This window comes from Budorcas taxicolor, chromosome 5, assembly GCF_023091745.1.
Source record: "Budorcas taxicolor isolate Tak-1 chromosome 5, Takin1.1, whole genome shotgun sequence".
Classification (NCBI taxonomy): Eukaryota; Metazoa; Chordata; class Mammalia; order Artiodactyla; family Bovidae; genus Budorcas; species Budorcas taxicolor.
The window spans coordinates 148,665,161-148,736,464 of record NC_068914.1 but is presented as its reverse complement, the minus strand read 5'-3'; the positions used below and the strand labels follow the sequence as shown (position 1 = coordinate 148,736,464).

The window sequence follows — 71,304 nt, the reverse complement described above, 5'->3', positions numbered from 1 at the left end:
ATTTCATCATCTCCTAAATCAACTTCTGGAACTATGCAGCAAATTATAATCTTCTTTTCATATTTTTCAGTCCCATCTCACATCTAATTGGACAAGAAGTTACAGTGGCTAAATGTTTGCTCAGTTGTGTCCAACTCTTTGTGACTCCCTGGACTTTGCGAGCCCCCGCCAGTCTCCTCTGGAATTCTGCAGGCAAGAATACTGGAGTAGTTTGCCATTTCCTTCTCCAGGGGATCTTCCTGGCCCAGGGATGGAACCTGAGTCTGGTGTAATAATAACAGAAATAAAATGTACAATATATGTAATACCCTTGAATCATCCTGAAACTATCACCCCCTGCCCTCGGTCCATGGAAAAGTTGCCTTCCACAAAAATGGTCCCTGGTGTCAAAAAGGTTGGGGACTGCTGTATAAAGCATGCACTGGGAGGGTAGTGTGGCCCAATGGCTAGAACACATTCCTCCTTCACCCCACCCCTGACAATGGCAGTGAGGCTATCTCCTCCTTTTCCCATTATTTCTGCTCCACTTCAGAAGCTAAAATGTAAATATATATGGTTACTCATTCCTTTTGAGAGAACAAAAGCCCTTTCTCCACACTGCAGAAGCAGCCTTGGCGTCATAGCATTTCCTGAAGAAGAGGCCATATATGCCTAGTGTTTAAAAGACCTGAATTTCAGTTGTGCCTCTTGGTTGAAACTCTACCAACCACTTACTCTCTCTGAGCCTGAGTCATCCATCCAGAGTCAGGGAACTATTAAGAAACCTCGCTTGAAGCGTGGTAAAGCTGGAATGAAATAATGTGTACAGAACCATCCTACCTGGCACACAGCACGTGCATGCTGAATGTGTCCGACTCTCTGTGACCCTGTGGACTGTAGCCCTCTAGGCTCTTCTGTCCATGAGATTCTCCAGGCGAGAACACTGGAGTAGGTTGCCATGCCTTTCTCCGGGAAATCTTCCCAACACAGCGATCGAAACCCTGTCACTTACGTCTCCTGCATTGGCAAGCAAGTTCTCTACCACTAGCCTCATCTGGGAAGTCCACTTGGCCCGCAGTAAAGGCATACAATTTCATTAATAATAGTAATGATAATAATAAAAGTAATTCTCATAATGATAATAAGCTGCAATAAAAGACCTCAAAGCCATTTTACTTTGTGGTTATGGCATATGTGGTTAGTTCCATTTGAGAGCCTGAAAAATCACGACTTCTGGCCACAAGTCAGTGATGACTCTCGGAATGAGCAATGGGATCCTAGATAGAAGCTGTTTCCACTTACAGCTCTGTGTGCCCCCATCCTGCTGTCCTGGGCTCATTCACGTGGTCAGAGTGTTGAGCAAAGGCCTGTGGATCCATCCCTGGTCGGGGGAGGTGGAGGACTTGGCTGCTCTCTAATCTGTAATCTGAGAAGAACTCTCATGAGCCGGTAGTGAATCAGGAAGGAATTGATTTCTCCAGCGAGATATATGCTATCTGAATCAATATGGAACAAAGCAAGGTGGTGTGTCCTCTCCTGCTAAGGGCTCGAGTCTGTCCTGGGTTGAGCCGACTTATCAGGACTGTTATCAGCCCTTGTGACCTATGACCCTGCTGCCTCTTGCTGCCATGAACACCAGAGGGCACATCTCCATCATCTTGCTATTGCAAGGGCTCCCTTTCCAGCTAGTCAGTGCCTTTCTGTGTAAATAGCCTGGAAGGAAAAGGAAATTCATGGACCTAAATTTTCTAAGATAATGTTGTACTGGATCTCTTACCCTCCCTCCAGCAAGAAGAAGAAGAAGAAGAAAAGAGTCCCCTCTCAATTGTTCCAGTGAAAGATGATTCTGAAAAATACCATTTCACATCTTGTGAATGCTGTTCTTCCTACAGAATTAAAAAAAGAACTTCAAAGATATAGCAAGAATGGAATGCCCATAAAATTACCCCTATTGAGTTTTTAAAATCTATTTAAAGCAACTTACTGATTACTAACTGCTTTTATTTATTTTTTAATTGACTTTTACAACAATTCGATAATGAACAAGGTGGTGGTGGTGTTCAGGTGCTCTGTCGTGTCTGAGTCTTTGCCACCCCATGGACTGCAGCACGCCAGGCTTCGCTGTCCTTTACTATCTCCCAGAGCTTGCTCAAACTCATGTCCATTGAGTCAGTGATACCATCCAACCATCTCATCCTCTGTCGTCCCCTTCTCCTCCCACCTTCAATCTTTCCCAGCATCAGGGTCTTTTCCAGTGAGTTGGCTCTTCGCATCAGGTGGCCAAAGTATTGGAGCTTCAGCTTCAGCATCAGTCCTTCCAAAGAACACCCAGGACTGATCTCCTTTAGGATGGACTGGTTGGATCTCCTTGCAGCCCAAGGGACTCTCAAGAGTCTTCTCCACACCACAGCTCAAAAGCACCAATTCTTCAGCACTCTTTATGCTCCAGTTCTCACATCCATACATGACTACTGGAAAAACCACAGCTTTGACCTTTGTCAGCAACTGTTATCATGACAATTTCACATTTTACAAAATCTATTACAATTTGGGATGAGGAGACTGAAACTCCATGTGCCAAGGGATTTGGCCAAAAACTTACATTTGTAAATAGAAAAAAACGTGGACCCAAACCTTGCCCTTTGACACCTGCCTCCGCCCCAGCTGGTGTGCTCTGGAGCTGACTATGTAACATGCTGCATAGTGTTGAACTGCAGGGATGTGCACCTTGCAAGGTCATAGCCTTGTAAGGTCATAGCTAAGGTAAGCTCAAGGTCATAGCCGAGTTCCTGGTCCAGGGCTCCTTCCGTCACGACACCACTCAGCATGCATGTTAAATTTCCTTACAGCCTTTTTCTAAAGAGTCAATTGGTCTTTATACTGGGTCCCAGGTTAGGGATTCAGTTCCTGTATCTCAGAGGAGAAAGGTACCTATAGAATTCTACCACCTTGTTTGTCTGTGGTTTGACCTTCCGCGACCTTCAGATGAGTGCCTATGGATGGAAAACAGTTCTCCTGGTTTTCTGTAACTGACTCTTCCACTTAGTGACCCTGGAATACCAACCCAATCCACATGTACTACAGGTTATATCTGCACTCCCTGGTGGGATCTTATGAGACCTGTGCCTGTTGAATTCCTTGTGAAACTCATGGGGCTGTGAAGATGCTCAGAAGGAAGCTCCATAACTGCCTCTTTTCCTGACATAAAAATCCGATTCCTTCTGTGCATCCTCCTAGATATTCCTTTACAACCTCTTGCTCATTTCCTGTTGCTTCTTCAGACTCTGGGTGAGTGATCTCCTCAGGTGCATCTTTAGATCAACACAGCCGCTGTGAGCTGTCTGGTCTAGAGCCTTAGTTCTTAAAACTCTAACGTGCTCTGGACTTGCTAAGGGAGCTTGTTAAGAAGCATTTCACAGGCACCGGCCCTCTTGACTCTGATCTTGGAGGTCTGGAGTTGAGACCAAGAGGCTGTGTGCATTTCGGATCAATTCCCTTGGGGATTCTGGTTCAGAGAGAACTTGGAAACCACCTTGGGATCTGAGCAGGAATTTTACAGGACTGCAGAGAGAGGCATGGGTTCTGCCAAAGCAGAACTCAAAAAACTCTTGCTGGATACGTAGGCATATTGTTCACTAGGGAGTGGAATGACACAGAGATGATTAAAAAGCACCTTTTCTACTCCTGCTGGGCACAGGGGAGGTTAGTTTTGCATGCTTCTGAAAGACAGCAGGCAGAGGGTTTTTCCTGAAGATCCACGGTCAAGAAAATCAAGATTTGGTCACTCCGTGTTCAAGTTCCGTGAAGAATGGTGTATCCCAGGGTCTCAGTTCCATGAAACAGTAGGCAATGCAGCTCTGCCCAAAACAGAGTCCCAAGATGCCTACAAACCAGTGGCATCCCTAAAGAATTTGGTCACACACATTGGAAAACTCACTAGCAATGCTGTTATGGCGTTTCAGAAATAGGAGTGGCTTCCTTCAGCTGGGGAGTCTTGGACGACTCAGCAGAAATGGAAGCTCTAAGCTGAGGCTTCTGGAATGTGTCTAACTTGGAGGTGGGAACTGGAAGCATGGTCCAGGTGATGGTGTGTGATGGAGCAAAGCCTCTGTATGAGAAACGAACTGTTCTAACGATGGTTCGTCAACTGGCGTGGGTAGCACTTCAGAGGGTAAGGAGAGGAGAAAATAGCTGATACAGAGAGCTTACATGTATATTATTTTGTTCAACTCTCATTATGGTCCTAAGGGACGGTCTACTGGGAAGGTGATAATATTCTCGTGGTAAGGGAAGACGTTCAAATAGTAAATTAAATAGCTGAAGATCGCACAGCTAGCACAAGGCATGCCTGGGATTTGAACCCAGCTCTACATGGTTGCTGAGCCTAAGGCCATGTTGCTGACTCACTTCCCTAATAAAATCGCCAGAGAGCCCTCAGTATTGAGCTAGGGGTTTGGTGTTCAGCCTCTGGACAGTGACCTGGCAGCCTTGCAAAGAAGGGTCTAGAGGGCAAGTTCCATCCCAAGAGTCTGTCGTGTCTCCTGTGTCTTGTGTCTCTTCTGGAGCCACTACCCTGGAGAAAACTACAGCTGTTCCGTTTGGGCTGTCAGCTCCGGTTGGCTGTTTGTTGTAGACGAACTGAGTATGGTGGGGAAGCAGGTGGAGAGCTGTACAGATGCCTTCTTCAGCAGCAATTGTCTAATTAATATTGTCACCACATGGCCCAGTTGTCTTGTCAAGAGCAGGCAAGTGTCAGCCGTGCATGCTTGGGTGTGTATGTGTATAAAACTTGCTGAAAATCAGCAGCTTTTCCATATGAACAAAGCCTACATCTCCAGCTGACATCTTAATTCTAGGGCTCAGCAAACCCAGATCAGGGATAATGGAACTTCCTGCTCATCAGTAGCAGACTATGAGCCTCCTTGCCTCCTTGGCCATGCCGACATCTCTGGTTAACATACTGCATCAGGCATATTTTTTTTTTTTTTACCACTGCTTTGCTTAGGAGTTAGTGGTGAGGAACTGTTCTGCTAGTAATGGACTTGGGGGGACAGTTCCCAGACAGGGCAAACAGAGCAGGGATGACTTACAAGTGACTCTCTGGTCCCCCCGTGGAAGTGGGAGTGGAAGTGTTAGTTGCGCAGCTGTGTCCGACTCTTTGCGACCCCATGGACCGTAGCCCACCAGGCTCCTCTGTCCATGGGATTCTCCAGGCAAGAATACTGGAGTGGGTTGCCATGCTCTTCTCCAGGGGATCCCCCTGACCCAGGGATCAAACCCAGGTCTGCTGCATTGCAGACAGATTCTCTACCATCTGAGCCACCAGGGAAGCTCCCCAGTAAAATGTATCATTTAAAAAGTATCTATTTATTTGGGTGCTTTGAGTCTTAGTTGCATCATGAGGGATCTTTCTTTGGGGTGCAGAGTGGGCTTCCTTGCCCCTTGGCATGTGGGATCTTAGTTCCCTGACCAAGGATCGAACCCACGTCCCCTGTATTGCAAGGTAAAGTTTAACCCCTGGGACTACCAGGGAAGTCCCAATAAAATTATCTTCACCGTGTAAATAAGACACCAATTTGTAAAGGAATTTATTTTAATACTTTCCAAGTTTACAAAGTATTTCCCCAGATCATTTAATCCTTGCAAGAGTCCTAGGAGGTCTCTATAACCATCTCGATTTTGTGGATGAGGAAACTAGGGCTCAGGGACTTTAAAATCTAGACCAAAAGTTAAATAAGTATTAGTGGGTGTGGGTTTGACCACTAGACCCCACCTGGTACAAGCTTGTTCAACCATTTGCTTATTTGTTCATGCGTCCACTCATTCATTCATTCATTCATTCATTCAGCATTTGCTGAATGCCTACTGTGTTCCTAGCGTGGAGTTAGGTTGTGGAAATCCAAAGATAATAATGTTGAACGCTTTGAGCTTCTCGAATAAAGGGCTAATAAAAGAGAGGCAAGTCAACATTTGGTTCACCCTTTGGAACTCTAACTGGTGTTATTTCCTCTCATATTTTGATGTAACTAAATCATAATAGGAAATCCATGAGTCTTTCAGCCAGTTCTTCAGTTCCTAAAGGTATTTCACTCTCACTTATTCATCTGCACATTTTGGGGTGTTCTATTACCAGCCCGGGTCAATAACTGCCTCTGTTCAATTTAAATTACTTTCTGAATGCATGCATTTCCTTTCTCCTTGGTTCCTAAAATGAAATTTTCAAGTGTATCTGTGCATCGAATCAGATCATTTTCCCACCTGAGTTATCGCCACAGTGGATGTCCCTCACTCCCTTTATTTCCTCTAGCTTTCTTGGGAAAGAAGATGTAAGTCTAAATGGCCATCATCTCAACCTTACTATACAGTGCCTTGATAATAGGAATATGTCTCCATGTCCTGTCTTCCTTACTAGACCGTAAGCTCTATTTGGACGGAAAGCTATGACAAACCTAGACAGCATTAAAAAGCAGAGACATTACTTTGCTGACAAATGTGCCATGGTTTGTTTGCAGCCTTGAGCCACATGTGACCACTGGGCACTTAACATGTGGTTTGTCTGAACCAAGATGTGTGGGAAGTGTCAAGTATACATGAATTTCACAGATGTAATACCAAAACATAAAATACCATAATAAATTTATACTATCCCTTGTTGTTCAGTTGCTCAATCATGTCTGATTCTTTGCAACCCCATGGACTGGAGCACTCTGGGCTTCCCTATCCTTCACTGTCTAGCAGAATTTGCTGAAACTCATGTCCATCGAGTCAGTTATAGTATCCAACCATCTCATCCTCTGCCACCCTCTTCTCCTTTTGCCTTCAGTCTTTCCCAGCATCAGGATCTTTTCCAATGAATTGGCCCGTCACATCAGGTGGCTAAAGTACTAGAGCTTCAGCTTCAGCACCAGTCCTTCCAATGAATATTCAGGGTTGATTTCCTTTAGGATCGACTAGTTTGACCTCCCTGCTGTCCAAGGAAGTCTCAAGAGTCTCCTCCAGCACCACAATGTGAAAGCATCAATTCTTCACTGCTCAGTCTTCCATATGGTACACCTCTCGGATCCATACATGACGTGACTACATGTCAAAGTGATTGCAGTTTGGGTAGACTGGATTCACTAAAGGCTTAAGAAAGTCAACTTTACTGGTTTATTTGTACTTTTTTTAAGCCTCTATTGAATTTGTTACAATATTGCTTCTGTTTTATATTTTGGTTTTTTTGGCCTTGAGACATGTGGGATCTTCATTGAACCCACAGCCCCTGCATTGGAAGGAGAAGTATTAAACGTGAGCCACAGGGAAGTCCCTCTCTGAACTTTTTAATGTGACAGTTAAGATATTTTATATTACCTATGTGGCTCCCATTTTATTCCTATTGAAGGGTGCCAACCTTGACCGTGGCTGGGAAGTACAAGCCCTCAAGCCATGGCTATTGAATTGAGTTGAATTGGACAGGGCCCTGCTTAGGAACCTCCTTCCCTCATTTTGGTGGGGACCTAACTGCTGGCTCTCCTTTCTGAGTCTTGGTCACCCCGATTTTGCATCTCTGTACAACCCCTGCCAGTCGCTCAGTCGTGTCTGACTTTTTATGTCCCCGTGGACTGTAATCTGCCAGGTTCCTCTGCCCATGGAATTCTCCAGGCAGGAATACTGGAGTGGGTTGCCAGCAGGGGATGTTGAACTAAAAGGATGAATCAATGTCCAGACCCATGTTGACTTTCTTTTTTTTTAACAAATGGATGAAATTTTTAAAATCAAGTAAGCCTCCAGCAAATGGTGAGATGCCATCAGAGGCTTCCGCCGTGAGGTGACCTTCCAAGCAGGCTTTGGAAGCGAGGCACAGAGAAAAAGACAGGCTGACAGGCACAGCCCTCCTCCGCCCACTTCTATAAAGGCTGCTGTGAGACGCAGAGCAGTATTTTAAGTGCATGGAAGGTCGTGGATTGAAAACCGAGAGGCCTTGAAATGGAGAAGTGTTTGCTTTCGTGACAGTGGGCGTTATCTCCCTGGTGGACCAGCGGGAGGCCGGGAGGCCATGAGGCCCAGGAGGCAGGGCCAGGCGTGGGAGGCCCTTGGGAGCAGAATCCAGGCCTGTTCTGGGAGGAAACAGCTGCCAGCAAGGCCCTCTCTCCACCTGAGCTCTGTTTCTGATTTGAGCCCAGAGGTTCATGGTCAGATTTAGGAAATTTACAGATTTAGTCTCTTACTGTGACCTAGCTTATTCTGGAATTTTGATTAAGCCTCTTACCTCTCAGCGAAAGTGTTAGTCTCTCAGTGGGCCTCCCCGTGTGTGTGTGTGTGTGTGTGTGTGTGTGTGTGTGTGTGTGTGTCCTGTGTGCACATGATCAGTTGCGTCCGACTCTTTGCGATTCCATGGACTGCAGCCCACCAGGCTCCTCTGTCCGTGGAATCCTCTAAGCAAGAACACTGGAGTGGGTTGCCATGCCCTCCTCCAGGGGATCCTCCCAACCCAGGGATCGAACCTGGGTCTTCTGCTTTGCAGGCAGATTCTTTACTGACTGAATCATCAGGGAAGTCCTCACTTCTCAGTGTCATGGCTTAAAAGCCCTTTCCTCTGCCTTCTTGAGGACACAGGAAGGTGAGTGATAACATAATGAAAGGGGGTGAGTTTGTCCAGGCAAATGTGAGGTCCCAGGTGGTTTTATTAGCAGACAAGCTGGAAAACACTTAACCTACTTGGGATAACCCCCCAGCTCTTCCTGCCCTAGTCAGTGACAGGGTGTGTGTGTGTGACAGTCGCTCAGTTGCGTCTGACTCTTTGAGACTCCATGGACTGCAGCCCACCAGCCTTCTCTTTCCTTGGGATTCTCCAGGTAAGAATACTGGAGTGGGTAGCTATACCTTTCTCTAGTGGATCTTTCCAACCCAGGGATCGAACCCGGGTCTCCCGCACTGTAGACAGACGCTTTACCGTCTGAACCACCAGGGAAGTCCGAGCCACATATGGGTTGGTGGTAAATGGTAATCCTTAGCATTTAAATGAGGGCTTCCTTGGTAGCTCAGCTGGTAAAGAATCTGCCTGCAATGCAGGAGACCCCAGTTCAATTCCTGGGTCGGGAAGATCCCCTGGAGAAGGGATAGGCTACTTTCTCCAGTATTCTTGGGCTTCCCTGGTGGCTCAGACGGTAAAGAATCCACCTGCAATGCAGGAGACCTGAGTTCAATCCCTCGGTTGGGAAAATCCCCTGGAGGAGGGCATGACAACCCACTCCAGTGTTCTTGCCTGGAGAATTTCCCATGGACAGAGGAGCCTGGTGGGCTACAGTTCATGGGGTCACAAAAAGTCAGATACGGCTAAGTGACTAAGCACACAGCATTTAAATGTTCCTATAATCCTAACCGTCTGGAATAGTGAACTGGACATGGATTTGTTTAGGCCTGTGTCACAAATGGCTAACCCAAGTTTCAGCACGGTCCAGGGGCATGGTCAAGGTCATGCAAAGAGTGGCTGAGTTCCAGGATGAGTGGTGTCTGACTGTTAGAAGGAGCTGTCCCTTAGCTCTGCAGATTTGAAATTCAGACAGGCACCAGACTTGAATTCTCAGACCGGAAGATCTGGCTCTTCCCAGGCTGCCCTTGAGGCTGGGGGAGGCGTAGGGCTGCGGTCTGCAGGCTGGAGCACCTCCCTCTCTCATGAGCACCATCTGGGCCTGCAAGCTTTTTTCTCCTGTGATGAAAGCTTGCTCTTCTGCCTGGCTTGTACCCTCAGTGTGGTTCCTCCATGATCTGAGGACTCATTGCTTAGGACTACGGTGACTTAATGGAGAAGGCAATGGCACCCCACTCCAGTACTCTTGCCTGGAAACTCCCATGGATGGAGGAGCCTGGTAGGCTGCCGTCCATGGGGTCGCTAAGAGTCAGACACGACTGAGCAACTTCACTTTGACTTTTCACTTTCATGCATTGGAGAAGGAAATGGCACCCCACTGCAGTATTCTTGCCTGGAGAATCCCAGCGACGGGGGAGCCTGGTGGGCTGCTATCGCAGCCCGAGTCACACTGAGTCGGACACGACTGAAGCGACTTAGCAGTAGCAGCAACATTGACTTAAAAGAAAACACCAGCCTTTAGGGTGGGAGACTGGGTCCAATGTGTCTTACCTTGAAAATTGCCTGAAAACCGGTGACTCATTATGCCCTCTGCTTCCAGGCAAGATCGTATCTTTAGCGTCCCAGACAGTGTGTTGCTCTTAATGTGTGCGTGTGTGTTTAGTCGCTCAGTCGTGTCCGCCTCTTTGTGACCCCATGGGCTGTAGCCTGCCAGGCTCCTCTGTCCATGGGGATTCTCCAGGCAAGAGTGCTGGAGTGGGTTGCCATTTTCTTCTCCGGGGGACCTTCCTGACCCAGGGACCTCCCATTGTAGGCAGATTGTTTACCCTCTGAGCCACTAGGGAAGACCATTAGTGGTTTATGCAACAGTGACTTGACCAGAGCATCTTGGAGAGGCAGCTTTTTATACCAAGCCTGAAACCCAGAAGAGACACAGGGGAGACAGGCTTCTTACCGAAGAGCGTTAAGAAAATGATGGACAGGGACTTGCCAGCTGGTGCAGTGGGTAGGAATCTGCCTGTGAGTGCAGGGGACACGGGTTTGCTCCCTCGTCCAGGAAGATTCCACACGCCATGGAGCAACTAAGCCCATCGGCCACAGCTGCTGAGCCTATACTCCACAGCCAATGAGCCCCTGTGCTGCCTTCAACTACTGAAGCCCTTGCCCCCTACAGCCAGCAAGTCCCAATTACTGGGCCTGTGTGCCTGGAACCCATGCTCCACAAGAGAAGTCATGCAATAAGAAGATTGTGTGTGGGAAGCAGAGAGTAGCCCCTCTCTCCACAGCTAGAGAAAGCCCCCGTGCAGCAACGAAGACCTGGCACAGACAGAAATAAATAAATAAATAAAAAGCAACTTTGAAAGAAAGAAAGAAAATGATGGACAGTGCCTGCCTCCTGTGGCCGACCAAGCAGATAATGCTAAGTACTGAACAAGCACCATGGGACCATGGCTGAGACCAGAGACGTGTCCCCTGGGCCGAGGGAGCAAACAGGCAGGTCAAGGTCATGGTCAAGGGCTCGTCTAGAGGCCTTTTATGGAAGCCCTTCATTTTTCAGGTGGAGAAAGTGAGCCCCCCAGGTTGTGATTCACCCTGATCAGCACTGGATCAGGGGCCAGATCAGAATGTTTAGCAATACACCTTCAGCCGTCTAGGAAGGTACACAGCCAACCCGTCAGAGGTTGGCCCAGGCTGCTCTGGGAGCCTTGTATACACAGCCCAACCAGAGATTCCGAGTCCGCTGGTCTGTGGTGGAGACAGGTTTTGTTTTTAACCTTCATGGGAGATTTTACTGTGTGGTCAGGGTCGAGGACCACTGACTTGGGAACCAGTAGGTGAAATCAGATGGACCTCATGGACACTGAGTGACAGTCTGCCGTGTTCCCAGTGGGATCGTGTATATTATATTTCAATGCATCTTGGGGTCGCATAAACATATAAGGCAGCGTTTCCACCTTTAAGGAGCACATGGTTTATTTGGGAGGAAAATAGGTGGATGTGAAAACAGTCACGTGAGAACTGGGCGGTGGTTAAATCATTCGAGTTCTTTGCCTGTTTATCCTTGAGGAAGCACAGGGTGTCACATAAGGTGCTACTTACAGGTAACACACATGATGTATAGGAAATAAGATAAAGAAGGAACCCAAACACAGCAGCAGTGGGACTGCCTTGAGATCTTCACACTGCTGGTCGCAGGTGGCACTAGTGGTAAAGAACCTGCCTGCCGATGAAGGAGACCTAAGAGATACTGGTTCAATCCCTGGGTCGGAAAGACCCCCTGGAGGAGGAAATGGCAACACACTCCAGTATTCTTGGCTGGGAAAAACCCACGGACAGAGGAGCGAGGTGCGCGAGAGTCGGTCCGTGGAGTTGCAAAGAGTCAGATGTGAATGAAGAGAGTTAGTGCAGCGCAGTACAATTCACAACACTGTTCTCTCCTCCGAGAAGGCTCTTGGGCTCTGCCCTGGTGGGACTGGCCCCTTAGCATCCAGGACTCAATTTCAGTGTCATAAAGGCTTTCTTGTGAGACCCCCCCCGAGACTCCCTCTCCAGCATGTCACACTGCTTGATTCTCTTTATGGGGCTTATTTCCCACTGGAGTCTTATTTCTCTGCTTACTTGTCAGTTTTCCACTGGCATGTAAGCTCCACAGCAACAGGGATCTGGTCTTTTTTCTCCCCCACTGTGCTCCAGCATGCAGAAGAGAACCTGACTCATATTTCGTGCCTCCTAAACATCCATTGAGTGAACTGTCGAGGAAGGAAGCTTGAGGCTAGGGTAGCGTATGACCCAGCATGGGTCAGACTTAGAAGGAAAGGAGAAACATGGAAGCGTGTCAGCTTGGGAGTGGGGTCTGGGTGAAATTGTCCATGCAAACCCAGCAAGGGTGTGTGGGGATGACTTTGGGGAAGGGTTGGGAGCCAGGAGGCACGTTGGATTGGCTGACCCTAGGGGTCCCCTAGGGGGAGTGGTGACATAGGACTGGAGGGGGCGAGTCTGAGCTTGTTCCTGGAGACTGGGGATGCCAGGCTGATAAGTGCGGCTTCTGCCCTGTGAATGGTGGGACCCCTGGCAAGCAAGTGAGGAGGCGAGCCACATGGTCCCTTGTCAGCAGTGTTCAGGTGTTTGAGGTCAAGAGAGGAGCCAGGGACCAGCCCCTGCATCAGTAGGTGATGACCTAAGGAAGGAAGTGTTGGCCTCTTTTTCCCCGAGTGCCAAGGAGCCCAAAGTAGGGCTGGAGCCCTCTTCCTGGGCCGCTGGATTTGCCCTGCGTGATGTCAGGTGTTTTGTGGGAGAGGAGTGTCTGCAGGGGCGGGGTGGTGGCAAGGCGAGGGGAAGGGCTGGGAGCCGTGCGGAGGGGCTGGCACTGCGCCCAGCCACCGTCACAGGGTGACTCAGAGCCCCTCCTGGCACCAGCCTCTCCCGCAGTGCAAGCTGTTCCTTTGGCTCCTGTGGCCGGGCTCTCTTCTCCCCCAGGACGGAGGCTGGGCAGAAGGACGCTGCGGTGTGTGTCTGCATCTCTGCTGCAACCCCCTCTCCAACTCCTCCCAGCCCAGGGGTGGGAGATGGGAACATGGGAATGGGTTCTGGACACTGGGTACCCTCTTTGTCATACCTGCCAGCTGCCCCAGCCCTGCTGAGCACCGTGGGATACCGGGCGTGCCGGATGGATGGCTGACCAGGTGATGCGGGGCTTGCCCAGAAGCTATTCCTGAAAAGTTACCATCAGAAACTGGGTCAGGTGGACGAGTGCTGAGGGACGAAGGATGGCCTGGGAGGAGCGACGTGGCCTGAGATCCTGCAGCGTAGAATGTTTGTCTAGCACTGTGTGAGTGCTCAGTCGTGTCCAACTCTTTGCAACCAGCCCCAAAGACTATCGCCCACCAGGCTCCTCTGTCCATGGGATTCTCCCAGCAAGAACACTGGAGTGGGTTGCCGTTTCCTTCTCCAGGGACTCTTCTTGACCCAGGGATTGAACCTGAGTCTCCTGCATTGTTAGTGGATTCTTTGCTGTCTGAGCCACCAGGGAAGCCCAATAGTTATTCTTCAGTTCAGTTCAGTTCAGTTGCTCAGTCGTGTCCAACTCTTTGGAACCCCATGAACTTGCAGCATGCCAGGCCTCCCTGTCCATCACCAACTCCTGGAGTTTACCCAGACTCATGTCCATCAAGTCCGTGATGCCATCCAGCCATCTCATCCTCGGTCGTCCCCTTCTCCCCCTGCCCCCAATCCCTCCCAGCATCAGAGTCTTTTCCAATGAGTCAACTCTTCGCACGAGGTGGCCCAAGTACTGGAGCTTCAGCTTTAGCATCATTCCTTCCAAAGAAATCCCAGGGCTGATCTCCTTCAGAATGGACTGGTTGGATCTCCTTGCAGTCCAAGGGACTCTCAAGAGTCTTCTCCAACATCACAGTTCAAAAGCATCAACTCTTTGGCGCTCAGCCTTCTTCACAGTCCAACTCTCACATCCATACATGACCACAGGAAAAACCATAGCCTTGACTAGACGGACCTTAGTCGGCAAAGTAATGTCTCTGCTTTGGAATATGCTATCTAGGTTGGCCATAACTTTTCTTCCGAGGAGTAAGCGTCTTTTAATTTCATGGCTGCAGTCACCATCTGCAGTGATTTTGGAGCCCAAAAAAATAAAGTCTGACACTGTTTCCACTGTTTCTCCATCTATTTCCCGTGATGTGATGGGACTGGATGCCATGATCTTCGTTTTCTGAATGTTGAGCTTTAAGCCAACTTTTTCACTCTCCTCTTTCACTTTCATCAAGAGGCTTTTTAGCTCCTCTTCACTTTCTGCCACAAGGGTGGTGTCATCTGCATATCTGAGGTTATTGATATTTCTCCCGGCAATCTTGATTCCAGCTTGTGCTTCTTCCAGTCCAGCATTTCTCATGATGTATTCTGCATATAAGTTAAATAAGCAGGGTGACAATATATAGCCTTGACGTACTTAGCACCCTTTAAAAATTTTTACTGGAGTATAATTTTTTGGTAATAATTGTATTTATTTATTTTTGGCCGCACTGGGTCTTCGTTGCTGCAGGAGCTACCCTCTGGTTGTGGTGTGAGGGCTTCTGTTTGTGGTGGCCTCTCTTGTTGCGGAGCACAGGCTCTGGAGCACAGACTCGACAGTTGTGGCATGCCGGCTTAGCTCCTCCACGGCATGCGGGATCCTCCCGGCTCAGAAATCGAACCCATGTCTCCTGTATTGGCAGGTGGATTCTTAACCACTGAGCCACCAGGGAAGCCACTGGGGTGTTCACAAAAGTTGTATTTACAGTGTTGATTTACAGTGTTGTGTTAGCTTCAGGTGTACAGCAAAGTGGATCAATTGTGCATATACATACATGCATTCTCTTTTAGAGCAGGCTTCCCTGGTAGCTCAGCTGGGAAAAAATTCACCTGCGATGCAGGGGACTCTGGTTTGATTGCTGGGTCAGGAAGATCCACTGGAGAGGGATAGACTACCTACTCCAGTATTCTTGGGCTTCCCTGGAGGCCCAGATGGTAAAGAATCTGGGAGACCTGGGTTTGATCCCTGGGTTGGGAATCCCCTGGAAAAGGATCTGTTATTCTTATTCCCTGGACGAGAGGCAGCATCAGCCCCCTTTCCAAAGAGCTCAGAGGGACAAGAAAGGAAGCCAGCAGGAGTCAACCAGTGTGGCCACACAGCTGCCATGACCGTCGGAAGGCACAGGACTGCAGTGAGCTTCCTCCATGCAGAGCTGGCGATGTGGGGATGAGGTGGTCCTGATGAGTGACATTTGCATCCCAGGGTGAGCATTTCTAGAGAGTTTTCTGACCAATTCTGACATGCTGATCTGGTTCTTCTGGGCCCAGAGGATCTCCACACCCAGCCTGCCTCACTGGCTCATTGACTTTGGGGGCTGGAGGGCAGGGAGAGTGGGACCTCCTGGAACGATGGGAACCCAGCAGCTCAGTCCTGGCTTGAGACGCCTAGAGACTGAGCCCGAGGAAGTGAGTGAAGAACTGGGGACAAAAGTGTACAGATGGGATGATGTAAACTTTTATGGACCTGTCCACAAACCTCCCATCAGGTCCATCCCTTACTTGTGTCAACTACCAATTGGTGCTTGCCATCTACTTCTACAAGGATTAAGTCACATGCTGCTGCAGCTGCTGACCTTCAGTACCCCCTGAGAAGGAGTTTGGGGTGGAAAGCAGAAATGAAGCACTCTGTGCTTGGGGGAAAAACTGGCAGGCCAGTTCTTCAAATACTCATATTTTCAGGAGACAATTTTATGGGCCCAATTCTTGCATCTCCCCATTTCTAGAAAAGCACTAAAATCTTTCACAGTGATGACTGTTCCTTATGACTAGCAGAAAGCTTCACCAGACTAGTAGAGACCTCCTAGAAAACTATGCACTTGATTACATGTACCCCCTTCACCAAAATCACATATATACTGTCCTCCCCCCTTGCCTCTTTGGAACAGTTTCGCAGAGCTGAGGTGCTGTCTCCTTGGCTGCAGTCCTCATTTTCCCCCAGATGAAACTTCGCTCACGACTCTCATGCTGTACATTTTTTTTAAGTCGACACTGGGAAACTGAACTCTCTAATGATTTGCAGCTGCCACACAGGACGTCCCTGGGATCAGTGAGAGGTATAGCCCTGCTGCCTCCCTCTGGATGGGAAGTGAGGTGGGACATCCTCCAATGTGCTTTGGCACAGCTACCCCCTGGCCATGCTGAGGTCTCCATCACACTCAGCCCCAGCTCTCCCCACTCCCAGGAATTCGCGTCTTCTGCCATTGACCTCACCGTCAACATTCCGATGGAATGGGAAGCTCATCGTCCCCTTCCCCTCCACCTGAATGCATTTCACGTTCTATCTCTGGTTCTCACCTTCATCCTCTGGGTCTCTGGGGGTCAGCAGTTTCATCAGACCAATTCCGAGAGATGGTCACACCTGTCAGACTGCAGAGAAGTGGCTTTGTGAGGAGGACGGCCAAGTGTCAGCGGGGACTGTAGTGACCACATCTGGACACGGACCTCTGAAGCGGGGAGGGGGAACAGGGGTGGACTCATGATCGAACGTCCTGAGTTTCACCAGCTGAGTTGATTTTTGCCTCTTTTATGGGAGTGAGTAGCCCATCACTTGACACAATTCTTTTATTTGGTCCAGAAAATCAGCAGATCGTCCTCCTCTCAGGTCAGGGAACCAGTGTCCGCAGCCACCTTTTCATAACTCAGTAATCAGTGATGTTTCTTTGGGGGAGTGGGATTCCAAGTAGATTCATGTCTTTACATTGCCCCTCCCCCCCGCCCCGCCAAAAAAAAAAACCATTTTGGCATCTGTGTGTATGACTCCAGGGCAGCAAGTAAAAGGCAACTTGATTCATTCAATTCATGAATATTCATTGGAAATTTACCATAAGCTTGGCACTGCTGGGGTGCTGGGAATTCAGAGACGACAAAGACAAGGTCATTGTGCTTGAGGAGCTCACAGTCCAGTGGGGGAGACAGGCTGGTAAATAAAGAACCAGACAGTGAAGTGCCAGATGCTATCTAGAGGGAGTGACACCAGCGGGACCCTGTGGGGGTCCTGGGTACAAAAGTCTTTCTGCGTGCCCCATTTCTTTTCTTTCTTTTTCCTTTTTTAATTTGGCTGTGGTGGTCTAAGTTGCGGTATGCAGGGTCTTTAGTTGCAGCATTCGGGCTTTTAGTTGCAGCTTGTGGAATCTAGTTCCCTGACCAGGGATTGTACCGGGGCCCCTGCGTTGGGACTGCAGAGTCTTAGCCCCTGGACCATTGGGGAAGTACCCCCACTACCCCATGTGGTGCCCAACTCAATCATTCCCAACTCTTTGTGACCACATGGACTGTATGTAGCCTGCCAGGCTCCTCTGTCCATTGAATTCTCCAAGAAAGAATACTGGAGTGGGTTGCCATTTCCCTCTCCAGGGGATCTTCCGGACCCAGGGATTGAACCTAGGTCTCCCGCATTGCAGGCAGACTCTTTACTGACATAGCCACCTGGGAAGCCCCTTCCCATCAAAGCATATACATAACACCATCTTTGAGCTGCTTTGCAGGTACCAAATCCCCCACCAGGTGGGAGAAATTAACAGTATGCTGCCCACAAGTGTGTAGACCCCAGACCAGTTAGAACTAGGTTGAAGATGCTGACTTCACCACCAGCCAATCAGAAGAGCTGATCACATCCTCCTTGAACCATTATAATAAAACTCCTCACTATACCCTCTAGGATGGGACACAATTTTGATAGCAATAGCCCCCTGTGTCCTCCTTTGCTTGGCAAAACAATAGAGCTCTTCTTTTCTACTTCATCCAAAACTCTCTCTCAAAAATTAATTTGGTGTTAGGGTACAGAGGCTGGATTTGGCTTCAGGATTCAACAATTAATTTTTCTTCAAGCATGGCAACCCGGGAAGCATTCCCAGAGGAGGGAATGTTTCAGGCTTGTCTTGAAAGAACGCTAAAGCTCCCCAGTTGGAGAAGAGAGGGTAACTGTTCCAGGCAAAGGGAGCCACACAGACAAAAAGCAAGGAGGTGTGGGGAGGCATGGCGTGTTCATCACAGACACAGGGGAGTCAAGGCCACGACCCATGGCTGCAGTAGTGTGCCCTGCACAACTCCAGGCAGGCCAGTTATCCAGACTGTGGTATGAATGGAGTCCAGCAACATGGCAGCAGGCAGCGGGTAGAGGGAGGGTGGGTTACGGCCAGGAATCTCAGGATTTCATCTGCTGCTTTGGCCATCAGTGAGGAGTTGCCCAGCCAACACTGAGGGATCAGCTGTTAAATCCTTGGGATTTTACCATATCTCTGCCATTCTTCTCTACTCCACAAGCAGGGGCTACTCAGACCCTCTCTAATAGTAATCAGCCGTCCTGACCAGCAGAGGTCAGCACCCCTCAGACCTGAGACACATCAAGTCACATTCAGGGACAGGCGGACGTCTGTCAGTGAACGGAGCCCTGTTGCTGAGCATCACACACGCAGAGAGTGGTAGTGATTATCTAATTTACCACCTTTGCCTTGTAAATGAGGAACCAGGGGCCAGAGAAGGAAATGAATCCTTGCATATCACACAGCAACACTCTTTTAGAGCCTGGACTAGGATGGGTCTCCTACTTTGAATCTCAGCCATCTTTCCACCCAGTAGCTAAAGAAATGGAAAGCCATTGGTTTATCCTTTCCCAGAATGGAAGATGGTGCCAGGTGGAGTAGGTAACCCCAGCAGCTAGGACTGGTGATCCTTGGAATCTCAGTGACCTAACGCAATAAAAGTGTCTCACCCCCACCCTTCATCACAACCTCATATGGCTTGGTGGTTCTCTGGTTCTGTGACAGCTACACTGGGGTGAGAGGCTCTGGCTTATGGCAGAAAGATTGGAGATAACACATCCACTGCCAACTGCCTTACCTGGGGAGACATACGTTCAGTTGGTACAAACGAAGGACAGATTAGCTCTCGATGCAAGGGCACTGGGCAATACACTTCAGGGGTGTGTCCAGGTGTATTAGACAGGATTAATGATTTGCCAATCAACTGCCAGTGTCTGCCAGTGATAATGGGACATCTGCCAGTGATAACGGGACATGTCTGGGTCGTAGCTATGATCCTTGATGCTGGTTGAGTGGCGACCTGGTCTTACTCCACAGCCAGCCCCTCCTTCTTCTCTGTGTTCTATCCCGTAAGGCGGAACTGTGATCCAGAGATGGCAGGGACCTGGCCAGGGTCACCCCCAGTTGCAAAGGCCCAGGACTTGAGCCCAGGGGTCCTAGATTTCAGGGAGCTCTCCTCCTCTTTCTAGGTAGACCCTGCAGTGTCTTCAGGTAGCAGAGGCCTTCTGCTCCACTGAAGCCTGTGTTCATCACGACACACCTGAACTGGTTTGAGGGGTAGAGGAAGGTGGCAGGAGGTGAGGCCCCCAGGAGGGAAGGAGGAAGGAGACGGGAACACTGTCTCCCGTCTGCCAGCCACACTTTCCTCTTCTTTCGTCATGGAATTGTTTATTTTTCTTGACAGTGAGTACCATGGCTCAAAGTCTCTGCGGGAGGGAGCTGTGGGAGGGAGCCACAGGACGGGGCCCGGGCCAGGATGTGGGTGGTTGTGTGGGTACCGCTCACGGGCTCTGCGGCTCTGAGCTCAGCCTAGCTCTCCTTGGAGAGCAGAAGGCAACATTCCTTGTGCCCTCCAGCGCCACAGACAGCATTTCCTGGGGAAGATTATTTCGCAAAAGGCATCAGGTTCAAGAGAGACATGGGCATTCAGTTTCTCCCAGTGCCCAGTCTCCTGAGATAACCTCAAAGCCCCTTCACCAGGGCTAAGGGGTCTTCCTGGGTACCCCACCCACATCCATCTGAAACCCCTTCCTTCTCCCTCCCACACTACCTACAGCATGTCAGACTCATCACCACCTCCCTTTAGCATTCCTGCGTGAATCTCAAGGCCAAGACCAGGGCGTGAAAGATTTGATCTGAATCCATCCTGAAAACACACAGTTGTTATCACCTCAACCAGTAAACTGTTCAGAGACACAGTGTCCTGGTCTCTTTAGAGACCCCTTTTCAGTTCCAGGCATCCCCACCCCTTACCGTTAAGCACCCACCCCTGCCTTTCTTTTTTTTTCAGAATGCAGACTATTTTTAAAGTCTTTTTTGAAGTTGTTACAATATTGCTTCTGTTTTATGCTTTGGGTTTTTGGCTGTGAGGCATGTGGGATCTTTAGCTACCCAACCAGAGATCTAACCCGTACTCCCTGTCCTGAAAGTCTTAACCACTAGACCACCAGGAAGTCCTTTTAAGCCCTTTGAAGTAGCAGTCTTAATTCAGGCTTAATTCAAGCATCAATATGACATGCTTTTTTTTTTCCCCTGAGGAGGGGACTTTTACCATTTCTTGAGCTGCTGGGTGCCAGGTACTGTGCTAACTGCTTTTGCTTACTTTATTATCTCACTTTATCCTCAAAGCAAGCTGTGGTCAGTGACTGTATGAAAGGCATTTGACTGAACACGGAACAGGTCAAGGGGTAACGTTGGGATGGCTGCATTCCTCCAGGAACTCAGCCTAGAGGCCATGATGCTTGTTGCCACGGTAATGAGCATCATCAGTGGCAACATCCCAGCAATGTGCCTGTGACTGAGTGAGCTCATAGTTCGTGCCAGGCAGTGCAGGGTGTACGTACTGGGCCTCATCTTGTGTATTCCTCAGGAGGGAGGTGGGTGATATCATTAGACTCATTTTATAGGCGGGTAAATTGAGTCTCTGAGAGGTTACTGCCCAAAGTAGTGGGCTAGTAAGTAATAGACCTAGTACTGATATTTAATTTGTGACTGGCTGACTGTAGAGTCCAGATATTCACTGCCTGTCAATATGATGTAAATAGAAGCCAGAATTATGAGGAGAAAGGGAAGGTGTTAGTCACTCAGTCGTGTTCGACTCTTTGAGACCCCCGTGGACTGTAGCCTGCCAGGCTCCTCTGTCCATGGGATTCTCCAGGCAAGAATACTGGAGTGGGTTGCCATTTCCTTCTCCAGGGGATCTTCCCAAGCCAGGGATCAAACCCAGGTCTCCTACATTGTGAGAAGATTCTTTACCCCTTAGCCACGAGGGAAGCCCAGAGGAGGAAGTAGAGGTTAATTAAGTCTTGCAGGAGGAGCTTGGGAGGGTGACACGGGTGAGTTTGAATTTGAGCTGGTCCTTAAAGCCTTGGCTGGGCTCCCAAAGGTAGTTCCATGGGGGAGAAGTCCACTGGGAGAGAATGAACTAGAGCTCACCTGTATGGGTGAGGGGCCAGTTCATGGTTTTCCCGTTTGTCTTTCCGTTCTCTGGAGAGGGTTGTTACAAAGACATCAGTATCATTGTGTAGGAAACTGATTGCATTATTATAAGGAGCAGGGCTGTCCCCACCCGTTTCACAGATGGGGAGCCTCACAGCTCTACTTTAGGCAGGGCTGGGGCTAAGGGAACTTTCAGGAAACTCTGCCTGGGGTGAGAGCCACCCCGGGGGGAAGGAAGAAGCAGAAGCTCCCAGGAGGGGCGCTGGACACTGTTCTGCTCACCCACCCACCCTGCATTCTGCCCCAAGCTCTGGGCTTCCCAGCACCAACGAAAGTGAGTCTGAGTGTTGTAATCTCAGGCACGGCTTGAGCCATAGTTTCTGGAGATTTCCGAGCCTTTGCTCTGGAAGCAGAGGCTCCAGGACCAAATGTGGGCAGACAGGGCTGCCCACCCCATGCAGCTCTCCTACCTCTGCAGATAAAGGCCTCAGGTTTCTTCTCTGAAATGAACAAGAACTGAGCCAGAAAACGGCCAGTGACTCACTGTCATTAAGCAAATGAAGTGTCACTGAAGCAGTGAGGTTCTGGGGAAGAACAAGCGCCGTCCACTGCAGTCCACTAGCAGAGATGGAGAGAGGCGAGACCAAGCTCTTCCTGACAGCTGGGAGGCTGTGATGCTTGGGACAGGGTGGCCAGGATGTGTGGGCTCTTCTTCTATAGACACGATGAGGATGTCGGATTCCAGGAGGAGGGGAAGTGAATCCTGAAGCACACGTTCACCATCACCGGGAGCCCTGGGGATAGTGTTCTCTGCCCCCTGGGGAGCGGATGTTCAGGAAACGACAGCTAACCTAGTAATAGGCACTCAGCACCTCTAGAGAGGGCTTGTGTGTTTTCCCCCACCTAGCCCTGGGTGACTAGGAAGAGGAATCAAGTCCCTACCTCTAGGATTATCTCACTGAAGGTCATCACAGGCAGAGAAGAAGAGTAGGGACTCAGGATGAACAAGGCAGGTTCATCCTGCCTCTACGTGAGCAAGTGATCTGCTCACCCACCTGCACTGTTGAGTCAGGATTTAGTCAAACCTCGACTCTGGGGCAGTGGGTGTCGGGGAGGGGGCAGTGGTGCAGGTTGGCGAGGGTGTGTGCTCCTGTGGGTATTCTTGGGCACGTGATGGGTGTGCCAGACTGCGGGTCGGCACATTTGATTCCCAGGCTTTGGAGATGAGCGTTGTTTTATGTCTCTCCATCTCACTAGAGGGAAAGGTGCTGGCTTTATATAAATACCCCACTTTGCATTCACTTATTTTTACTTAGCTATTGTCACTGCCCACAAAAGGAATCTGAGATAGTTCACCACTAAGGATTAGAGGATACAGATAAAGGCATACATATAGGTATAGTAAGCTTACTAAGGCGGGAATATGTTTGTGTATCAGGATTAAAAATTATGTTAATTCTGCAAGGTAATCTAATCATTATGATTAATCCTCATGTGTCTCTGAGCTTCCTGCGAGCCAACGTAAAAAGGGAAAGAGGCCAAAAATCATGGGACACAATTTTTACGTGTGTGACCTGGAATGACAAAATGGATAGTTTCCCCAGCCACAATGTTACAACAAATACAGAAGTGGTCTTCACAACAAATCTTCCTGAAAACTGAGGACATAGTATTAACCTGCAGTTTAGTGAAGACAGCTCTGCAAATGTTCTGAGGGTGAACAGTGTTTCCAGGATGTAGTTTGATAGGGGACAGAATTTAGAATGCTCAATGGAGTTTGTTACCGTGTGTCACTGTATTCTCTTTCCTAAATATAATTTCTCTGGCTGGGCTTTTTGCCAGGAGTTGTTTACAGATAATTTGAGGTGTTATTTCCTTATGAGCCCCTGGAGGCTAGTCTATTTCCTAGGCAGATAGAGAACTTATATAAAAGTACCCATCCCTGTTCCCAGCTTTGACTGGGAGCTCTGTGGTCATCTCTTTATTTGTTCATCTGTTCTGTTGGTTCTTCCTTCCATCCATCCACCTATTTATCCATCCATCCGTCACCCACCCACCCACCCATCCGCCCATGCATCCTTCCATCCATCCCTGCCCTAATTTGTAGAAACAGATTGGGAAGCTGTGGTGGCTGACATGCGACATATTTAGATGAACTTTGTTGTCTGTGAGATGCAGGCTGCCATCCTTCATCCTCCATAAATGCCTTGGTCATCACCTGGAGCCATGAAGTCCTGCGGGACAGAGAGAGGAGACAAACAGATCTCTTTGTTTAGCAGGGGAGCTGTTGGTGATATATGAACAGGCCAAGCTTTGGGAGAGAAATGTGTAAGGCCATCCACAGAGTGCCTACCTAATTAAATGAAAGCCACACTGCAAAAAAGGCCTTATGCGTTCTTTTTATATATGGAAAACAACCCATTGGTGGTTCCATTCTTAGCTGTATATTTGTAATTGAGGCCCAGCTTGTTTGTACAGCCAATGCTATGGGTACAAATAAACTTTTTTTTTTCCAGCACTGCATTTTCAGTTGCCAAGAAACACGTCAGTTGCTTAACGTTTTATCTAATGCATCCTACCAGTCCTTTTCCAATACGATCCATGTCTTTGTTCTTGATGAAACCAATCATGTGACTAGATTTTGTATAAAATTCTGCTCTGGACAGCATCACTTTCCATCTCCTGGGCAGGTGCACGCACATCCGTGAACACACACACGCATGCACACATGTATACCTTTGAGGTCCCAAGGCTTCAGAAAGACAGCAAACAGCTTATAGCAGGTATGAACATCCTCTAACCTTCTGAAATCTTGTGACAGCCGACAGAGCTGGCATGACTTAAGGAGCTGAATTTGAATCCTGGCTAACGAACTTCCTGGTTTTCTGAAAGTTGACCTAAACATTCTTTTTCCAGTTGCCTGTGCTACTGAAAATATTTCTATAATGCCTTAACCCCTCTTTTCTCCTTAGTGAGAATTACGAATAATTGAGCCTACCTTTGAATGACTAAGGCTCATTATCTTTGAAGACAGACTCATTAAAGCATAAAGGGACAGGATTTGGGGAAAAGATGAATCTGAGGTCGGATTTCAGCTTTGAATGGCTATGAGATTTTAGACAACCTGACAGCTTTTATTAGCATCGGTTTTATTTACCGGTTTGCAGAAATAGAGGTGATCATTGTCACCTTGTAGGGCTATTAAGAGAGTCAGAAATCACAAATTGGTAAATTGCCTGGATTTAGTGTCCTGTATGGGGTAGCAATTGTTTTGACTTTTTTATTCCAGAGAGTGCAGGAGGAACATAGAATGATAAAAGGTATAGGAAGTTGAAATTAAGTCCAGTGTGGGCTGTCCTCAGGACAACCTTCTGAAATGCTGAATTCCCATGCCAAAACCAATGATCTCATCATGGATAAAACTGGAGCATCGTGGAAAAGATTCACGTCTGATGTGTCTGGTTTCTCTCTGAAGAGCTGCTGATGTTAAGCTGTCCATGCAGGCCTATGGAGCCTGTATGGATGAGAGTCTGTCTGCCCATACCTGGGTCAGCTGGAGCTGGGAGAAATGCAAGAACAGAAGAATTAGGGACCTTAGCCTCTGCCACACAGGGGAGCGAGGGGGTGGGCAGTATCAGACAGCGTGCACCAGACCCTGTAGCTGCTGCCCAAGCTCTGAGCCTCGCCAGTCTCATTCTTCACTCACTGCAATGGGGGCTGCTTACGTCTGGCAAAATGCCTTGCTGTTGTGCAGAGAGAAACTTGAAGAACAAAGCCAAATTAAAAAAAAAAAATGCTCCTTGGGTATCTCGGGTCTTCTAGTAGCTTCTAAGGCAAAGAATATTTTGATGGTTTTTCAGCAAATCATAAACACATGGACTGCACTTCACGGATTCAAAGACTGTTGTTGATGCTAAGTTGCTTCAGTCATGTCCAATTTTTTGCAACACCATGGACTGTCGCCCACCAGACTCCTCTGTCCAGGGATTTTCCAGGCAAGAATACCGGAGTGGGTTGCCATTTCCTCCTACAGGGGTTCTTCCTGACCGAGGAATTGAACCTGTATCTCTTATGCCTCCTGCATTGACAGGTGGGTTCTTTACCACCAACACCACCTGGGAAGCCCCGGTCTCAAAGACAACTAGATGCAAATTTCAGGAGGAAGGTGTTGACAGAATGTGTCCTTGGGAAGCTACCCTCTTAGCCCAGGTGGTTCAAAATCCACCAGGGGAAACTCCAGATAATTGTGGAGGGAAGGACAGTGGCCCCCAAGAGTGGCAGCCTACCACATTCCTAAGACCAGAACTGCCTACAATCAGTTATGTCTTTGCCAAACCACAATGTACAACCAAAACCTCAGAGTCTACTTGGTGGAAAAGAGCTGAGAACACTTCCATTCCTTACTTCCCTTCTTCCTGCTCAGAACATCGTGAGAGCATCCTTGACATCTTCAGCTAATAAGCTGTGTAAGGGAAAAAGTTAGAAGATAGGGAGCTAAGACTCCACCCACCACCCCCAGCCTATCCCCAGTCTCCCAGGCTTGTTCTCTTTTCCAAGGCTGGATTTTTTATTCTTGTGTGTGTGCTCAGTTGCTCAATCATATCCTACTCTTGGTGACTGTAGACCCCCAGGCTCCTCTATCTGTGGGATTTCCCAGGCAAGAATACTGGAGCGGGTTGCCATTTCCTCCTCCAGGGGATCTTCCCAACCCAGGGATCGAACCCACGTCTCCTGCATCTCCTCCACTGGCAGTCGGGTCCTTTTACCACTGTGCCACCTGGGGAGCTCTTTCAATGATTAACTAACCACAAATTAGTAACAGTCAGTGAGTGATAGGACTGCATAGTGATGTCTCCTGTGTTTCTGGAAACGCTGAATGGCTCTCCCCATAATATATGCTCCATAATGGAAGGCCTGCTGTATACCAAGGAAGGGCTCTGCTGGGCACATTGGAAATCACTGAGAAGCACTGGCCCCCAGCTCCCCCAGGGGGCACTGAGAGTGGGGTGGAGGACATAGTGGGAACCATATAAAGGCCACTGGCCACACTGGGCAGAAAGTGCCCGTGTCAGGCGATGGCCAGTTGGCAGGTCAGGGAACCACTGGACCAGGAAACAAGCTAGTTGGGGATTTGTTTAGTCCTCGTGAAGTTCATGCATCAGTTTCAATAGAAGAAATTACAACCGGAGAAAATCTGTATTCCAGACAATGATGGTTTTTTTAACCTCAGGAAGAGATTTTTAAGGGGGTCAGGAGGGCTGTGGAGAGGAGGGATCTCTCCCTGGAATTCTGATCCAAGGGTCCAGGGTCACACACACGTGCACAGGTGAAGCTTCCTGCAGAACCTTCCATCCTGCCCACTCTCCCCATTCCTGAGTCTCTGACCGCAGAGGGCCTTCCCGGGTACTATCGGTCTTCACTACTTTCTGAGCCTCTCTCTGATCACCTGGCAGATACACCGAGCCTTGACGTGGCCTCTGAGTTTCCTGCGACAACAGTGCTCTGTTCAGCCTCCTCTCTGGGGTTTAGCCAACCGATGTCACAGGGGTGCCCTGAGGCTTCAGCTCCCTTCCTTTACAGCTCTTGGCCTCTCATAACCATCTAAACTCTGTTTGAGGGAGTTTGGGAGGGACGTGTACACACTGCTCTATTTAAAATGGATCACCAACAAGGACCTACTGTGCAGCATAGGGACTCTGCTCAAGGTTATGCGTCAGCCTGGGTGGGAGGGACGTTTGGGGGAGAATGGATCCATGTGGCTGCACGGCTGGGTAGCTCTGCTGTGCGCCTGAAACTATCACATTATTAATCGCCTATACTCCACTGTAAAATAAAAAGTTAAAAAGAATTCTATTTGAAAAAACAATAATTTCCTCTCCGAAAATTCCCCCAAGCGTTTGAAGCACCATTGTTTAAAGGAATGCGTTCCAGTTTGGGGAACAGATGAGCACCAATCAAAGCCTGACTTAGCGACTTGCTTGCTGTAGGCTTTGGGTAGGTAAATTTACCTCTCTGAGCCTCAGTTTCTTCTGTAAAATAGATCTGCTCTGAGCATCTTAGGGTAACATGGGCAAGGCATCTAGCAGGCGGCTGTGACTTTTAGTAACTTCATCTCTTCTCACACGCAGAGCTTGCAGTAGCATGAAGGGAATCCAGTTCACAGGCTGCTCCTGTGTGAATGTGTGTTATGAGCCGGGACTGTCTCGTTGCTGTTGTTCAGTTCCTCAGTCGTGTCTGACTCTTTGGGACCCCATGGGCTGCAGCACCCCAGGCTTCCCTGTCCTGCACCATCTCCTGGAGTTTGCCTAAACTCACATCATTAAGTCGGTGATGCTACCTAAGCATCTCATCCTCTGTTGCCCCCTTCTCCTTTAGCCTTCAATCTTTCCCAGCACCAGGGTCTTTTCCAATAAGTCGGCTCTTTGCATCAGGTGACCAAGAATGGAGCTTCAGCTTCAGCCTCAGTCCTTCCAGTGGACATTCAGGGTTGACTTCCTTTAGGATGGACTGGTGTGATCGATCTCCTTGCAGTCCAAGGGTCTGTGTCATTGAGCCCTCCCAAGTGTGTTTTTGCAATGCAAATAGCGTTTCACTGTTTTCTAGATTGGATCGCTGAGACCAGAGGTCAGGAGTGTGTAACCTAGTTCTCTGAGGCCTGCCCTGGGCACCTTCTCCATCAGCTCTCGCAGCTGCTTCCTGATTACCTGCTTGTCTTGCTACAGCTGGCCGGGCACGTCATCATGTGTCCTTAGCACCAGCCAGGGAGCAGCTGTGCTGTGCTTTGTCGCTCAGTCGTGTCTGACCCCATGGACTGTAGCCCACCAGGCTCCTCTGTCCATGGGGATTCTCCAGGTAAGAATACTGGAGTGGGTTGCCATGCTGTCCTCCAGGGGATCTTCCCAACCTGGAGATCGAACTCAGATCTCCTGCCTTGCTGGCAGATTCTTTACTGTCTGAGCCACCAGGGAGTGGGGACAGATACAAAGGAAGTCCAGGGCCCTGTTCTTAGGCGCCTGCAGTCTGCTGGTGAGAGGGTGAACTATTGAGAGAGGGGAGACGGCGTGTCCTAGCTGAAGGTGGGACCGGTTCTCCTGTGCCCACCGGCATAGAGCCTCCTTCCGTGGTGGCTGGCCCAGGGCTCCCCCGGGGACCTCCGCAGATGTCTGAGGGCAGGCGAGAATGGCAGGAGAGGAGGCAGGCCCAGGACAGAGCCGCCCTGTGCATCTCAGCTGGGGTGCTTCCGGAAGGCTCCTCCTCATGGCAATAAGACATATTTCTCTAGCCGTGAGCCTTCGTACTCAGTCGCTTCAGTCGTGTCTGACTCTTTGCAAACCACATGAACTGTAGCCCACCAGGGGGGTCTGCACATGGAATTTTCTGGCCGAGAATACTGGGATGGTTGCCACTTCCTTCTCCAGGGGATCTTCCTGACCCAGGGATCGAACCCACAGCTTTTATGTCTCCTGCATTGGCAGGTGAATTTTTTTCCACTAGCGCCAGCTGGTAAGTCCATTTGTCTAGGTACGAAGCTTTCAACGATGCTCTGAAGGAGGAAGAAAGATGAGAGGATGCCATCCTGGTGCTCAGGGAGCCCAGAGTCCAGGAAGAACCCTCGCCAGGCTCTAGGGGGAGAGCCTACTGCATGTGGGGGGCAGCAGGACTCCAGGCGTCTTTCTCAGATGGTCTCCTTCTCTCCTGCTCGGGCTTCCAGCCCGGGCATGGTCCGCTGGCTTTCTCTGAACCTCTCGCTCCCCTGTCAGTCGCTGTTGTAGTCGGCCCAAGGCTGCGTCCAGGCTGGGGAGCCGAAAAAGGGCCCCTTGAAGGGCTCCTGGACTTGGGAGCCAGGCCGCAGCTGCGCTCTCCAAGCTGGATGCTCTGGGCTTTCCCCTTTTCTTCTCTCCCTCCCTAGCAGGGCTGGGTGCTCAGGGCCACCCTGAACCAGAGGGTCCTGTGCCCTGGAACCTCTCTGCAAGAAAAGAGTCAGCCGCCTGCTGCGGGGCTGCCTCGTGTCTCCTCCCCCTGAGTTGGCCCCCCAGCCGGTCTGTTCTTTCGGCTCCCCCAGCTCGCTCTCTCTGCTCTCCTGTCTGATCTCACCCCTCTGAGAACTCAGCATCCAGCCTCCAGAACGGAGCTGGGAGGCTGTGACTAATGTACTGGAAGGTGAGTCATCTGCTAAATATAAAATGCCACTCTCTCTGCAAGCAAAAGACGCCGAGAGGCCCGCGTCCTCCCCACCCAATCCATCCTTCCTCGGGGGCCGCGGATCTCTCTGAAGCTTATGGTGAATGGCTAACACAGAGAGCCTGGCGAGCAGCGGGGACTGCCCGTCTCTTCGTCCTTGGCTTCTCTCGCGCGCGGTTCTGAAGCCGCTGCATTTCCTGCTCTCGGAGCTGCTGTGGGGGGAAGGAGTGAATTAGGAAGAGGGGGAGGCCTGGCCCCCATGAAGTCATGAAGGAGTACAATTTGCCTTCAGGACTTGCCCTCTCCTCTTTCGGTCTGGTCCTGATTCAGGAGACCCCATCCTCTTGCAGAGATCAAGAGGCATCTTGTCAGCACCCAGGAGTCTGCACCTCCCAGAAGCCAGATGATGCTGAGCCATGTATGACTGACGAGCTGATGGGGGGTCCGATTCGGGCCCGTGGTGGGGGGACAGGTGCCTCCTTAGTGCCACACACAGTGCCTTCTGCCCGGCCTGACTGCCGTGGGTCTTTGTCACCTTGGGATATGGGTCCTCGCAGCATATATGTGAATATCACAAGGACGCTTAGTACTTGATGTTTACTTTGTGACCATCACAATCAATTTTCTCAACCCTGTGAGATGGATCTACCATGATTCTCAGTTTATAGATGAGAAAACCAAAGTTCAAAAAGTTGAAAACAACTGTCTAAAAGCACAATGATTAAAACCAGTATTTCATACTTTGTGGCTAAACCAGTAACTTTAAACCTTTTCTGACGCCAGCCCATAGTAAGAAAAATATTTTATGCTGTGATGCAGCAAATAGACACTCACGTGTGTATCATTAGTTGTATACACACATATGGAACAAATATTTGGGGAAATAAAACTCTACTGCCTTCTAATTTATTCTATTCTCTCCTAGTCAGTGTCTTTCTGTTCTGTTCTAATTTTATTTTAAAAATTATACAGCCCACCAAATTGCTTTCATGGTTCTCCCCAGGAACTTTCTCTGCAGTTTGAAAAACACTGGACTAAGCATCCTTGTTGATCAGTCAGTCAGTCAGTCATGTCCGACTCTTTGCAACCTCATGGACTGCAACACACCAGGCTTCTCTGTCCCTCACTATCTCCTGGAGTTTGCTCAAACTCATGTCCATTGAGTCAGTGAGGCCTTTCAACCATCTCGTCCTCTGTCATCCCCTTCTCTTCCTGCCTTCAGTCTTTCCCAGCATCAGGGTCTTTCCCAATGAGTCAGCTCTTTGCATTAGGTGGCCAAAGTATTGGAGTTTCAGCTTCGGCATCAATCTTTCCAATGAATATTCAGGGTCGATTTCCTTTAGGATTGACTGGTTTGATCTCCTAGCAGTCCAAGGGACTCACAAGAGTCTTCCCCAGCACCACAGTTTGAAGGCATCAATTATTTGGCGCTCAGCCTTCTTTATGGTCCAGCTCTCACATCTGTACATGACCACTGGAAAAACCATAGCTTTGACTGTATGGACCTTTGTCAGCAAAGTGATGTCTCTGCTTTTTAATACGCCGTCTAAGTCTGTCATAGCTCTATCTCCTGCACCGGCAGGCAGGTTCTTCAACACTGTTGCCACCTGGGATGTCCTAAGTATCCTCAAACCAGAATAAATGTTGCACTGGGCAGTGTCTGCAAAGCAGATTTCTAACCGTAGGGCAGGAGCTACCTTTGTGACTTTTAGGTAAGCCTTTCACGTCCTGGGCTTTCTCTTCCTAAAGCCTGTGGTGTAACCAAGTTCTCCTGAAGGACTTGGAAGCCCAGCTCACGTCTTTGTTTAATCACCGCAAGCCCTTTGCTTCTGTCTCCCCGGGAAGCAGAGCAGATTCTCCCCAGCTGCGTGTGTCACGTGTGTTACCTGGGCACACCTGTGTCACAGGGAGAAAGCTGGCTGGTGGCCCGGCAGGTCCCTGCTCTCTCTGGCTGGTGGGCTCCGTCATGGCAGTGGGGCGCGGAAGGAAAAGTGCAGTTTCCCCATTGAGATTCAGGATCTGATATGAAACGGCACATTCTCTCCTGTGCAGTGTGATGGGCGTCCCCTCCTGATCCTTTTATTTGTCTTCTTAGATGTTTCGAAAGGTTGAGGAAAGACTATTTCAGTGGAGACTAGGAGCTGTGCGCGGTGGTAGAGAGACAGACACAGGGAGAAAGATGATCGTTTGATCAGTCAGCACATATATCCTACTCAGTAGGACCAGGTCCTGTTCTCCCCTCTACGTGGCTGTGCGCCCTTGGGGATGGCCCCTCCCTCCGTGGGCGTGTCCTGGCCCCAAGGGACTTGGGTGAGGTCTCTTTCAGCCTGGGCCTTCTAGAATTAAGTTTATGTGGTTTGAGGCAGCGTGTCAGCAGTTTTCTGACTTGGAATAATTGCTTTTTTAACTGTAGGGAGCAGGGAGAAGGCAATGGCAACCCACTCCAATGTCCTTGCCTGGAGAATCCCAGGGACGGGGGAGCCTGGTGGGCTGCCGTCTATGGGGTCGCACAGAGACACGACTGAAGTGACTTAGCAGCAGCAGCAAGGTGCAGGAGGGTGCCCCCAAGACTGTCTCCCCAGAAAGTGACATGTCCTGGATCACAATGCAGAGAGAGGGTCTCAGAGTTCTTACTTCGGGGGTCCCCTTTGCAAAGGCAATTGGGGACCAGGGATGGCTCCTGTTTTACCCCTCTCGCCCAGAGACAGGCCACAGAGCTTTGCTTTATGCCCTCCTCCGCCTGGTACTTCTGAAATGATCTCTGGGTGAGAGAGATCTTGGCAGAAACCTTTCTTTAATATTTTGTTCAGCGGGGGAGCCCAAGGTGCCTTTGGAACAGGGCAGACTTGCTCGGTGCATCCACGGGACGCACCTGCCCTCTAGTGGCGAGAGCGGGAAAGGCCTGGGCAGCCGGGGCTCCTCCAGCCTGTCTGTGGCCAGATATCAGTGACTGTAGGAGATGGAACGTGGACCCTGGAGGGCCCACCGCAACCCAAGCTAGGCCGACACGTGGAGGTCATTCTCTGGACACACTCCAGACCCCAGACGTGTGGTTTGCCTCCCCAGTTCATTCGTTCATTCACTCAAGAAATACCTATGGGACTTGCCGGGCGGTCCAGTGGTTAAGACTCTGCACTTCGACTGCAGAGGGCAGGCGTTCGATCCCTGGTTGGGGAGCTATGATCCCACAAGATGGGGCAAAAAATAAAAATAAAAAATTAATAAAATCCGGTTATAGCCCAACAAGCTTGCTGCCTTTCGCTAAAGTGGAGGAGATGCTCCTGGCTGTTATATTCACTAACTTGTTTTAATTTATAGATGCTGCATATAACCTAAGTTGGTAAAGAATCTGCCTGCAGTGCAGGAGATCCGGGTTTGATTCCTGGGTCAGGAAGATCCCCTGGAGAAGGAAATGGCAACCCACTCCAGTATTTTTGCCTGGAGAATCCCATGAAAAGAGGAGCCTGGTGGGCTATAGTCCATGGGGTCGCAAGAGCTGGACACGACTTAATGACTAAACCACCACCAACATAAGTGATATCATACAGTATTCATCTTTCTCTCTCTGACTTATTTCCCTAAGCCATAACAACCTTTACATCTATCCATGTTGTTGCACATGGCAAGATTTTGTCTTTTTACAGCCAAGGAGTATTCCATTTTACATAGAGAGAGCACATCTGCTTTATCCATCCATCTGCTGATGGACACTGGGTGGTTTCATATTTTTGGCTACAGTATTGTAAATAGTACTCTATGAACATTGGGGTGCATGTATCTTTTCAAATTAGCTTGTATGTATTCTTTGGATATATACCCAGAAGTGGAATTGCTGGATCATATGGTATTTCCATAATATGTTTAGTTTTTTAAGGAAGTACTTTGCCCATTTTTATCCACTGTGTGGATAAACTGCATTTTATTTATTCATCAGATGATGCACTCAGAGAGAAATTTAGTACTAATTGGAGATGAGCTTGGAGCTGATAGACTATGGGAACCTTTTCCCACTTCCGGATCCGGTTGCTAACATGACAAAACCAGAGGTTGAGGAAGATGACATGTAAGGTGAGATGAGCAGTGAGGCAGAAAGGGAATGAGCCAGATGCAATCTGGAGCTTCATCTACTAACCGGGAGAGGAAAGTCAAGGTCATCCAGGGAATCTTTGCGCAAGTGCTATTGAAAGTGGGGTCCAGCTGCTTGCTGCTCAAAAGCCAATAAAGAGGCAAGGTTGGTGGAAAAGAAAATTTGCTTTATTTCCAGAGACCTCCAGCTGGTGAGGAGGGCAGACTTGTGTCAAAGGCTGACTCTTCCCCACCGATAACCAGTGGGCAAAGCTTTTAAAGGGGAGTTTCAGGGGTGTACCAGCAGACAGAGGGGATTACATGCAGAAACAACACAGTCAGCTCTGACAGTCACCTTCAAATTGGTCCTTCGGTGGTCTGACCAGCATCATCCTGGTTGTTTTAAGAACAGTTCATTTTCATTTCCAGAATCAATTTGTTCCCATTGCTTTGAGGCCAGTTCTTGGAATTGTGGCAGCTTAGGAAACAGCTCGGAGAAGGCAATGGGAACCCACTCCAGTACTCTTGCCTGGAAAATCCCATGGACGGAGGAGCCTGGTAGGCTGCAGCCCATGGCGTTGCTAGGAGTCGGACACGACTGAGCGACTTCACTTTCACTTTTCACTTTCATGCACTGGAGAAGGAAATGGCAACCCACTCCAGTGTTCTTGCCTGGAGAATCCCAGGGACGGGGGAACCTGGTGGGCTTCCGTCTATGGGGTCGCACAGAGCTACAATCTGATCGTCATGTAATTAACTTCTTCCACGTTATGGGGTGGGGTGTCTCAGTATCTATAAGACAGTATGGCTCAGAATATTATCTATAGCTGCTGAAGAGGAACTAAAGGTCCTTGAGTTTGCTTAGTGACTAAACTATTATTATTAGGTTGTGTTTGACTGTTTTCCTTTGCTTCTGCATTTTGTCACTTCTCTGATTTAACTTAATCTTTGGCTCAAGTTTTTCTTTCTTTTTTTTTTTTTTTTGGCTCAAGTTTTTCTACAGACAAAAGGCAGGTGGAGGACATGGGGCAGAGGGACCATAGGGTCCTGCTCCATGTCACAAGGAGTCAACCTGATCTCTGTCTGAAGCTCTGATCATGACATCATGAAGCCACAGGCTGAAAAGAGCGCTTGTGCCAGGGACGGGGGCCAGCCCAGGGGTGGCTGCAACCTCACCTCCTCACTGCCCTGGAAGCCCTGTTGGGAGGCAGCCGACCACATGCCTTCCGGGGATGTGCGTGACGGTCACTGCCCCTTACACGATGATCTGCCGGATCCTGTTATGAGTGAAATGAATGATGTTGTTGTCCTCGCTGGCAACAGCCCGCATCATACCATACAAAGGCCAGCTGCTGCGTGTGGGGGGCTGGTGGGGGGTGCCCAGCCAAGGCACCTGGGAGCCACCCTGACAATGAGCTCTTTCAACTCAGCCTGAGGGGGAGCTGCGGGGGGTGCAAACCGCCCCCCACCCACATGCCCAGTGTTGCAGCATCTAAGCCGAGCATCCGAGGTGAAGCAGGAAATGAGGCCATAGTGCAGCAGAGTCAGCTGCGTTCTCTTGGAGGAACAGATGGGGCGGGGGTGACTCTTGGGGCTCCCTTAAAGCCAAGCAGGGCTCGCTGACAGCTGGACAGGGAGCACCGTCCACACTGGGGCATCCTCCCCTGACTCCCTCCACGTCACTCCTTCCTGCCCCTGACCGATGGTGGCCTTCCAGCCTCACCTTCTTTTCCCCTCTGGTCCTGCTGCCCTTGCCCTGTGGCTTCTCCGGAGAGGCAGGGAGAACAGGAGAAAGGAAAGGAGACACAGGCCTGTGTGACTGGGGCCTGAGGGCCGCTCAGGCAAGGACAGAAATGTGCAAAGTTCCTTGTAGATCAACATCTTCAACACACATGTGTGGGCACACGCGTGCACACACACGCACACACATGCACACACCATGCGCATCTTCCCTGCATCTTGTCTCCAGGAATATTCTAGTCAGGAGTGAGGGCCTCAGGTTTGGAACCAGTTGCCAAGAGTCCTGGTCGAGGAACGTGCCTCCACTCACCTGACCTACAGTCGGGGGTCTTTGGGGAAAATAGCAGAACCAAGTTCTCACCACCTTCCCCCAGCTCCCCAGAGAGCCAGGTGTTAGAGGCTGTGCCCCCTTGACTCCAGGCAGCCCGCTGCATCCACAGCAGAACGGAACAAATGCTGGAAAACGCCTGCAGTCGGTTATGTACTCTTGACACCCTCCGGCACGTCGCTCTCTGAAAAGCTGTGTTGAATAAGCTAAGACTCCCTCTTCTTGTCAGGCAAGGCCACCCTTTGATTCTTTTCTTCCCAATAAAGCAAACCACGGTCTTCCCAGAGGACTCAGCAGTAAAGAATCCGCCTGCAATGCAGGTGACTCAGGGTCAATCCGTGGGTCGGGAAGATCCTCTGGAGAAGAAAATGGCAACCCACTCCAGTATTCTTGCCTGGGAGATCCCATGGACAGAGGAGCCTGGGCTACAGTCCATGTAACCAAAGAGTTGGACATGACTGAGTGATTGTGTCATGCATGATCGAGGGCAAGGGCTCTGGAGCCGGGCTGCCTGGGTTTGAACCCTGACCTGCTCCTTGAGTGCTGTGTGATCCTGGACAAGTCACTAACCTCTCTGTGCTTCAGCAGTTGCCTCCTTAAAGTGGCTTTTGATAGTACTTCTGAGGTCGCAGAGTCGGCCATGACTGAAGCGACTTAGCAGCAGCAGCAGCAGCAGCTCCTGGGTTGTGAGGATGGTCCCAGTTAGTGTGTGTGTGGTGTGTGGAATTGTGGGTGACCCATGGCAATGACCTCATGGAGTAACTATAATGTGACAGTGTGTGTACCATTCCCCGCATGTCACCCACGCAAGTTCCAGCTCTCCACCCTCAGGCAGGCATCCTGTTCACCTCATAGCCCCAGAGGAGGCTTAGCTTGCCCTGCCAGGGGGCAGCCAGGGCTCTGTGAGTCTGGAGGTAACTGGGTGAAGAGGGGATGGGGTTGTTAGGTTTTTTGTTATTTTTCTTTGGGCAGAAGGAATCCACGGTGACGTCCGTCAAGACCTTATTTTGCATGTGTGAGTTGGATGGTAGTTTTCCCCTAAGCTCTTTGACCTATAGACTCAACGGGGCACTTAAGTGGGGGGGGGGGCATCACAGGAAACCAGCAGGCTCCTCCCTCAGGGCAGAGCTGTGCCCAGCTCAGAGAAAGGGCACCGGGCTGAGGTGGTCCTGCCTAAAGTCACAGTCCACTTCTCTGGATCCCACCTGCTTCCCAGGGGCTAGGTGGGCATTGCAGCATCTCGGGTCCCCTACAGGGGACTTCCCAAGGACTCCAGAGACAAGTGCAAAGTTGTCCACCTGGCATTGTGAAGACACTGGTGAGAGCTGCCCACAGAGGGTGACAGCAGCCTTCAGCATCGTGTTTACATCCTCCCGACATCAGCCTGATGGCTGTTTCCCATGGGGAACTGACATTTCCACTATACCGCCAACCTTGCAAACTAACCTCTGGGGTACCCACCGTGCCTGTCATGGGAGAGAGAGGATGGATAAGGCAGATGGATGCGGGCAGCAGAGGAGGGGTTGGCCTTGAAAAAGGAGGATCAATGTGGAGAATGAACTGGCCCGTCCCATCTGAGGATGGGAAGTGGGTGTGGGTTGCCAGGGAGACTGCGGGGACCAGATTAGAGTGATGGCAAAGCAGAGCATTGGGCTGTGGGCGGCAGGGTCCAGCTGGACTCAGGGCAGCCTTGAAGTCTCAGCAGAACTGCTTGACTTGATTCTATAGGAAATGGCATGGACTTACATGGGAAGACATATGACTTGTCTTCGGGCTGGAGCCCAGCTAGGGAACTTTCCCAGGTGGAGAGAGGGCAGGGGCAACCCAGGTCTGCAAGGAGACATGTAACCAAGCTGCATCCTGCCAGCCCGATGGCTAAACCAAATCCTCATGGTGGGGATTATCCATTACTTTTTCTAGTTCTTTCAGAGGCCTAATCCTCTTGGCCCTGAGCATGGATAATCCAAGGCTTACGTGCACATGATTTTTTATAAGCTTTCCCAAGACCTTGGTCTTGTCAGGAGGTGAAACTGAGGCCCTGGCTGGGGTGCTCCGGAGTCACCGAGGAGGGGGACGGAGCATGTCCGGCGGCTTCTAAACCTGCGGCTCTTTAGCATCTTACAGAGAGAGGAGGGAAAGGCTGCATTGAAGAGAGGATGTTTGGACAAACAGCCATCTTAATGGCTTCTCAATAAAGGCGGGTGGGATTCCCACCCCAGCCCCCCTATTCCTCCAGCCCATTGGTCAGCAGAAGGCTGGAGGAAGCCCGAGGATCCAGCAGGATCAGAAAAAATAAACTTAATCATTCACCGTGTGGGTGGGGAAGGAGGAAGAAGTGAACCTGAGATGGGGGGCGTGGTTGCCCTGGGGGGAGGCCTTAGGGTGCGATGTCCCCAGGTCTGCCTGGAAGAGTGTGGGGTGCAGGGTGTGGGGACCCTAAGAGGGGACTGGTCTCCCTGCGTGGGGAGAGCGGGGGCTGCTGACCCGTCTGACTTCCTCCCCGTCCTCCCCGGAGCCGCCACCCTTTACCTTCTGAGCACCCCCCTCCCCTGGGCTGCCTGCTGCTCTGTCTCCCTGGATCTGAGACAGTGTCCCGTCCCCCGCAAGGTGAGGACAGGAGCCTCAGTACCTGGAAGTGAGTGAGTGTGAACGCGAGTGTGTGTTTAGGGGGGGTAAGGGGGGTGCTCAGCTGGGACCACCACAGATCAGAGCTGGGGTAGGGGGGAGTAGAGAGCTTGTAGCCAGGGTGTGGGGGGGGGGGGGGCACTGCCCTGCACCCTGGAGCTCAAGGACCGGTCTGGGACCCATCACGGACCTCAACGCCCCAGGCGAGCGGCCAGAGCAGGTCGGGCACCGACCAGAGGAGCCCGGGAGGAGCCACAGGGTGAGTGAAGCCCTGAACAGACTGGGGGTGGCTGGGCTTGGTGAGGCGGGGAAAGAAGCCTGGGGTGCTCAGTAGACCCGCAGGTGGAATGAGAAGGCTAAGGAAACCCAGCGAGTCCCGCCTCTCTGCCCCTCCCCTTGGGCTGCGCAACAGCCACGCCCCTCCTCTGGGCCCTGTAATATCAGCAAACTCCGGGAGATAATGGAAGACAGAGGAGCCTAGCCCCGAGAGGGGCAGCGGAGGTGTGAGGATCCGAGCCTCACTTTGGCCCGTGGACTCGCCCCAAAGGGGACCGTGGGTGGTGGTGGTGGTCATCCAATGCCCGAGGGCAGAGCAGTGGGGGCCCCCAGCCCGTGTCCAGGGTTCCTAGACCCTCAGGCGAGGGGCGGGGAGGGGAGGGGAGGCAGAGGAGGTGGTCTACATGAGACGCAAACCCCACTTGTACTCTTAGGTGCTCAGGATGGCCGTGGCCCTGGAGAAACTCTGGAATAAATACTTGTGGGCCTTAGAGAACGGAGGTAGGAGGTGGCGTCACCAGATGGCGTTTTTCTTATGTTTATTCCACCCGGACTAATGCCAAGCATTTGAAGGAAGAGGAGCTGGTGACCAGCAGGGTGAGGGAGGGGCGGGTGGAGGGTGGGCCTGGAGGCCAGCTTGGCCGCCCGCCTCCCCTTGCTTTTCCAGACCCGAGGACGGATTCCTGGTTCCTGGTGCGCTCGCCGCTGCCGGTCACCCTCCTGCTGGCTGTCTACTTCCTCCTGGTGGTGGCAGGGCCTCACCTTATGTCCAGTCGGGAGCGTCTGAGTCTGCCAGGACCCCTCGCCACCTACAACCTGGGCCTGGTGGTTCTCTCGGGGTACATGTTCTATGAGGTAAGGCTGGTGGGGGACCCTGCAGTCCTAGGATCTCTTCCTTGGGGGTACCAGGGGATAAATAAAACCATGATCTTCCCATGCAGACAACGGAGAAGCCTTGACAGGGCCGGAGGGGCTGGAATTCAGGGTTATCTTCAGCTGCCATGTCTTCCCTTGTTATTGTTCATTTGCTCAGTCCTGTCCAACTCTTTGTGACCCCGTGGACTGCAGCACGCTAGGCTCCTCTGTCTTCCATCGTCTCCCAGAGTTCGCTCAAATTCATGTCCACTGATGCTATCTAACCATCTCATCCTCTGCCTCTCTCTTCTCCTTTTGCCTTCAGTCTTTCCCAGCATCATGGAGATGCAAACCTCCATCACTAAAGCCCATTTTCCTTAAATAAAAAAGTGGAAGTGAGCGGCGAGCCCAAATGGAATTCATTCTCTACTTGCACCTAAAAGCCGCCACCTCCTATTTCTGCCTGGGCTCTGCTGACCTCAGTTCCATTTCCTGAGCCCCAAACCCAGTGATCCTTCCAGGTGTGTTGTTTGTCTCCCAATAGCAAGAGCGTCCAAGGCAGGGCTGTCTCTTACTTCTCTCTGTAAAGACGGGCCCCTCAGAATGTCTGGTACCATACGGGAGAGGCTGGCACCTTGGGAGGCGTGTCCGAGAGCTTGGCATTTAATTGTGGTGACAGATTACCCTGCTGCTCCCGTGATCCTCTGAAAGCCTGCCACGCCCAAACTGGCTTCCTGCTCAGAAGCCCTCCACAGCTCCCTTGGCCGTCAGGACCAGCATGAAGAGTCTCTCACGCAGGGAATTTTATTTGGTGCATCGAGGTGGCTCAGGGCTCAGAGCAGGGCCCAATGTGAAGTGTTTAGTACCATTCTGGATTCATTTTCGCATGAGTAGACAATGATAAAATTTCAGTTTCTTCAAATAGCCTTCAAGACCCTTCATGAGGGATTTTCCTGGCAGTCCTGTGGGTAAGACTCCGTACTTCAGGGGACGCAGGTTCATTCCCTGAATGGGGAACTAAGATCCTGCACGCTGTGTGGCAGGTGGCCAAAAAGTGGGGAAAAAAGAAAGAAAGCAGATTATGCTGGATCTCTGCTCCTGTGGCTGCCCCTCTGCTGCTAGAAGCCTCCACCACTGCCCCACTGATCCCTCACAGCCCCGGGAGTCAGGAGAAGTCCAGATACTCCTTCCAGCGTGCAACTTCCTCACTTTCTCCTCTGCTGGCCCCACGGCCTCCTCATTGCCAGCTTGCTACAGCTTCTGGAACACCTCCTGTTTCCTACTCATCCTGGAAAGCAAGGACGATTTCCTGTATCCTCAGCGGAGCACTCAGCTTCTCAGGGGCAGGGCTGATGTGCGCATGGCTTCATGTCCCTTCCTGACTTAGGGTCTCATGCGGAGTAGGTGCCCGGTGTGGGTTTGTGATCCGTATTTACCCACATTAAAAACAAAACAAAACTGGAGGCCAGCAAGATGCATGCAAGGCCAGCCTCTGAGCTAGCCAGAGCTCAGGGCTGACCTCGTTGGCAGTTGTTCACCAAGTGTCAGTGAGGGCTGGGGAGGGATGCTGGTGTCCAGAAGGTCCTCTCGGGCCTTCAACCAGTCAGGCTCTGGCAGGGTGGGGCAGGGCAGGCATCATGACTGAATCTTTCCCTATCCTCTTCCTTCTAGTTCATGGCCACTTCGCTCCTGGCTAGCTACAGCTACCTCTGCCAGCCAGTAGACTACAGCCGCAGTGAGCTTGGGATGAGGGTAAGACAGGCAGGGGGAGGGTCGGCCTGGAGATGTTACCAGAGTCCACACTCGGTCTGCTCGCAGGCCTCAGGCTGATAAGTGGGGAGAAGACGTGTTGAGGCAAGGAATACCCCTTTGATTGACAAGATGGCAGACTAATGTCTCAAAATAACCATCATAAAGGGGTCTGGATGCCAGGTTCTTTTATAGAACGGAGATGGGAGAGGGTGAGGAAGCAAAGTAAAAAGGTCACTAATCTTACATGTAAAGATCTCCCAGAATGGCCAGCCTGGGAGTGGGAGTGAGGGGATGTGTTAATGTGTTCTTTCTTGCAGCCATTCACAGGCGGGCAGGGTCCACAAGTCTCCATGAACAAAGGCACTTTGATTTAACATTCAGGCAGAGGGGCAGGGTTCCTCAAGGCGGGCCATTGTGTACGGACAGTATCCTTTTAGTGAACAAAAAAGTAATGGGAAAAAGAAGTTAATGAAACAAATCCAACATGTAGCCAGATTTTGTTCTTCTCTGTAACAGAGAGAGGGTTCATAGGATGAACTTCATAAAAACCAGGTGCTATCACCTGAGTCTTCTGATGGGACTCAGTGAAGATCAGCTCAGTTCAGGCTCAGAAGACCTCAGTGTGACTCTCAGCTCTGCCATTTCCTTGCCGTGTGACCATGGGTAGCTTCCCGGACTTTTATGGGCCTCAGTTTTCTATCTATAAAGTGGGGATAATGACACCTATTTTATAAAAGGAAACAACTGGATAAAGATTGAACAAGCTGATGTATGAAAGTGTTCACTCCTGGGCCTGGCACACATGGAATGTGTGGTAGCCAAGTGGTCAATATTTCATTATTTTTAGCTGCTCTCTCAACTGGAGCAGAACAAAAGACTTCCTTGCAGTAAAAAAAAAGAAAAAAAAAAAAAAGGACTTAGGCTTGGCTAGTCACCAGTGATTTGGGTGTTGAATCAAGGGAGATTGAATGATGGACTCAAGTCTTGCTGCTCAAAATATGGTCCATGGACCAGAGATGGCAGGAACATCACTGGGAACTTGTTGAAAATGCAGAAATTCATGGCTTACCCCAGGAACATGAGTTCAGAATCTGCTTTTCAACAAACAAGATCCCTGAGTGATCTGTGTGCTGGTTAAAAGTCACGGATCCTCCTTTTTTCTGTGCCAACAGGTATCTTCTTGCAGGCAGGTGGGCATTGTGGGGGCAGAGGGTGCAGAAGGACCGTCAGGGTTGGAGCCAAAATCAGTGGTGCCAGGTCAGTGGTACCACCAGCCTGACAGCACTCTGACTGCACTTCCCTTCCCTGCCCAGCAGATGGCGAGCGTGTGCTGGTGGTGCTTCTCAAAGGCCGTTGAATTACTTGACACGGTGAGTGCCTGTCCCTTGTAGAGAGTTGCCTCTGTCAGCCAGGTCTTGGGGTGGTTTTGAAGGCACTGTGAATAAACACTTCCCTCCAGCGTCCCTGTTGGCTACACCTGAGGCTGATGTCAGAGTCAAACTTCAATCCCATGACCTGGAGAAAGAAGGATGCTCACTGATGAAGCATTTGCCTCCATTAGCAACCAGGTTCCAGGTTAAGTGGAAATGGGAAGAGAAACAAACTTTAGCAACTGTTGCTATGTAGCAAGGGACATCAGACAGCAAAAGCCTTAAGCGTTTTAACTAGAAGAAGTCCTGCCTGTGAGTCCAGAAGTCTTGTGGGGGTGGGGCGAGGCCACAGTTTTGGGGGTGGTGATCAAGTCTCTCTCAACGTGGAGTCTGAGTGGAGAACCTTAGGGAATTTGTCTGATGGTTCTCTGGGCCCTGGGCTGGGTGTTGGACACCTGAGTTCTCTACCCAGTGCCCTGGGGTTGGTCAGGTAATACTGAAAGATCCCAGCCTCTGAAGCCAAGTTACGTTCAAAATCCCAGCTTGGCCTCCTATTAGGTGGATAACCTTGAACAACTTGGGCTTCCTTGGGGGCTCAGCAGTGAAGAACCCACCAGACAGTGGAGGAGATGTGGGTGTGACCCCAGAGTCGGGACGACCCCCTGGAGAAGGCAATGGCAACCCACTCCAGTGTTCCTACCTGGAGAATCCCACGGACAGAGGAACCTGGTGGGCTACGGTCCATGGGGTCACAGAGAGTCAGACACCACTTAGTGACTGAACAACAGCAACAAACAGCTGACTTAAATTCTGTGCCTCAGCTTTGCTGTCTGTAAAATGGGGATGAGTATAAACCGCATGCCGTTACGAGTGTTTACATGAGCTTTTATACATACAGAGTCCCTGCCACACGGAAGGGGCTGTCCAGGCCTTTGACTGCGGTTGTCACCCTTGAGTTTTAGCCTCCCTGTCGGTACAGCAGGCAGAGTCACCCTGTCCCTGGTATCTGAGGCCCCAGGAGGAGTCTGGAGGAGCAATGATCCCAGAGTTGAGCCTTCTCCTCCTCCACAGGTCTTCTTTATATGACGAAAGAGGCCTGAGCAGATCACCTTCCTGCACATCTGCCACCACGGCACCATGCTCTTCAGCTGGTGGGCTGGGGTCCAATATGTGCCGGGGGGTCAAGTGAGTGAGGGGCTTGGGCAGGACTTGCGGGGCAGACCTCTTTCTGCTGGGTTGCGTGCCAGCTCGGGAGGCATGCAGCCCGGCTCCCGAGTTCCTCTTCTCTGTGGCCATGACTCCTGGCCCCTGCTCCCACTTTCTCTTTGTTGCTCCCTGGAGCATCCTAGTCACCCCTCCCTGGAGCTGGGGAGGAGGCACCTGGAGATGCTCAAGGCCAGCCCAAAGAGGGCAGGAGGCGTTGTAAGCATCCTCGTCTGGCATCCTTGTAACCCCCAGCCCACCTTTGTGACCTTGAGCAGCTCGTGTGGGACCCCCTTGTGACAGGGCCATACCAGGGCTCGTCTCTGTGGGGTGTGCAGAGATGGCTCCTGGGAAGACTGAAACTGGAAGAGAGAGCCCCGAGCACAGGCAAGCCCGGAGCCACTCACTTCCGTCCATCTTCCCGCCCTGCCCTGCAGCCTTCTTCGTCGGGATGCTGAACTCTCTGGTCCATGTCTTCATGTACCTGTACTATGGACTGGCCAGTCTGGGGCCCCGCCTGCGGCCCTCCCTGTGGTGGAAGCAGCACCTTACCATCCTGCAGCTGATGAGAAAGACCCGCTGGCTCCAGGGGCCTCAGTGGAGCCCCGGCTTCTATTCTCCACTGCACCAGTGACTTGCAATCTGACCATGAAAAAGTCCTTCTCGTCGCTTCCTTAGCTTCTCAACTTGCGCCATCTCAGCAACCATCTCACCAGATTCTAGCACTGACCCTGATTTCCTGACCTGATGTGAGGCCCGGAACAAGCGATTCCAGCCTCAGTCTCATCTTCCAGTGAAGTGAGGGGCTGGGCGAGGTGCTCTTGGGTGGCTAATGTCCTGCGAGTCTGTGGTCGCTGTTGCATCCCTGGGGGACTGGGGGCCCCTGTTGTTTCGAGAGCACCATTGCCAACTGCAGGTGACTGCCTGAGCTGTCCCTTTTGGGCCTCAGGATAGACTGAGGTCGTCATCAGTGTTGACGTGACAGGGTGGGATGGGGACAAACGGGGAACCAGACCAGGAGAGGGGTCAGGAAGGTTCTTAGCATTAGGAGAAGGAATGCCTGGGGTGGTGCTTCCTAGTTCTTCCTCGTCCTGACCCTGGGAGCCCGAAGGTCAAGGGGAGCATCCGCCTGTCCCTTCGCTTCTCGCCCTCTCTCATCTCTTTCCTCCCGTACCTCCTCTCCCCAGGGTCAGTTTGTGGCCACTGCCGCCCACTCCTCTTACAGTCTCTGCGGAGTGCCCCTTCCCCGACAGCTTCAACGTGGCTGTTCTCCTGTACTCCCTCAGCCTCTTGGCCCTTTTCCTCAACTTCTACCAGCAGACATACCTGAGGAGCAAGCAGAAGAAACTGGCTTAAAGGGCAGGACCACGGATGGAAAGTAACAAAGCTGTGCCCACAGAGAGCTCACATCCCACCTGGGCTAAGCAGATTCCTCGGGCCCGAGTCTCATGCTATGAGCAAGGACAAGATTCGCCTCTATTCCAGAGTGAACAGACAGAAGTGGACTCAGCTTCTTGAACTCACTTCTCATGTGGATTTATCACTGTTTGTACACCTCCTTTCAGATACACAATAGAAAGGGTGTATGTGTGTGTGGGGGGGTGGTGCTCAGTTGTGTCTGATTCTTTTGCAACGCCATGGACTGTAGCCCACTAGGTTCCTCTGTCCATGGGATTCTCCAAGCAAGAATATTGGAGTGGTTTGCCATTGCCTTCTCCCGGAGATCTTCCCCACCCATGTCTGTTGTGTCTCCTGCTTTGGTGGGTGGGTTCTTTACCACTGAGCCACCTCTGCTAGACATGAGCCCCACAGGAGGAACTGTCTTACTCTCCATGTTCCCCAGACCTGGTACAGCACCTCAATAAGTAGGCATTTGGATCTGTATCTTGCCCCACTGGTGGTCATGACCTCTGATGAAGAGCACGGCTGGGAGCACGGAGGAGGTCAAGGCTGGCTTGATCTCTCACCTTGTGGGTTGAGACAGTGACTGATAATGTCTACCCAGGAAGTGGGTCTGTGTGATTTCTACTGTGGATGTGCAAACATTTCTCCTGCATATCTCTCTGTTCACTAGTGCCTGCATATGTATTTACCAAGTTGTATATTTCTATGTGTGTGAGTGGGGTGGCAGACAGGGCTACACATATATGTCTGAATGTGTGTGCTAAGTCACTTCAGTCATGTCTGACTCTTTGCGACACTGTGGACTGCAGCCCACCAGGCTACTCTGTCCATGGGATTCTCCAGGCAAGCATACTGGAGTGTGTTGCCATTGCCACCTCCAGGGGATCTTCCCAACCCAGGTATTGAACTCTCGTCTCTTATGTCTCCCTCTTTGGAAGGCAGGTTCTTTACCGCTAGTGCCACCTGGTGCTGCTGCTAAGTTGCTTCAGTTGTGTCTGACTCTGTGCGACCCCATAGATGGCAGCCCATCAGGCTCCACCGTCCCTGGGATTCTCCAGGCAAGAACACTGGAGTGGGTTGCCATTTCCTTCTCCACCTGGAGAAGCCCCATAGGTCTGAATACTTGTTTTCAAATACATCTATGTGCTTCCATTTATGGTTTTCTTTGTTGGTATTTTTAATTGCCTCTTCTGCAAATCTTGGAAAGTGCCACTCTAGCAAATAAAAGCTGCTGGGATCCATAACCCTTCTGTCCCAGTGGGAGACACAGAAGTCTGAATACATGTTTCACTGACAGCCTCCAAACAGGGATGTGAAAAAAATGAGGGATGGGGTAAAACAAATGCCATCCGCTTCACAGAGAGAGAAACGGAGGACTAGCAAAAAAAAGTGTACAATTGGGATCACGTGGGATGTTGGGAGCAAATGTCTACTGGGCTGTTTAAGACTGCAACTGAATGGGTGTCTGGAATGCGGTTTTCCTGGGAACTGTGGCAAAGAACACTTGGCGCAGTGGTAAAGAATCCACCTGCCAGTGCAAGAAACACAGAAGACGTGGGTTCTTTCCCTGGGTTGGGAAGATCCCCTGGGGAGGAAGTGGCAGCCCACTCCAGTATTCTTGCCTGGGAAATCCCATAGACAGAGGAGCCTGGCCTGCTACAGTCCATGGGGTTGCAAACAGTTGGACACGACTGAGTGACTGACCATGCATGAGCACACACTCCTCTATGCCTGCCAGATGCTATTTCTCCTTTATAATCTCTCCCCTAACCCTTTTCTTCACTGAGGAGGTTTTTATTTTGTGATGCCTCAACAGTTAAGAACGTTAAAGACCCGCTGAAGTTTCTGCAGGGCTATTTGGGGACTGTTATCCATCAGGTACTCTAGTTAATTAACTCAAGCTAGGCATGGCTGTATCCTGTGGACAAAATGCTCAGAGAAAGTTCCCACCTAGTTACGCAGGATATGAATGCCTCCCACACACTTTTGCACAGCAGGTTGAGTGTCTTCGCAGGTGGGGTGGGGGGAACTTATTTTAAGGCAATCTTAAAAAAAAAAAAAAAAAAACAACTCCTGCACCGGAGCAAGGTCTGTTCGTTTGCTTAGCAGCCAGGATAAAGGAAGGATGAGTCATCCCAGAGTTCAGAGCTAATACTTGCCCTTCGTGACTGCCTCTCCTGATTAAGCAGCGCAAGAGGAAGTGCTGTATGTCCTGGGTCACGTCTGAACGAAACAAGATTTTTGAGGGGAGAGCCGGTGTGAGAAAGCACAGTGGAGAGGGTTTAGGAAAAAATTCTCAGGGAGCTGAAGGTGTCCATCCTTTTTTTTTTTTTCCAATTCTGTGCTTTGTTGTGATGACCCTAGCTGATTCAGGACTGCTGAGCAGGATATTGTATATCAGAGTCGAAAGGTTGTGTGAGATTACAAAACAAAGTTATTTGGATTTGTCAAAACACAGCCAGTTAATATGGTGGGAGTTCATCTCTACGAACGTTTAAGATATTGGGAAGCAAGAGTGCTTAGATTTTTAAATATACAGCGTGAATTCATGCTGCATGGCTTCAGTTCTGTCCAACTCTTTGCGACCCCATAGACTGTAGCCCGCCAGGCTCCTCTGTCCATGGGATTCTCCAGGCAAGAATACTGGAGTGGGTTGCCATTTCCTTCTCCAATCACATAGGATGTTGCACTTCTATTAAAATGTTCTCCAAGCCAACACCCTCCAACCAGGCCATACTTGAAGCCTTCCCTTTTCCCACTGTGGAGCTTTCCTATCTGTCTGCCTTTGAATCACTGCCGAAATACAGTGATTCCTGCTCTAGCCAGCTCTGAATAAACAGCCTTCACTTGTTCCCACTGAGTCTGGCTTTGGTTATTTCCACATCGAGAAGTCTTCTGGGCCTGCACCTTAAGGCCAGAGGGTGTTATGGTCTACCTACACTAGTGAGGACCCAAGACATTGCCCCAAATTTTCCTATGACTTTCCTCTAGCCCAAGAGGTAGGCTTGCCAGATAAAAGGAGGATTCCCAGGTACACTTGAACTTAAAAAAAAAGAAAGAAAATTTTTAGTGTAAATATGTCCTGAGCAGTATTTGGGACATACTTATGCTAAAAAATGTATTTGTTGTTTATCTGAAATTCAAATATAACTAGGTAGGTATCCTATATTTTTATTTGATAACTCTGGTCATCCTATAGGAACAATAAAACATTCTCAGGCTCCACTCTCACAGGTGGAAACAAAAAGTTAAGAAAAAGAAAGAGAGGTGGCCTGGTGGGGCTACAAGAAGTTTCAGAGCTAACGGAGAGGGAACACATTGAAGGTGATACAGGAAGCCCTTCCAGGATTGAATGAGGATTCAGCATCATCTCACGGGTTTTCCAGGCTGGAGAAGGGATGCCAAAGAGAAGTGACTCTTCTGGTTCACTGCAGCACTGATTACAATAGCCAAGATGTGGAAACAACGCAAATGCCCACTAGCAGAGGAATGGATACAGAAGACGTGGTGTGTATATATAATGGAGTGTTACCCAGCCACCAAAGAGAATGAAATCGTGCCGCTTGCAGCAACAGAGATGGGCGTAGAGACTGCCATACTGAGTGAAGTCAGACAGAGAAAGAGAAATATCGTATGACATCCCTTATATGCAGAACCTAAAAAGAAACGATACAGATGAACTTATTTATGAAACAGAAAGAGACTCGCAGACTTAGAGACTGAACTCATGGTTACCAGAGGGGAAGGATGGGGGAAAGGGAGAATTAGGGAGTTTGGGATGGACATGTACACAGTGCTATATTTAAAATGGATCACCAGCAAGGACCTACTGTATAGCACAAGGAACTCTTCTCAATGTTATGTGGCAGCCTGGATGGGACGGGAGACTCAGGGAGAATGGATATATTCATATGCATTGATGAGTCCCTTTCTTGTCTACCTGAAACTATCACAACATTGCTAATTGGCTATGAAAGTGAAAGTGTCATCTCCGACTCTTTTCGAGCCCATGTAGCCTGCCAGGCTCCTCTGTCCGTGGGATTCTCCAGGCAATAATACTGAAGTGGATTGCCATTTCCTCCAGAGGATCCATTCTGACCCAGGGATTAAACCCAATTGATCCAATCCAATCTTTTGCACTACAGACAGATTCTTTACTGTCTGAACCACCCCAGTTCAGTTCAGTTTAGTTCAGTTCAGTTGCTTAGTCATGCCCAACTCTTTGAGACCCCATGGACTGCAGCACGCTAGGCCTCCCTGTCCATCACTCCCAGAGCTTGCTCAAGCTCATGTCCATCAAGTCAGTGATGCCATCCAACCATCTCATCCTCTGTCATCCCTTTCTCCTCCCACCTGCAATCTTTCCCAGCATCAGGGTCTTGCCCAATGAATCAGTTCTTCACATCAGGTGGCCAAAATATTGGAACTTCAGCTTCAACATCAGTCCTTCCAATGAATATTCAGGGCTGATTTCCTTTAGGATGGACTGGTCGAATCTCCTTGCAGTCAAAGGGACTCTCAAGAGTCTTCTCCAACACCACAGTTCAAAAGCATCAGTTCTTCGGCACTCAGCTTTCTTTATAGTCCAACTCTCTCATCCATACATGACTACTGGAAAAACCATAGCCTTGACTAGAGAAAATAATGTCTTTGTTGGCAAAGTAATGTCTCTGCTTTTTAGTATGCTGTCTAGGTTGGTCATAGCTTTTCTTTCAAGGAGAAAGCATCTTTTAATTTCATGGCTGCAGTCACCATCTGCAGTGATTTTGGAGCCCCCCCAAAATAAAATCTGCCACTGTTTCAACTGTTTCCCCATCTATTTGCCTTGAAGTGATGGGACCAGATGACTTGATCTTAGTTTTCTGAATGTTGAGCTTTAAGCCAACTTTTTCACTCTCCTCTTTCCCTTTCACGAAGAGGCTCTTTAGTTCTTCACTTTCTGCCATAAGGGTGGTATTATCTTTATATCTGAGGTTATTGATGTTTCTCCCGGCAATCTTGATTCAGCCTGTGCTTCATCCAGCCCAGCATTTCTCATGATGTACTCTGCATAAAAGTTAAATAAGCAGGGTGACAATACACAGACTTCACATACTCCTGTCCCTATTTGGAACCAGTCTGTTGTTCCATGTCCAGTTCTAACTGAACTGCCCTGGAAGCCTGTAAATTGGCTATGCATGTGGGCTAAGTTGCTTCAGTTGTGTCTGACTCTTCGTCCCCATGGACTGTAGCTTGCCAGGCTCCTCTGCCCATGGGATTCTCCAGGTGAGCATACTGGAGTGGGTTGCCCTGCCCTCCTCCAGAAACTGGCTATACTCCAATATAAAGTTTAAAAATTTTTTAAAGAAAGAAATGAAGTGATTGTTCTGCTGCAGGAGTATGTGATCAAGACACATCTAGGCCTGGAAGTGGAGGCCTGCTTCTCACCAGGGCTGCAGCAGCATTTCTGTAAGCACTGGTCCTCACACACCCACCCCAAGCTTCACACCAACCCATGAAAAGGAAAGGGGATGGGAGGAAGAGACTGGATATGATGTTTCAGGCCTTCTAGGGGAGTGTGTTGACATTGCCGAATTTAACTGGTTTACCTGGAAAAGACAACATTATTTTTCTGCAGTTAGCATGGAGCCTCACTATTAAAAAGCAAATCCAGTGATCAGAACATTTTTAGGACTTAACACGTTGCACATAACAAGTCCAGTGTCTGTGAGGCATTTGAAAATTCATACTCACCATATATGTGGGCTTCAAGTCTTTTTAAGCACTGACTGGAGATCCATGACTTCTTCTTTTTTTTTTATTTTATGGATGAATGGATAAAGGAGACGTGGTCCATACAGACAATGGAATATTACTTAGCCATCAAAAAGAATGAGATAATGCCGTTTGCAGCAACATAGATACAACTAGATTATCTTACTAAGTGAAGTAAGTCAGAAACGGAAAGATAGATACTGTATGATATGACTTCTATGTGGAATCTAAACTATGACACAAATGAGCATATCTATGAAAGAGAGACAGACTCACAGACATGGAGGCCAGACTGAGGCAGATGGGGGACAGGGGAATGGATGAAGTGGGAATTCAGGATTAGCAGATGCAAGCTATTATATAGAGAATGGATGAGCAACAGCGTCCTACTCTATAGCACAGGGAATTATATTCAATATCTTGTGATAAACCACAATGGAAAAATATATTTGTAATATGTGCATATATACGTATAATTGCACTTTGCTGTACATAGAAATTAACTCTGCACTGTATTAATAAGTCAACTATACTTCAGTAAAAATAAATAAACCCAGATTTCTCTGATTCCAAAGACTGTGGTTTTCCCACAGTGCCTGACTGCCCAGCCACCACATTTCTCTATTTCACGAGAAATTCCTGCATCCCTGGTTGGCTCTAATTATAGTCTTTCTAAAAAGGAATGTGCTGGGCCTTCTTCCTGGCATGAACTGCACCTCGCTGGGAATGCCAGGCGTCTTTAACATTTCATTTATTAATAAACACTTACATAATCCTGCTTCTGTGTGCCAGACTCTGGGTTCAGGCAGTGTACACCATTAACTCAATTTCTATAACAATAAATGGTCATGAAAAGAAGTACTAGTGAAGCACCATTATTATTATTATCATCTTACGGGTAATGAAACAAAGGTACAGAGAAGTTAACTGACTGGCCCAAGGTCACACAGCTGGTAAGTTTTGCAAAACCAGGATTCACATCAATTGCCATGCAGTGTGACCCCCCTTTCGTTTTAGAGATTCAAACTTCTCATCCTAACCTCTACCCTGACTACCTCCTATGAGTGCTGAGATGGGGGAGGTCAAGGACTTGGAATGCCCCCAAAGAAAGGTCCTAGAAAAGCCGAAATCTTTAAAAAAAATAGGTATCTTAAGAGAAATATCATATGATACCCCTTATATGTGGAATCTAATAAAAAATGATATTAAAAAAGCTTATTCACAAAACAAATTGACTCACAGATCTCGAAATCAAACTCGTGATTACCAAAGGGGAAACGTGGACGGAAGTGATAAATTAGGAGATTGGGGCTGTCACATACACACACTACTGTGCATAAAAAAAGGTGACTAATAAGGTCCTCCTGTACAGCACAGGAAACGCTACTCAATATTCTGTGATAACATATACGGGAAAGAAGGTAAAAAAGAAAGGATATATATGCGTGTACAACTGGTTCACTTTGTTGTACACCTGAAAATAACACAACATCACAAGTTAATTATACTCCAATAAAAATTAAAAATGTAACGCTTCCCTGGTGGTTAGCCCATTTGTCACAACTACTGAGCCCTCGTGCTTGGAGCCCATGCTCTGCAACAAGAGGAATCACCGCCGTGAAAGGGCAAGGACCACAGCCAGAGAGTAGCCCCTGCTTGCCACAAGTAGAGAAAGCCTGCGTGCAGCCGCGAAGACCTAGCATAGCCAGACAAAAATAATAAACAACTAAATAATGTTAAAAGTACATACATACATATCGTAAGTGAAAACTGGCTTGGTACAGCTATAACTCCTGGCAACTTTCAGTTCAGGTTAAAAAAAAAAACAGGCCATTTAAAATTTTTAGTGTTTGGGAAATGTTTATGGCCTCTAAAAAGGCTCCTTGTTTTTTTCTTTTTTTTCCTAAACCTTTATCTATTTGGCTGCACCAAGTCTTATCTGCAGCACGCAGAATTTTCGATCTTTGTTTAGGCATGTGGGAACTAGTTGCCTGACCAGGGATCGAACCCAGGCCCCCTGCACTGGGAGCGTGGACTCTTAACTACCAGACATTCAGGGAAGTCCCCGAGGCTCCTTCTTTTGAGATTGAAAACCAAATCTCTAGTCTTGGTGGTATTAACCCTCATCGCAATAGCCTCCTCTCCCCCACACGCCCTGTGATCTCAGACAAGGACCCTTGCAGGGGACGGAGGAGCCGCCTGGCAGCGTCCACTTTGAGCACACAGTCAGCTGACCTCCGCTGGGAAGACACAGCAACCAGAGGAAAATCTCTGCCTCAGAGTCACTTGGTTTTGGCAAGATGCTGGACGTCCCACCTTTCAGAAATTCTTGTGTGCTAACGGGCAGTGTCCTCGGAACTCCTCGGTCATTTACATCTTTGTCACTGGCTTTTCCCCATCAGGTCTTATCAGGGACCCGGCATGACAAAGGGCAGAATGGGAGACGGGTAGAGAAAGTTAGAAAGAGAAACCCAGTGAAAACTCCCTCTGCTCTACACTGGATCAGAGGAGATGCCCTAATAATGCACAACAATAACCAGTAGCTGCTGGGCCTCACCACCCACTTCTCAACCAACCTTGGGCAATTTGCTTAACTGCATGAGCTCTCTCTCAGCTTCCATGTCTATGCTCAGATGCTCGGTCGTGTCCGACTCCTTACTTCCCCACCAGACTTCTCTGTCCTTGGGATTCTCCTGGCAAGAATACTGGAACGTGTTGCCATGCACTCCTCCAGGGGATCTTCCTGAGCCAGGGATCAAACCTGCATCTGCTTCTCCTGCACCGGCAGGCGGATTCTTTACCACTGCTGCTGCTGCTGCTGCTAAGTGGCTTCAGTCGTGTCCGACTCTGTGCGACCCCACAGACAGAAGCCCACCAGGCTCCCCCGTCCCTGGGATTCTCCAGGCAAGAACACTGGAGTGGGCTGCCATTTCCTCCTCCAATGCTTGAGTGCCATCTATATATCAGGATCGATAATAGCAGCTACCTCTTAGGGCTGTTATTGAGGATTAAACACCATAGTGTATGTAAAAGGCATAGTTCAAGCCACATAACAAGAACTCAAGAAATGTGAATTATGGCTATATAATAGACACCAGCTTAATGCAATTTGCTATTTTTAAAATTCACTTTATTGAAGTATAACTTTTTTTTATTACTCAGCATATCTTTGTAAAATACAATAGGGCATCTTGTAAAGTAATTTTTGTAGTAGTTCTATGGAGTAGGCTAAGCTGCTCTAAGAAAAAGAGGCAAAGTGCAGCGAATCAAAGAACAATGAAGCTTATTTGTCTCCCAAGTAACAGTCCAAGGTGAGTGCCAAGTAGTGAAGTACAGATGATTCACAATGTCATGTTATTTCTGCTGTACAGCAAATTAATTCAGTTATACACACACACACACACACACACACACATTCTTTTTCATATTCTCTTCCATTATGGTTTATCACAGGATATTGAATATAATTCCCCATTCTATACATGGATGCAAAGTCACTTCAGTCATGTCCAACTCTTTGTAATGCTATGGACTGTAGCCCACCAGGCTCCTCTGTCCACGGGATTTCCCAGGCAAGAATACTGGAGTAGGTTGCCATTTCACTCTCCAGGGGAGCTTCCAGGCCCAGGGATCGAATCCACATCTCTTACCTCTCTTGCAGTGGCAGGTGGGTTCTTTACCACTAGTGCCACCTGGAAAGTCTGTGCTCTATAGCAGGGCTTTGTTGTTTATCCATTCTATGTATCATAGAACAGTTGCTACTTTACGTGAGCCCCATTACACCTATGAACCCCAAGCTGTATTTCCTATTTTACAGATTAAAAAAAAAAGGTGTAGGATAACTCACTTTCCCAGGCCATGTAGCTAATAGTCAGATATGCAGAGTGTGACTCAAAGTCTTGGTTTTCTGCTTATTATATTGCCTGGAGACAGGGTTAGCAGTAACCCTCCTCCACCAAAACACATTCATACACACTGCATCTTGTTCCTGAGCTCCAGGAGAGCAGTCTTTACAACTTGGTCACTGGTTTTCAGTATTACCCAGTGTAGTAGAATAACCCTAGTGAGCTGAGGCGAGCCACGCAATTCAAGAGGTAAAGCGCCATGGGGAGTTTTCCAGCCATTTCTCTCTTGGCAGAGATAAAGGCTTGAAGCTGCGTTGAAGAATCCGATGGGTGGTGGCTGAGTGTCATCAGAAAGTGTGAAAGTCCTTATTATGACCCTCGATATCATATTCTTATCCAGCGGCATCAGCCTGCTAAAAATAAGATAGCTATTTCCCAAGATTAATAAAAAAAAAAAAAAAAGGAAGAAGCTGGAAGGGTGGGGGGTTCGGCATTGGTCTGGGGAAGGGGAACTAGGAGACGACAGACATTAAAATAGAAGCTGATGAACACTGTGTAATTTCCAACTGTTGATAATGTCACACTGCAAGGTTGGTGGTTCTACTGAGATAATTGCCATTCCCCAGATTACTGTCTTTACCAGAGAAAGAAATGATTGCTGTGTGTGAGACATCATGCTGCCTCTAGCTTCTTGAAACATGGCAGTGATTAATGAGAGACTAGGCTTGAGATTTGTAAATCTTTCACCTAGAGTTGGGGACTTTCAGGAATAGAGAGACAGCTCCTAAGAAGAAAACATGATAAACTGTACTCCACAGACAGGGAGACTGAGATGCTTATGGAATGACTCAGTCTTCAGAGCAAGTCTGGATCTGAAAAATGAGGACTTAACCCTATTTACCTCTTGAGGTTTTTTTTTTTCCCCTGCTGCAGAGACTCAAGCTGAAATACTCATCGTAAGGACTGATGCTGAAGCTGAAGCTCCAATATTTGGCCATCTGATGCAAAGAGCCAACTCATTGGAAAAGCTCCTGATGCTGGGAAAGATTGAGGGCAGGAGGAGAAAAGGGCAACAGAGGATGAGATGGTTAGACAGCATCACCAAATCAACGGACATGAATTTGAGCAAACTCCACGAGATAGTGGAGGACAGAGGTGCCTGGAATGCTGCATTCCATGGGGGTCACAAAGAGTCAAACACTAACAATACTAATAGTTATTGAGTGCTTATGATTCTTCAAGCATTTAATACGAAGGTAGGGCTTCCCTGATAGCTCAGTGATAGAGAATCTGCCTGCCAATGCAGGAGACACAGATTCGATCCCTGGGTGGAGAAAATCCCCTGGAGAAGACAATGGCAACCCACTCCATTATTCTTGCCTGGGAAATCCCATAGACAGAGGAGCCTGGAGAGCTATAGTCCATTGGGTCGCAAAAAGTTGGATACAACTGAGCGACTAAGCAACAACAAGGTTCTATTAGTGTCTTTATTGGACAGATGGAGAAAGTGAGCCTTAGAGAGGGTGAATGTCACTTTGACTAGGAGGTGTTGCCAGTCCTCAGACCAGACCTAGCTCAGTTGGGATCCGAGCTCATATCCTGCAGAATGTAGCTCCCAGCCCCTGAATTCCCCATGCCCCACAGCATCCAGGAAAAGAACCAGATTCCTAGGGAGGCTCATTCTCCAGGACAGTGGTGTTCAAGCTTTGGTTACATCAGAATCACCTGGAGAGCTTGTTAAAATACAGATTCTTGGGCTTGATCTACCCGTATTCTTACCCAGTAGGTCTGGGAGGGGCTTGGACATTATGTTTCTAATTAGCCTCCAGATCTGCTGGTCTCTGCTTGTCCACGGGCCGCAGTTTGAGTAGCAAGTCCCTGGAAGCCACCCCACCTCAGCCCCTACCTCCAGGTCTAGTCACATTGAAACTGTGGCTGAGCCCTAATCCTGTTCCATGACCAAAGCATCTTTTAATCAAATTAGAATAAAGAGGATTTATTTTGAGAGACATTGAGAAAAACGGGGACTGTCTGGCCTGCATGAATCGTGTAGTGAACACATGTTTTCTTCCCAGACTTAGAAGGCATAGTTCTTATATAAGAGTAAAACTTTTACATTTGTTTAGCACTTTAAAAATAAAGTGCTCTTTTCATATACCTGGATACATAACCTAAACTCATAAATATATCTTCACACCTTGCGGGCCATAATCTAGCTCAACAAGCCATGAAATATAAAATACTCAAAGAATGCCTTCCTTGATCTGGAGGCCTAGGGAGAGAACTCAGATTTGCACTCATTACTAAGAAAGGGAAAAATCAAATTCAAATGGCTCTAACCCTAAAAATCTATGAAGCTCCCAGTTCACGATTTCAAAGTTAGAGGGCTTTCATGTTATGTCAGTGAATACCACAATGAGATGGATTGAGGAAGGAAAGATGGACGTTAGAAAAAGAGAAACTGAGATAAAGAGTCCCAGTGCATTCCTGGTTTCCTCTGTGGCTCAGCTGGTAAAGAATCCGCCTCCAATGCGGGTTACCTGGGTTCGATCCCTGGGTTGGGAAGATCCCCTGGAAAAGGGAAAGGCTACCCACTCCAGTATTCTGGCCTGGAGAATTCCATGGACTGTAGAGCCCATGGGTTTCAAAGAGTTGGACACTGCTGAGCAACTTTCACTAATGCATCCCTAACCCTCTAGCCGGAGGGAGCGGACACCCTCACTCACCAGGGCTAGTCCTCCTTTGAACCTCGAAGCCCTGTCCATCTGGGCCACTCTCCTTTCTCTCTTTGGCCTCTGAAAAGCCTGGGACCCATTAATGAATTTATTCCTGGATTATATTAGGGCAGGAGGGAGGGAGGGAGAGAAAAAGCCACTCTCCAGATGAGAACCTTGCATTGTGAATGTCTCTCTTTTTAATCCCTCTGAACAGGAAACCACTGTAACAGACTCTGTGATTTCTCTCAGGATCTAGGTCAATTTCAGTGTAATCTCTCTTTTCCTCTAACCCTCAGCCTGGCCTCCTGCTTTCATCTCTTAAAGCAGCAAAGATATCCTTGCCCCCACCGAACACCCAACAGACACAAACTCCCTTGTTTTGCACATGTGTTTTGCCTGACTCTGCCTTGGCCGCTCCATCAAACAGGAAAGAAAGGCCATTTCCAGAAGTTCCTCTCCAAGGTGTTGGATTGAGGGGCAAGTGAGAAAGGAGTGGGTGGGGTGGGGGAGGGGGAGAACAGCTGCTCCTCTCATTAAGATGTTTTTCACCCCAGATCTGCAAAGGGGACACATCTGGGAGAGAGGATTAGGTGAGAGAGGGCTTTGCTGATTAATACTCTATTATTCATTATTGCATGCTTACATATCCTGAGGTCTATTATTTAATAGTAACGACCACAGGATCATATATTAATACTTTATAACATTCAGTAGTAAGACGCAGTCTATCCAAGACTTACAATCGCCTTTTCCTCCTAACTTTTTAAGAAGTTATTTTGGTTTATTTCAACCGTGTTTCCTTCTGTTTGACTCTCCCTGGTCCAGTCTAAGAAGTCCCGAGCCCTCTGCCCAGACTCCGGACACCTTGGTGTTTCCTTAGAAAGATGCTGACTAATGAGTCTTGGGCAGGGGTTTCCCTGGCAGCTCAGTGGCAAAGAATCTGCCTGCCAATGCAGGAGACATGAGTTCGATCCCTGGTCCGGGAAGATGCCACATGCCGCAGAGCAACTAAGTTGGTATGCCACATCCGTTGAGCCTCTGCTCTAGAGCCCAGGGGCCTCAACTAATGAATCCCTTGTCCCCTAGAGCCTGTACTCCCCAACAAGAGAAGCCACGGCAAGGAGAAGCCCGCTTCCATGAAGGGTAGCCCCTGCTGGCCACAACTAGAGAAAGGCCCGTGCAGCAACGAAGACCCAGCACAGCCAAAAATAATACATTAAATTAAAATAGAAATTGGAGATCTCTCCGCAGTGCCCAGGGATGTGCTGGAGAAGCCCTGCCAGAGTGCCTAGGGTTCCTTTAGAGATGTGGTCCTCACAGCAGAGCTCTCTTCCCCTTGGCAGGAAGGGGCAGAGGCTGAGCTGAGCTCTGGCCGATGGGGAGCACTCTGGCTGGCTTGTAGGGTGTGTCTGTCCAGTCCCTTCACTGGAAACTCTCATCACATTTCTGATAGGGTTTTCATGCCTATATCCTCGTCCAAGGTTGTTGTTGTGGTTGCTATGTCGCTTCAGTCGTGTCCAGCTCTTTGCGACCCCATGGACTGTAGCCCACCAGGCTTCTCTGTCCATGGGATTCTCCAGGCAAGAATACTGGAGTGGGTTGCCATGCCCCTTTCCAGGGGATCTTCCTGACCCAGGGATCAAACCTGTGTCTCCTGTAGCTCCTGTATTGCAGGAAGATTCTTTACCACTGAGCCACTGGGGAAGACCTCCTCCAAGGTAGGGGGGCAAAAATCTATATTTGATAGGAAAGACTCCTGACTTAATCAGGACAGAATTTTATTTTTGCCTCCTCCTGCCCCTTTAAATTTTGTCTAATAGAGGAAGCTTTTTCCCTTGACCTGGATAGAAATCCAGATCTCCATGTTGTTTTGGTCCATTCTTATATAATAAACAGAGCTGCACAACCTTTAGGTCTCAAACATGCTCCTAATTTAGGAATGAAAGCACCCAGTCCAAAATGTTAAATTGCTTCTAGCCACAAACTTGTTTTAACCCACAAAGTGGAGGCTGTTTGTGTAGTAGAAGATAATTCAGAAATCAAGAGCCTGAATGAAGGGCCAAAGCAGATTTAATTCAGGACTTCCCATATTTGACCATCCACTGTCTGCTTAGGTTCCATTTCCACAACTACTTGGAGTGTCTGGCTTATCTCAGAAATCCTCTTTCAATTCCTAGCCCACAGTTTCCCCTTCCTCGCTACTCCAGAGTTGAATTCCTTTCTCTCAGTTTGATTACATTCAACACTTACTAGTTGATATTCACAATACGGCCAAGGTACCACGTCTGCTGTTGGAAGGCAAATTAGAGATGAGTTTGGTCCTTGATTTCAAGCTATCTCTATCTCTATTATCTGAAAGTGAAAGTGTTAGTCACTCAGTCGTGGCCTACTCTTTGTAACTCCATGGACCATATAGCCTGCCAGACTCCTCTGTCCATGGAATTCTCCAGACAAGAATACTGGAGTGGGGTGCCATTCCCTTCTCTAGGGGATCGTCCCCACTCAGGGATGGAACCCAGGTCTCCTGCATTGCAGGCAGACTCTTTACTGTCTGAGCCACCAGGGAAGCCTACCTATCTATTAATACCTTCCTACCTACGATCTCTATCTATAGAAAGATAAATGGTGTGGTACATATATATGGGATAGATACATACATACAAAAATAAATAAATACAGACACACACATAGAGATATATATTCTGATGAGAGTAGAGGGGGAGAAGAGGCTAAAAGAAGTAATGGAGAAATAAAATGGAAGCCTCTTGGCACATATGCTTTGCAGACACACACACAAAGTGCCTTAGTGTTCAGGAAAGGAGTATTCGTGTGTAATACTGCTGGGGGATCGTGACCTCGCCAGCACTTCATGATCTGCCTTCCTCCTCTTCTCCAGCCCAGTCTCACAGACATCCCCCCAGTCCTATGTCAGCTACGTTCACTTTCTTTCAGTTCTTCGTCTTTTTTTTTTTGAGTAATTGTATTTATTTTGACTGTCCTGGGTCTTCACTAGTTGCAGTGCCTGGGCTCCTCATCGCGCTGGCTTCTCTTGTTGTGCAGCACGGGCTCTAGAATGCTCAGGCTTCAGCAGTTGCAGCTCCCAGGCTCCAGAGCACGGGGCCAACAAATGTGTTGCATGGGCGTGGGTGCTCCGTGGCACGTGGGATCTTCCCAGATCAGGGATCGAACCTGCGTCTCCTGTGTTGGCAGGTGGATTCTTTACCACTGAGCCACCAGCGAAGCCCTCTTTCGGTTCTTCTAACCAACCCTGACCCTTCCACCCCAGGACCTTGGAACATGCACTTCCCTCCACCTGGAACAGCATGCCTTACTCATCATCACCTCAGAAAGCCTCCCTGGGTCCTAGGGCAGGCGTCAGACTCCCCACTATTCTCACCACCCCCTACATCCTGGCCGTACTCCTCACAATTGTGTTAAACAACCAACGTAAAATTAGATGCTCAGAGACTCTGGCCTTGCCCAGAGGAAAGAAGTTTGTCTTGGTCATCAGTATACTCCCAGACCCTGGAACAACATCTGGTACATAGTAGGTACTCACTGAATATTTTTGAAGGGATTAATAAACATGGCATTTAAGATTCATTCTCCTATCTTCTCCCTTTTCTCTCTTCCAGCCCAGTTTTCCTTTTATTTTTTTTACCCCTTACCTCTCCTAACGTTCTTTTCTCTTGGTTCTGCACAGCTTAAGAGTCCCGCTGTGGTCTGCTGGAGCTGTCCCATGAATTGAGAGACGATCCCTCCTTTGTTTACTTCTGGAGGTCTCATTCTGGGAGATAACAATGTAGTGTTGCAAGATACCCCTTGGGGTTTGTCTGAGAGGAAATGCTGCTTAAACTGTGACTTGAGGACAGGAGCAGCAGCACCACAGGGGAACTTGTTTGAGTCTAAGCCTGCCTGTGGGGCGGGGGCTCAATCTTGCATTATTTACTTATTTATTTTGTTTTGTTTTCTTTGAGGCATGCAGAATCTTGGTTCCCTGACCAAGGACTGAAACTGCGCCCCCTGCAGTGATATGTGCCTGTGTTAGTCACTCAGTCATATCTGACTCTGTGACCCGATAGACAGACTGCAGCAAGCCAGGCTTCCCTGTCCTTCACCACCTCCCAGAGTTTGCTCAAACTCCTGTCTATTGAATCAGTGAAGTTATCTAACCATCTCATCCTCTGTTGCCCCCTTCTCCTCCTGCCCTCAATCTTTCCCGGGATCAGGATCTTTTCCAATGAGTCGGCTCTTCACATCAGGTGGCCAAAGTCCTGGAGCTTCAGCTTCAGCATCAGCTGAAGGTTGATTGGGAGGCAATGAAAGAAAGATAAGAGAACTTCCAGAACTCAGAAGGGGACATCTTCAGACCAAGATGCTCTTCTGACACCTGGGAAAAGAAAGAGGAGGAGGAAAGGTTGGATGGGGTGTCTCAGATGGCATTTGTTTGTTTATTCATTTATTTATTACTTATAATTTCTTTAGCTGCACCAAGTCTTGGTTGTGACACACAGGATCTTTAGTTGTAGCTTGTGGGCTCTAGCCCGAGACCCCCTGCATTGGGAGTGCAGAGTCTTAGCCACTGGACCGCCAGGGAAGTCTCTCAGATGGCAATGTTTTTCATACAAAGTCTTGGCAGACCCAGCAGGCGAGCTCTAGAGCAAAGAGCAAAGACTCTTTCAGGTTTGCAGAGTTCTGCACTGAGCAGAAACCAAACCAGCCAGGTCCCTGTAACTCTGCAGTGCTCTGTCATTGCCAGGGGGCTCCTCGGGAGGATGGAAACCAGGCAGAGTCAGGAGGTGACAGCAGCTGGGGGCTGTCAGCCAACTGCATCCTTTGAAGCTAAAAAGCAAGTTCTTTCTCTAAGGACAATCCTGCTCTATTCCCCATGGCAGACACTGTGACATCTGAAGGTAATTTTACAAGAAACCTATGAAGGCTAGGAAATGTCTGGAAAGCAGATTTAAGAAAGTGCCACATTAAAGGCCTGACTTCTGGGCCCTTCTAGGACTGTTTATGCGGTGCTGTTATTCTTCAGGACACAGTCTCCCTGAGGCCCCTGGAAGACAAGGTCCAAGAAACTCTTCCCCTTAGGGAGCCTGAGGAGAGCCTGTGTGAACCAACATGGCATCTCTCTATTTATAAGATGTGTGGGTCAGTGAACAAGAGAGGACCCAAAGGTCTCTGAGCCTGTCTCCTAACAGCTCTGCAGTTCCAGCCTTCCCAGGGCAGACCTGATCTCGACTGGCAACTTCAGAGTCAGAGAAGAAAAAAAAAAAACGAACCCAAACAAATGGAGCAGAAACAGCACAGATCTGGGGAGGGGTGTGCAAGGTCCTGATGATATCCAATGATGCCTTTACACACTCATTTTCACTTTCACGCCCCTTTCTCACTTGTGCACATCTGCAAGGACAGCCGACCATACATGCAGAGTTGCACACAATGAAAACGTTTGTCTGTGCCAAATGAATATTCACCCTCGAGTTCACTTAACAAAACCACGTGGACACACACTCCTCTGACCCTGACACCAGTTTGTGAGTTTACACTCTGCTATTCCAACTCACACTCATGCCCCAGCATCAAGCTTTCAAAAAATCCTTTGTGTGCGATGCTTACACAAACAAGAGAGTATGACATTACATACAAAAGCCCCAACAACCTACAGAAACAGAAACAGACAATCAAACAGACATTCAAAACACAGAGATTTTAGGGTAGATTAAAAATATCTGGAGGCTGTGCCTGGAATGGCTTGAAAACATGCCTTGAAGGCTATTTCTCTCTTGGCTACGGATGCTAACACCTAGGGCTGCGACGGAGCAAAATGCCTGATTTCCTAACCCAGAAGCACTTAGGGGGTCATCTTAGCCATCCTCCAGCCTCCTGCAGAAGGGACTAAAGTCATTAAGTCAGATGGTAAGGGGGAGAGAGTACTTGTATCCTTGTATCCTGGAAAGGGGTCGCACATTTCTATAGAGGAGTGGAGTGGGGGGAATAGGGGCCCAAACTCTGCTTGCTGCTGCTAAGTCGCTTCAGTGGTGTCCAACTCTGTCCGACCCCATAGATGGCAGCCCACTAGGCTCCTCTGTCCCTGGGATTCTCCAGGCAAGAACACTGGAGTGGGTTGCCATTTCCTTCTCCAATGTATGAAGGTGAAAAGTGAAAGTGAAGTCGCTCAGTTGTGCCCAGACTCTTAGCGACCCCATGGACTGCAGCCCACCAGGCTCCTCTGTCCATGGGATTTTCCAGGCAAGACTGGGTTTAAATCCCAGCTTTGCCACTTTCTACTGTGTGACCTCAGGCAAGTTAATCAACTTCTCTGTGTCTCATTCTCCTCACCTATAAAAGTGGGGATAATAATATTACCGAGAAAATAGGTTACTGAGAGACTAGACCAGCCAATATTTGTGAAGTGCTGAGAGTGGGCCTACTATAGCAGAAGAGCAAAGTGAGTATCGGTTTTTATTCTACTCCTGAGAATTCTCCACCCTGGGGCTCCCAGGCTCCCTCCCCTGGAGTGCCCCACCCCATCTCCCTACACAAGCCTCCTTGCAGCCGCCAGCTCCTAGCTTCCACCTGCAGGAACTGCTCTTTCCCAGGTCTTTCTCCCTCCTCCCCTTCCCTGTTCCTGGTTCCTACAAATGAGATTGGTGGAGAGAGCGGTGGTTGTGTGTGTAGGAATAGGAAGCCGGACAGCCAGTCTCCAGTCTCAGCTGCCTGCCTGGGGAGCTGCCAGGCTCCGCGTGCTTGGCTGACCACCCCTGTCTGCCCTGGGAATCAGGGCTTTCCCAAGGGCAGGGGCAGGGAGGTGCTGTGAGGTGAATTCTCTGTCAGCTACCTTCTGGTGCAAATATAAGTAGGGAGATGGGAAGAGACAGCTTCTCCACTCTCTGAAGATACATATATATCTAGAATACTGGAGTGGGTAGCCGTTCCCTTCTCCAGGGGATCTTCCTGACCCAGGGGTCGAACAGAGGTCTCCCACATTGCAGGCAGAGTCTTTACCTTCTGAGTCACCGGGGAAGCCTATATATATATATATATATATATATATATATATATATATATATATATATATATATAATATTTATAATTATATATTATATAATTATATATTATATAATTATATATTATAATTATATATTATATATATATAAAATATATATATATATATTTTTTCTCTCAAGGCCCATAGCTCCGCCTCTCATCCTCCTGTTTGTAATTTTTCCCAAAGAAGAGAGAACCGTTATTCCTCCAAAGGACCGCCTTCTCTCGAACCCCGGCTCATCCTGACGTCGCATCTCTCCAACACAGGAGGATTCATTTCCTGAGAGTCCACTCGGCAATCAGCGGGTTCCCAGGTGAACTGAAATCCAGAACTATTCTCATCTGGCCGCCCTGGGAGTTGGTTGCAGCGCTCTCGGTACAACCTGTTCCTCCATCCTCTCCTCTCCCCTCCCAGGCTGCGCCCAGCTCAGCTCCTCCCGCCCTCGCCCGGAGGCCCCAGCTGCGCCCCCAGGGAGACACTTGCGGCCTCAGGGCCCCGAGGGGAGGCGGGAGGAGGACGGGAGGGCAGGGGGAGGCGGGGAGCCACGCGGGGTGGAGGCCGGGCCTGCGGCTGGAGGTTGCCTCGGCTGGAAGGCGGCTTTTGGCTGCTTGGTAACCGGCTGCCAGAGCCGAGCGAGGCAGAGCGCAGGGCAGCGGCTTCTTGACGTCAGGACCCAGCGAGGGGACCGCGCCAGCCACCCAGCCCGCCCCACAGCGGGGCCGGCCGCCGGCGGGAGAGGAGTCCGGCGCGGGGCGCCCTGCGGGGTGAGGGGGGCGCGGGAACCGGTCCGCAGGGGCGCAGCATGCCCCCCGCCCCCGGGCCATGGAGATCGCCCTGGTGCCCCTGGAGAACGGCGGTGCCATGACCGTCAGGGGAGAAGAGGAGGCCCGGACCACGGCGGGTCAGCTCCGCTGTCCCGCGACGGCCGCGCTCAGCGACGGACCCAAGCAGCCGGCGCCCAGGAGGCGCAGCGGCGCGGAGAGGGGCGCGGACCCGGGAGGCCGGCCGGCGCCACCACCGCGCCAGGAGCTGCCCCGGGCTAGCCCGCGGCCTCCGGAGGAAGAGGAGGGGGAAGGCGACCCCGCCCTGGGCGTGGCGGGGGACCAGGTGCTGGGCCCGGGGTCCCTCCATCACCAGCGCGTCCTCATCAACATCTCGGGGCTGCGCTTCGAGACGCAGCTGGGCACCCTGGCGCAGTTCCCCAACACGCTCCTGGGGGACCCGGCCAAGCGCCTGCGCTACTTCGACCCGCTGAGGAACGAGTACTTCTTCGACCGCAATCGGCCCAGCTTCGACGGCATCCTCTACTACTACCAGTCGGGGGGCCGGCTGCGCAGGCCAGTCAACGTCTCCCTGGACGTGTTCGCAGACGAGATCCGCTTCTACCAGCTGGGGGACGAGGCCATGGAGCGCTTCCGGGAGGACGAGGGCTTCATCAAGGAGGAGGAGAAGCCCCTGCCCCGCAACGAGTTCCAGCGCCAGGTGTGGCTGATTTTCGAGTACCCGGAGAGCTCGGGCTCTGCACGGGCCATTGCCATCGTCTCGGTCCTAGTCATCCTCATCTCCATCATCACCTTCTGCTTGGAGACGCTGCCCGAGTTCCGGGATGAACGCGAGCTGCTGCGCCATCCCCCGGGCCCCCACCAGCCCCCGGGACCCCACAAGGGGCCCAATGGCAGCGGGGCCGCAGCGCCCCCTTCCGGCCCCACGGTGGCACCTCTCCTGCCCAGGACCCTCGCCGACCCCTTCTTCATCGTGGAAACCACTTGTGTCATCTGGTTCACCTTCGAGCTGCTGGTGCGCTTCTTCGCCTGCCCCAGCAAGGCCGAGTTCTCTCGGAACATCATGAACATCATCGACGTGGTGGCCATCTTCCCCTACTTCATCACCCTGGGCACCGAGCTGGTGGAGCAGCAGCAGCCGGGGGGCGGGGGCGGCCAGAACGGGCAGCAGGCCATGTCCCTGGCCATCCTCAGAGTGATCCGCCTGGTCCGCGTGTTCCGCATCTTCAAGCTGTCCCGCCACTCCAAGGGGCTGCAGATTCTGGGCAAGACGCTGCAGGCCTCCATGCGGGAGCTGGGCCTGCTCATCTTCTTCCTCTTCATCGGGGTCATCCTCTTCTCCAGCGCCGTCTACTTTGCAGAGGCCGACAACCAGGAGACCCATTTCTCCAGCATCCCAGATGCCTTCTGGTGGGCGGTGGTCACCATGACTACAGTGGGCTATGGGGACATGAGGCCCGTCACCGTGGGGGGCAAGATCGTGGGCTCCCTGTGTGCCATCGCCGGGGTCCTCACCATCGCCCTGCCCGTGCCTGTCATCGTCTCCAACTTCAACTACTTCTACCACCGGGAGACGGACCACGAGGAGCAGGCAGCCCTTAAGGAAGAACAGGGCGGACAGAGCCAGGGGACTGGACCGGCCGGCGGAGGCCAGCGAAAGGCTAGCTGGAGCAAGGGGTCCCTCTGTAAGGTGGCAGGGTCCTTGGAAAATGCGGATGGCTCTCGAAGGGGCAGTTGCTCCCTGGAGAAGTGTAACCTCAAGGCCAAGAGCAATGTGGATTTGCGGAGATCGCTGTATGCCCTCTGCCTGGACACAAGCCGGGAGACAGATTTGTAAGGGGGTCCCAGGCTGACAGCTAGCCATGGGCTGGGGACAGCAGAGGCCTTCTGACCCTGGGGATCTACTTGACACCACAGAGTATTTCAAGCCCACCCTGGTACCTGGGTCTGTCCCTCTTCTCTCACTGCTCCCCTCCTGCCTCCCCGTCCACCTTGATCCCCTCATTTTTCCTCTTCTTTCCATGACCCCAAGGGTCGCCTATTTTTAAAAACTACCACATTCCATGACGCAGGAGCTGTTGAAATGGTGAGCGCTGTGAGATGGATGTCTTTGTAGCCAGTTTCCTACATCCAGCAGAGGGACAACCCAAACAAAAATGACTTTAAATAGCCCAGATCTCCAGGGATTTTGTAAAACCCCTCCTCACATCCCTGTGCTCCAGATTTGCTTTACAGATGATTATATTTGTGTATAAGGGGAAATAGTATTTTTATGGCTGGAGAGTGGATTTTTGTACCGCAGTTCAGATGGAGATATTTTGGATATATTTTCAAGACATATGTTGTATTTATGGAAGAGATGATGTTCTCCTGCGAAACTTACAGCCGGAGACCCTGGTCCGGCCGTTCTAGGTCCTGTGTCAGTAAGCCTGTCTCTTTCCTGAGATGTCATGTCTGTGCTTCGTGTCTAAGGCAGGCAATGCTCTGGAAGAAAGGCAAGTCTAACTTTTTTCTGTGCGCCTTAAACAATTCTTGTAACTTCCTTCAAAAAGCATTTTCATGATGTAGGAGGAAGACCTCTGATAATTCATCCTTTTGAATTTTTATCCCAGGAAATAAAATGTTACTCGATTAAGGCAAGCGTTAGTTTTTCTACAGCTGATGTATCTTTGGAAATTAAAAAAAATAAATAGTCTGTCCGTCACTGTTTATGGTTCTGGAGTCAGAGCAAACTTGACTGGGGTGGAGGAGGGCTTGGAAAGCTCATGGTTTGATCACTGACATCTCTTTGCTGGGCCCCCTCTGTGCCTTGAAAGCAAAGGGGTGGATTCTGTTTGTCTCAGGTGGTTAGAACACAGACACTCCCGGATGGCATTAGACCCAGCCGTCAGCGTGGTGTGTGGATGGAGTTAAAAGGCAAACGATGACCAGATCCTCCCCTCCTCCCTCCTGCCCGAAGCCCTGCTGCCGTCTCCTGGGGCTGGGTTTCCCAGCCTTTGTCTGCAGGTTTTAAGCCCTACTTAACATGATTCTCAGTTCTGAGAAACAAGCCTGGCTCTCCTGGACAGGAGACCTCTCCGAAAAAGTGTAGCCCTGGTGGGAAAATCACAGAGGGAGGAGGCTGCACCTTATTATTATATTCTCCCCCCGCACCCCCCCCACCAAACCATGGTGAAGCAGAGAAGGATGAATTGCCTTTGTAGCAGATGGAGGCAGAGAGAGGCTGGAAGGATTTGTTTGTCCATATTAAGGGCTGATTTCTACAGATTGTAACCTTGCCCTGAGTAATCTCTAAATTCACAACAAATCCCTTTGTTCCCTTGTCATCGGATGATACTGACAAAACATTACGGCAGGTGTAACGCTGGCTGCAACGTCTCTCTGGGCTTAGCTATCCACCAGGGGTTCCTGATTCCTGCTGGTTTTTTTTTTTTTTTTTTTTCCTGCTGAACAATCCAAAGACTGGTGGTTTGGCATCCTCACCAGGGTGGGCTGGTGGTCCACAACCACATGGACCCCGTAACCTCAATGAGCTTGATGACTAGTTGTGGGGCACATTCAAGTCTGGGAGATGGAGGCGAGGAGGAGGATCTAGGAGATTGATGTCTGAGGTTTGTGGATTTAAACGAGATGCCCACGCAGGAGTAAAAGCCTGTCTGTGACTGCCTGGAGTCATTTCCAGCCAGGAACTGTGAACATATCAGAGAAGGAAGCAGAAGGACTGTGCCTGGGGCTCTGTTGTTTCACATTACATGCAGAAATCAAGGAAGGCGAGCAGGGACACGCTGTTTATTTGTAACTTACAATCCTCCTAAAAGCAGGGCCTCTTGCCCGAGCTCTCCTCCACATCGTCTCACCTCCAAGCCCTCTGTGGCTTCCCAACTAATGTGGTTTAATGCACCCCTCCTGGCTGGGATGGGGTCACCCCTTCGGTTCCACTGTCCCTTGAAGATAAAAGAGAAGGTGTCACCCTTGCCCTGAAGGCCATTTCCTTTAGGCTTGAGCCACAAAGAGAGAACTGTGGCCACCCAGGCTTCGGATGAGTCCAGGTACCTGGCCGGTATTGGTCCAAAGAGATTGAACGGCTCTTTAGATTGTCTGGTAAAAGGTACAAGCTTATACAAAACCTTGGGGATGGAGGGGCGGGAATGAGAGCGTGTGTCTCTATTTGGTGTGGGATGAGGGGCGCTGTCCACAGGTTTATGAGGGGGATGCGGGTGGTTCCAGAGGGACCTCAGTCCTCTGTTGCATCCCCGAGGCTAGTGGTACCCATCCTGGGGCACTGGGAGGGCCCCCAAGGGCAGTGCAGGTATGTCAATCTGTCTTCTCGGTGCACCTGTTGCTATGGTTCTGGAAACGGGTCCCCGGTTTCACTCTCACCATCATAGCTGTTTCTCTGCTCACGTGATTGGCAGGAAAGGAGTGTGAATGTCAAGTCTTACCCAGGTCACCTGAGGCAAGCAGGCCCTTCCTGTCCTCTCTCCCTCTCCCCTTCACTGCCGTCCTTGATTTTCCTTCCGGAGGAGATTAGATCTAATAGTCCCAGCCAAACCTTTATCCAGATGTTGCTTCTTGGCTCCCACAGCAGGAAACCATCCCTGGGTTTATAATCTACCAGCCTTGGCAGCCTCCAGGCTTCCCAGGTGGCGCTAGTGGTAAAGAACTCACCTGCCAGAGCAGGCGACTCGAGTTCAGTCCCTGAGTAGGGAAGATCCCCTGGAGGAGAGCATGGCAACCCACTCCAGTATTCTTGCCCGGAGCATCCCATGGACAGAGTTGCCTGGCGGGCTACAGTCTGTAGGGTTGCAAAGAGTAGGACGTGACTGACGCGACTTAGCACGCACCCGCCCAGCAGGGATGGACTGGTGTGGTGCCTTTATCTAAGGACAGCTGCTCTCCTGCAGAGCATGTGGCTCTGGTTTTTTTTTTACCACCTACTTTTTCTTCTCCTGCTCTTATGCTGGGGGAACCCTGATCAAGGACAGGTTCAGAAAGAAAAAGTCTTATGCTTTAAAGCCCCAGCTCCCTGACCTTCCCTGCCTGGGATATTCCCTGGAGGGAAAATGAAACAGAAGACCAGCCCTTGAGAAATCTTCCTGTGGGGTTAGACTGTGACTTATTCTCTTGTTAATGATGGGAGCACTTCCTGGTGGGGAGGAGCCACAGCAAAGTGTCTCTCTGGGTGTGGAGGGCCCCCTCCAGAGATGGCAGGCCATGCACACTGAATGTGACCCTGGCGTGCTCTCCGCTGGGCCTGACCTCAGCAGCACACATCTGCTCTACAGCTGCTCTGCATGCTGGGCATCCTGGGACGTCTATGAAGATGCTGTCCTTGCCTTCATCTGCTTCCAATCCTATGATCCTCAAGTCATGCAGGACAGGGGGTGATCAAGTGCCTTGTACTGATTCCAAAAGGAAGTGGGATGGGTCCGGAGTGGGAGGGCAAAGAGGAATAGAGAGAGACGGGCCTCTGGAAATTTTGAAGGGTAGCTGGGTAGAGGGAAGGACAGTCGGGTTGGGGGAAGTGGGTGGGAGGAGTGAGCTGGAGAATGGCCACCTTGTCCACATCATTGTCATGTCGGGGTGGAGTCCAGGGCTGCAGGCTGCTGCCTCTCCCCAGAGGAGGAGGGCATGGCAATCCTCTCCAGTATTCTTGCCTGGGACATCCCACGAACAGAGATACCTGGCGAGCTACAGTACGTAGGATCGGAAAGAGTGGGACATGACTGAAATGACTTAGCTTGCACACACACACTTGCCTCTCCCCAGGAGCAGACCATAGTAGGAGTCCTGATTTTATCAATGGTAGAAGGACTCAGCAATTTTTAAAGCAGGGATTGGCAAAAACTCTGAAAAGAGCCAGATAGTGACTATTTTAGGCTTCGTAGTCCAGCAGGCAAAATTGAAGCTATTATTGTACTTATATAATCACTGAAAATGTAGCCATTGAAAAACGTTAGAATCAGTCTCAGCTCGAGAGCTGCACCTCCCTGTCATAACCATTATCTGTCACACCGCGGCTG

General features: G+C 49.8%; 1 protein-coding gene and 1 pseudogene across 1 annotated transcript; both read left to right on the top strand.

The window, feature by feature from the left end:
* Window positions 1-38,988: 38,988 nt before the first annotated feature.
* LOC128048250 (elongation of very long chain fatty acids protein 4-like) lies at window positions 38,989-45,081 on the top strand (annotated as a pseudogene).
* A 20,159-nt stretch (window positions 45,082-65,240) lies between these two features.
* Window positions 65,241-67,985, top strand: KCNA5 (potassium voltage-gated channel subfamily A member 5). Its single transcript, XM_052640304.1, has one exon. The coding sequence runs from the start codon at window positions 65,322-65,324 to the stop codon at window positions 67,116-67,118; it is 1,797 nt and encodes a 598-aa protein (XP_052496264.1). The 5' UTR covers window positions 65,241-65,321; the 3' UTR covers window positions 67,119-67,985.
* The last annotated feature ends 3,319 nt before the right edge of the window (window positions 67,986-71,304 follow it).

Bases quoted from the DNA above. Each gene is read 5' to 3' on its own strand.
- KCNA5 (XM_052640304.1), top strand. From the start codon at position 65,322: ATGGAGATCGCCCTGGTGCCCCTGGAGAACGGCGGTGCCATGACCGTC.